This window comes from Aotus nancymaae, unplaced genomic scaffold (genome assembly GCF_030222135.1).
Source record: "Aotus nancymaae isolate 86718 unplaced genomic scaffold, 86718_ANA_hifiasm-v0.15.2.pri h1tg000028l, whole genome shotgun sequence".
NCBI classification, from domain to species: Eukaryota; Metazoa; Chordata; class Mammalia; order Primates; family Aotidae; genus Aotus; species Aotus nancymaae.
Genome location: NW_026988441.1, coordinates 29212714 through 29274945, shown reverse-complemented (window position 1 = coordinate 29274945; position 62232 = coordinate 29212714). Strand labels below are relative to the sequence as shown.

At 52.2% G+C, this 62232-nt stretch overlaps 1 protein-coding gene across 2 annotated transcripts; it reads left to right on the top strand.

Annotated features, from left to right (window-relative positions):
- Positions 1 to 1550: 1550 nt before the first annotated feature.
- On the top strand, positions 1551 to 36521 carry AP1M1 (adaptor related protein complex 1 subunit mu 1). 2 transcript variants are annotated; one of them, XM_012469872.3, is made up of 12 exons: positions 1551 to 1562; positions 7774 to 7930; positions 10363 to 10430; positions 11979 to 12109; positions 13233 to 13380; positions 29889 to 30015; positions 30922 to 31064; positions 31500 to 31571; positions 32063 to 32221; positions 34723 to 34848; positions 35415 to 35490; positions 35627 to 36521. In XM_012469872.3, exons 2-12 carry the CDS (start codon positions 7810 to 7812, stop codon positions 35647 to 35649), a joined length of 1194 nt encoding a protein of 397 aa, XP_012325295.1. In that variant the 5' UTR covers positions 1551 to 1562; positions 7774 to 7809; the 3' UTR covers positions 35650 to 36521. The 2 variants fall into 2 exon arrangements, with proteins under 2 accessions (XP_012325295.1, XP_012325294.1); XM_012469871.3 differs by lacking the exon at positions 1551 to 1562 and adding an exon at positions 1615 to 1704.
- Positions 36522 to 62232: the final 25711 nt, after the last annotated feature.

Genomic DNA, 62232 nt, shown 5'->3' with positions numbered 1-62232 from the left:
CTTTGTATAAGAGCACTGGCTCTCTCAACTTTCAATATTTAACTTAACCCTTGTAATCCCAGAACTTTGGGAGGCCGAGGTGGGTGGATCACCTGAGGTCAGGAGTTTGAGGCCAGCCTGGCCAATGTAGTGAAACCCTGTCTCTACTAAAAATACAAAAATTAGCCCGGTGTGGTGGCACATGCCTGTAATCCCAGCTACTCGGGAGGCTGAGGCCGAAGAATTGCTTGAACCCAGGAGGCAGAGGTTGCAGTGAGCTGAGACCGCGCCATTGCACTCCAGCCTGGGTGGCAGAGCGAGACTCCGTCTCAAAAAAAAAAAAAAAAAAGCAAAAACCAAGCCTCCTGGCTGCTTGCTCTGTGCCTTGTGCAAGAACCCTTCAGCCCAGCAGTCACTTAGTAGTCTTCAAACATTCTACTTTGCTTTTCTAGAGTTTCGGTTACATTTCTTTTTCATTTTTTTTTTTCTTTTTTGAGACAGAGTTTCACTCTTGTTGCCCAGGCTGGAGTGCAATGGTGCAATCTTGGCTCACCTCAACCTCAGCCTCCCAAGTAGCTGGGATTACAGGCATGTGCCACTACACCCAGCTAATTTTGTATTTTTATTAGAGACAGGGTTTCAGTATGTTGGCCAGGCTGGTCTCGAACTCCCGACCTCAGGTGATCCGTGTGCCTCAGCCTCCCAAAGTGCTGGGATTCACATTTCTATCCTAAGCAGAGGCTATATAATTACCGAGTTGCAAAAAATCATCTTTCCAAACTCCAAAACGGAGATAGGAGGGAAAATAAAAGATGAAAGAGCAGGCATCCTGGGTAAATCACTCCGATATTGCAGCGTTGGGATCCCCAGGGTACTATGATGGCTAATTGGAACAGAATGCAAACATTTCTCCAAAGCCCTATCATTCATAAAAGCAAATTAGATATGATTCAATGGATTCATCAGGAGCCACCAGTTGCATTACCGACTACTAACTTTGCAGAAATGAAACACAGTACTTTGGGTCAAGGTTCAATGAGGCTGGTTTTTACAACATTCCAGGCAATAAACAGGGACGCTCATTCATTGATAAATGTTGACACTGACAGGTGGTGACCGCCGATAAGGTTTCACTCCCATTCAGTAAGTTTGTTTGACCTCTTTCCAAGTAACCACGGCCTTACCCCTCCCTTTTGAGTTTATCATAATTGGTGATTGTACACTTGTTTCATAGGCTTCTCCACCAGACTGTGAGCTCTATAGGGTTGGGCCCCAGATCGGTTCCACCACCAGGCTCTCTCGCCTAACTCGGCCCACGGGAGGTGGCTAAATAAGGTCCACGGGAGGCGGCTTCCAGCTGCTCTGGATCCATTGCTCAGCTGGCAGCGGCCACCAGGTGCCCTGATTTAGTTGGCCCCGCCCTCCAAGGGCCTTACTTCCGGGATTCTTCAGGCGGGAGCAAGAAACACGGGCACATTTGGCGTCCTGCGCCTGCGCACATTCCGTCTTGCGCCTGCGCATTCCTGACAACTCCCGGACCGGACATAACGGTCCCCGCGCGGCTCTCCGAACCGGAAGTGGAGGTGAGCTGTCGCGGGCCGCGCCCGGCCTCGCTCAACGCCCGGTAGTCCCCGCCGCCGCCGCCGCCGCCCTCGGCCGCTGCCGAGGCCTCCTGCAGCCACCATGTCTGCCAGCGCCGTCTACGTGCTGGACTTGAAGGGCAAGGTACTGAGGGCTCCCCATCCTCCCCGTTGCCCGGCAACTGGCGGGGTCCTCCTCCCTGCGGGGAACCACCCTGTTGCTAGGCAACCGGCCTATGAGCTCCACCCTGGTGTGAGGCTAGGAGGCCGGTAGACCTCACCGGAGATTCACACCCTGTTTCTTTCTGGGTAATTGGGCGGGGGTCTGCAGTGGCTCTGCCCCGCCCTGTTGCTAGGTAACGCGGTGGGCTGCCGCCACCGCGTTGCCAGGTAACCGACTGCCGCGCCCCCTGCTCTCAGGCGCCGGGACCAAGGGCTCTGGCCTCGGTGGAGAACCCGGAAGTGGGGCCGGAGCCGGCCCGGGAGCCAGGCAGGGCGTCTAGGGGCTGCGCGACCTTTGGCCAGGGGTGGCGAGGCGTGGCGGGGACTGGGTGCCCTCGAGCCAGTCCCGCCTTCTCAGGGCATTGCAGCTTCTGTTTACCATGCACTTTCTCTCAGTAGGAATTTCTCTCCACGTTCATTGTGATACTGACTTACAAGGGTTAGATGTGGTGGGTAGTGATCACGAGTGCCATTTTATAGAGGTAGAAACTGAGGCACGGAGAGGTGAAGCAACCTGACCAAGGTCACACCGGTCACAGAGAAGTAGCAAGTCTAAGAGTCCGATCCAGAATCATTTGTTCATTCAACTGATATCTAGGGAGCACTACTAATGCTGGACAGAGTACTAAGCCTGGGGTCGATTTGTGTTTAGCAAAAAACAGTCCCCCCTCTTTTTTTTTTTTTCATATAGTGTCAGTTGTCCAGTCTGGAGTGCAGTGGCGCAATCTCCACTCACTGCGACCTCCACCTTCTGGGTTCAAGCAATTTTCCTGCCTCACCCTCCGGAGTAGCTGGGATTACAGGTGTCCACCACCACACCCAGCTAAATTTTATATTTTTAGTAGAGATGGGGTGTCACCATGTTGACGAGGCTGGTCTCGAATGCTTGACTTCAAGCGATTTATCTGTCTCGGCCTTACAAAGTGCTGGGATTACAGGGGTGAGTCACTGTGCTAGGGTTCAACAATCCATGTTCTTATGGCGTTCACAGGCTGATGGGGAGATGGATACCGATCTCCAAAAACACAAATAAATGTCAATTGCAGTGGTGGGGCAGGGTGAGTGTGTAATAGGGACAGTCAGCCTCAGCCAGAGAATGAGAGAGGATTTCCCTAAGCAAAGGTGACAAACGAACCTGAGACACCAGCAAGCTGGACATAAACTAGAACCCGGGCATCCTCCCCAGAGGATCTGAGAAAATTTAAAGGCAGGATTGTCCCCGCCTTTTCGAAATGGGCCTCCGCCTTCTCCCAAGTCCATCCCAGGTGCACGGCAAGTGGCTGCTTGGCCTGTTGTGTGTGGAAGCAACAAGAACCGGTCCAACAATGTTAGCCCAACACTGATCAGTGAGAGAAACAAACGTGGGTGTCAGGTCCTAGGTGAGAGGTGGGCAGGAGTGAGCTCTGAATCCACTGGGAGTGAAGAAGTGAAGTGGCAACCACCCCAGCACTTTCCTGAAGTCCCTTGAGTAGGTGCCTCTCCTGGAAGCCACCCACAGTCAACACCTAGTGAGACCCAGTGCTGGCCTTCCTTCTCCCGCCTTCTTAGAGGCATGCCAGAGGCTGGGTGGGTGTGGTGTTCCCTGAGCCCTGGTGGCATGAGTCTTGCTTCTGCCCCGGCCACTGCCTCTCCAGCCGTGCCAGCAGGCTGCCTGTCTTGGCTTGCTTATGCCTTCAGCAAACATTTCATGAGTGCCTAGCATGCACCCCGTCCTGTGCCAGGCATAGGGTATCCATTGGCACTGTGGCTGTAGTGTTAGGGCTGAGCTGAAAACCCATCTCTGCCGCTCAGCTGAGACAAGCCTCTTCTCTCTGAGCCTCGCGTTTCTCACTGGTCAAAAGAGGCTTTTTTTTTGGACGGAGTTTCGGTCTTGTCACCGAGGGAGCACAATGGCACGATCTCAGCTCACTGCAACCTTCGCCTGCCAGGTTTAAGTGATTCTTCTGCCTCAGCCTCCTGAGTAGCTAGGATTACAGGCACCCGTCACCACACTCGGTATAATTTTTTGTATTTTTGGTAGAGACAGGGTTTCTCTATGTTGACCAAGCTGGTCTCGAACTCCTGACCTCAGGTGATCTACCCACCTCGGCCTCCCAAAGTGCTGGGATTATGGGCATGAGCCACCATGCCTGGCCAAAAGAGGCTTTTATGGACTTACTGTGCAGATTTGCTGAGCAGATGCATGAGACAGACTCAGCACCACTCATGGTCCATGTTAGCCTTCCCAGGCCTCTCCGTCTAGCAGGGGAGTCACCTAGAAGCAGAGACATTACCACACAGTTGGATCCAGGCAGCCACAGGGGCAGGACCAAGGTCCTAAGTACTGCAGTTGCTCAACCTTGTCTTTAGCCAGTGGACGAGGGAGGTAGTTACAAAAGGCCCCCTGGAACAGGGCGATGCTGGAGGGGGTTTGGACGGTGACCAGGTCAGGTGGAAAAGAGGCATTGCAAGGGACACAAAGGGCAGCCTGCTGGGGCTGCCAAGCCAGAAGTCCTGACTGATGCTGAGCTGGGAGAGAGAGCCCAAGGGGACCACTTCAGTTCCAAGAAGGAGCAGCCACCGTGAGGAGACCGTAGCCCAGAGAGGCATGATCAGACCTGCCTTTCAGGAAGCTGCCCAAGGCAGCTGTGGGCTTCCCTCCCTTCCTCTGCAACCAAGACGCCCTTTCTTATTCCACAACCCACGGACCTCATGCTTCCAAAGTCAGCCTCGTGAGCCCACTGCATTTCATCAAAAATAAAGCACATTGAGAAATTCATGGCCACGTGTCTGGTTATCAGGGACGTTGGCGTGGCCACACTGGCTGGGAGAAAGCTTTCCTGGTAGGAAGCTTCTCCGCTTTATTGGGCTGGCTTCTCAGCAGCTTCTGACACCACTGACCACCTCCTCTGCGATGCTCCCTTCCGCTTCCGGGAAGCTGCGCTCTTGGGGGTTTCTCGCGCTGCCTGCTCTCCTCCTTTTCTGCCCTCCCCAGGGTTGTTGAGTGGCTCAGGCCTACGCGTGCCTCCCCATGCTGTCACTTTTCCCAGGTGATGTGACCCATGTCCATGGGCCAGTGACTCTCGACTTTGTCCACAGCACTTATCTGGAGATCCACTGGCTGCTGGGACACTGGGGAGGTCCTGCCGCCACCACAAACTCGGCATTTGTCAAAATGCACTCCCCGTGCCTGCTTGCTCTCCCTCTAAGTGATGCCATTACCCATTCAGCCATCTGCCTCACCTCCTTTTTCTCCTCACCCCCGTATTCACTCCACAAATGTTTACTGAGTGCCTATTATGGGCCATGCCCCGATCTGGGTGCTGGGACACAGCTGTGAATGAGACAGAGTAGTCACTGTTCTCAGGGAAGTTCAGACAGTAAACGAGGATACAAATAAATGAATAACGTAGCAGGTGATAAGGACACTGAAGATAAAGCAGGGGTCAGGTTACAGAGGGACAGGACATGATCTCAGCCAGAGCAAGCAGGGAGGACTTCTTAAAGGAGGTGTCGTTTGAACTGAGGCTTGAGAAATGAAAAGAGCCAGGCCAGGACAAAGACCCCAAGGTGGGAACAGATGTGGATCACTCAGAGAACACAGATGTGGATCCACTCAGATGTGGATCACTCAGATCACCCAGGCCAGGACAGAGACCCCGAGGTGGGAACAGATGTGGATCACTGAGATCACTCAGGCTGGAGTGAAGTGAATCAGGGCAGTGCAGGCAGAGAGGCGTCAGAGGGGCCGTGAGGAGCCAGACTACGCTGATCCTTGGGAACCACGGGGATGAGCTTAGGGTTTGTTCTCAGTGCCGGGGAGGCCGGAGTAGGTGGCAGTTGAACAGCAGGAAAGAGACCCCGTCTGGCTTCTGTGTAGGAAGAGACCTGTCACCCTTCGTGAGGAAGGACCTGGGGGGTCAAGAGTGACAGCAGGGGGAGGGTCTGTTTCCTCAACAGGTCATCACCTGCCTCCCTCCAATCGGTCCCACAGGACTAGGAAAGGAAGGTGCCATCCCCCATCCCTCCCAGCCCCACTTTGAGAGAATAAAGGCAATGTGTGATGAATGACAGGTTCTGAGGCAGGCGGTTCCCAGGATGGTCAGCACCGCCATGGCCTTCTCAGCCAGCGTGTTGCTGAGTCCTGCCGCTGGCTGTCCTGCGGGCCCCAAAAGCTGCAGCTGCTCCGAGCAGCATCTCCAACCACAGCTGTGCCCAGGCTAGCAAAGCTTCCGACCTCCTTTTTATTCTTTCAACAAGGTGTAATAACCTGCACTTTGTACAATTTGATGAGCTCAGTCGTGTGGGAAGCCGTAACCCACATTCCATCGCCCCTAAAGCTTCCTCACGCCCTTTGCTGTCCCGCCCCATCCCTAGGCAGCCACTGATGTGTTTTTCATCACCATTTTCTAGGATTTTCTATACGTGCAGTCATCCAGGATGAGCTCTCCTTTGTCTGGTTTCTTTCAGCCAGCACAGTGATTGTGGGATATGTCCCTGTATCGGGAGTCCGATGCCTTTCGTTGTTGAGGCGTGTTTCTCTCCTTTTTTTTTTGAGGTGGAGTTTTGCTCTTGTTGCCCAGGCTGGAGTGCAATGGTACAATCTCGGCTCACTGCAACCTCCGCCTCCCGGGTTCAAGCGGTTCTCCTGCCTCAGCCTCCTGAGTAGCTGGAATTACAGGCACATGCCACCACGCCCAGCTAATTTTTGTATTTTTAGTAGAGATGGGATTTCCCACATTAGTCAGGCTGGTCTCCAACTCCTGACCTCAGGTGATCTGCCCGCCTCACCCTCGTAAAGTGCTGGGATTACAGGGGTGAGCCACTGCGCCAGCCTGAGGTGTGTTTCTCATGGCATGTAGGACACAGTGACTGTGGGATCCGTCCGTGTATCAGGAGTCCCGTCCCTTTCATTGCCGAGGTGTGTTTCTCATGGCGTGCAGGACACAGTGACTGTGGGATCTGTCCGTGTATCGGGAGTCCCGTCCCTTTCATTGCCGAGGTGTGTTTCTCATGGCGTGCTGGACACAGTGACTGTGGGATCCGTCCGTGTATCGGGAGTCCCGTCCCTTTCATTGCCGAGGTGTGTTTCTCATGGCGTGCAGGACACAGTGACTGTGGGATCTGTCCGTGTATCGGGAGTCCCGTCCCTTTCATTGCCGAGATGTGTTTCTCATGGCGTGCAGGACACAGTGACTGTGGGATCCGTCCGTGTATCGGGAGTCCCGTCCCTTTCATTGCTGAGGTGTGTTTCTCATGGCGTGCTGGACACAATTTGTTTCTAGTTCACCTGTTGAAGGACATTGTCATTGTTTCTAGTCTGGGTCTGTTTCAGTTAAAGCTGCTGTTAACATCTCGTGCTAGTCTTTGTACAGACATATGATTTCATTTCTCTTGGATAAATACCAAAGAGAGAAATGACTGGGTCGTACAGTAACTCTGGGTTTCAGTTTTTCAGAAACTGCCAGACTTCCCCAAAGTAGTTATCCCATTTTCCATTCCCATCAGCAGTGGACAGGGGTTCTAGATGCTGTGTATCCTGACCCACAGGCTATCAAAGAGAGAGACCAGGAAGGGCTTCTCCTCTTCAGAGTACCTGTGGACTTCAGGAAATACGAACCTTCAGCAGGAATGGGTGTCCTGACCCAGGCAGGAGAGCAAGGTGCAGGAGAGCACGGGAAAGACTCTGGGAAGGCCTGTGTTGAGAGCTTATGAGGCACTGCTTAACCTGATGTCTCTAAGTGATTCAGTCCTGGACCCTTGCTGCAGAGTCCCCTTCTGCGCTCACCCTGCAGGGAACTGTTGGTGGCACCTGTGGGAGCTCACACTGGGAGGTGCTCTTCTCCAGGAATTCCCTGGGGGATGGAGACCAGAATGACCTGCTCTTGTGTAGACAGGGGCCATGATCAGGGACCCCGAGGGAAGCATGCTGGTGCATCTCACCCGCTGCCCCCAGCCCCTGGATTGAAGAACTGAAAATGCAAGTGTCTTCTCTCTTCCTTCCCCACCGCAGGTGCTCATCTGCCGGAACTACCGTGGCGACGTGGACATGTCGGAGGTGGAGCACTTCATGCCCATCCTGATGGAGAAGGAGGAGGAGGGGATGCTGTCGCCCATCCTGGCCCATGGGGGGGTCCGCTTCATGTGGATCAAACACAACAACCTGTATTGTATCCCTTTGTTGGGGGTGCTCCCAGGGGACTCCTGTGTGGGTGTGTGTGCACACACCCACACACCTGCAACCAGGGCTGGTTTGAGCACAGCGGGAGCCATCGGACACAGCCTGCCCTCCCGGAGCTCCTTGCTGCCTGCGGAGACAGGCAGAGAACGCACTATGACACGTGTGATGGGTGTGGGGAGAGGGGCGGGTGTGACTTGAAATCCTTTGGCCCAGGGGCCCAGGAAAGGAAGTGACACCCTGGAGGAAGCCTGCGGGGAGGCCTGGCTTCTGCCAGCTGGAGGGACGGACAGGCACTGGGCATGGGTGAAGAATCTGCAGGACAGAGGCTCATTCCAGCAGCTGCACTCGGGGTGGCTGGAGCCCTCAAGAGGGGACGTGTGGCAGCAGCGAGGCTGGAGTGGTCAGCGGGGCCTGGGGTCTCAAAGGACATCATCTGAAATGCGACAGGAAGTCTTTGGAGGCTTTTAGATGTGTACCTTCTGGAGGTTTCTGGCTGCTGAGTGGGGCAAGACTGTGGGGACAGGAGAGGACATGGGTAGGTGGGGAGTAGGCTGGGGCCATCGTGCAGGTGGGAGGGGAAGTGACCTGGACCACGGAGGGGTGGTGGGGTACAGAGAAGGGGAGAGGCTCCTCCCAGCCCCGCCCAGATCTCAGATCCCCCTGCCCTTCCTGTCCTTGGACCCATGTGGAGACTTGGCCAAGGCAGTTTCTACCCAGAAGGTCTAACTGGCCATCCCACAGCTTTGGGCAGACCTTCAGGCGCATTGCAGTACCTGCACTACTACGGAAAGGGCCTGGCTTTGCAGTCCACAGCCCGGTATGAGCCCCAGCTCCAGCAGCCATGGGGCTGGAGGTGAATTCCTCACCTTCTCACAGTTCAGCGGGAACGACGACCCCTCGCTGCACATGGAGGGGTAGTTCAGGTCAGTTGAGCTGACTTGTGAACATTGCTCCCAGCAGATGTGGGCTCCATGCCCTTTCCCGTGTTCCTGGAGACATGGGGCCTTGCCAGTACAGCGTGGCAAGTGGGCCAGAACATCTCCTGGGAGCCCCTGGAAAGGCAGAATCCCACACTCACCCAGCCCTGCCCCATCAGAATCTGCACTGTAGCAAGATCGTTCCTGGTGGGGCGTGTGCATGTTCCCATGTGGGCCGTGCTAGTCCAGCGCCCTCACCTGGCTCCCTGTGGCGTGCCTCTGTGGAGATTTCTCCTGGCTCTGGAAGGCCCTGAGAAGAGCTCTGAAGCTGATCTTTGATGGCTTATAACCCGGGGAGTTGACAGTCCTCTGAGGCCCCCCAGGTATTGGGAGGAGGGTGAGGGGCTGTGATCTGAGCTTAGCAGGAGCCATCAGATCAGTTTCTGCTTGGGCCCCTACATTTCACACCTGGGCATCTGGGAAAGAGACAGGGAGGGCTCACCTCTCTGGCTGAGTGGACGTCCTTTTACCTCTAGCCGGGACAATTCTCAGCAAGACCCTGGATGAGAGCCACCCACTGCCCCTGCTTATAAAGGATCTGGGGAGGGCGTGTTGCCAGGCAGCAGGAGGGAGGCCAGCACTCGTCTGACTGGGCCAGTGTCCCTTTCCTGGGCCCTGTGCTGGGGTGAGGTGAGAAGGGAGAGGATGCAGCCCCCGCCCTACCCGCTAGAGCTCACTGCTGGGCAAACAAGCCAGGTGGCACAGACGAGCCATGAACAGGGATGTCCAGGGCACAGTACGTGAGCCTATAGAGGAAGAACCAGCCTTCTCTGGTGGCCTGGGAGCCAATTAGGGAAAAAGGAACAGGAAGCACCCAGCACACACTGACCCAGGGAGGCAGGGGCTGGCACCTGTGGCAGAAAGGAACATCTGCACCAGATGGCTCACGTACACTGCCTCAGTGAATTCATTCACAGGCCCCCATTACACAGGAGAGAAATATTGAGGTTTCTCTAGAAAGGTTTGTTTCAGGGGCCACAGCTTGTGTTTCCAAAGCCAGGAAGGGCTGAAGCCAGAATTGACCCTGGCTGGCCACAGAGTCTGGCTGGGGGACCTTGGATCTCAGCAGGGTCATGATGAGGTCGCCTTTGGAGGAGCAGGGCCAGTGCGTACTGCTTTCTGCTCCTGGAATGAGCTTCGCTCCCTCCCTGCTCAGGGCAGCCCCTCACCCAGCCCCCTGGACAGGTCCTCTGTGCCACCTGCCATCCCTGTGATTCTCCATCTCAGTGAGTGCTCCCTGGGGCATGCCTGGCCGGTGACTCCTGTGTCCCAGGCCCAGCTTGGACCAGGAGCTTGGTAGCCCACCATGGGCCACGTAAGCAGCTGGGAGCGGCAGTAGGGAAGGCTCTGAGGGTTGTGAGGGTTAGGGGCTGCTTCTATCAGCTGGGGTCTTCCAGGTAGCCGCACGGCCTCTGAATGCTTCTTAACCACGGCTGCCATGCAGTGGTCGCCACGTCCAAGAAGAATGCGTGTGTGTCGCTGGTGTTCTCCTTCCTTTATAAGGTGGTTCAGGTGAGTCTCTCTCAGAGGGGCTGCGGGCTTGGGTGGCGGTTGTCTTGGCTCTGCTTTTGCACCTCCCCATACCTGGCCACCCTGGTTAGAGCTGTAGGGTCCCCAGGTAGGGCTGGGGCTGGAACCCCAGGAAGTGGGAAAAGGGAGCCCAACCCCCCTGTGTGGAATTCTACAGCTCGCATTGCTCCCCACCCTGGGGAAGAAAGGAAAGTGAACAGGAAAAGGTGGGGCTCAGAGCAGGGGTGTGCCCTGACCCTCGAAGGGACAGGCAAGTCCCCCAGCCAGCTTTGGAAGGATGTGGGGTGACCCACTGATGGGGTTGGAATAACAGCAGAGCTGCAGAGCCAAGCCCAGCTCAGAATCTCCCTGGGGGCTCTCAAGGCACAGAGGCCTGAAGCCCACCTTGGGGAGAGCTGACACACACCTGGCCCAGGCTGCCAGTGACATGGAGACAGTGGCCAGTGCAAAGGCCCTGGGACAGCCGTGTGTGTGGTATGGCCAGGGAGGCTGAGGTCAGCTGGGAAGAGGGCGGATTAATACAGAAGTGGGGATTGCATTCCACCTCTGATGAGAGATAGTGGAGACCTTTAAGCAGGAGACTGATAAGACCCAGTTTGATCTAAAGCAGTGACTCTGGCTGCTGAGCAGAAGGACTTGAGGGCAGCCTGGAGGCCAGTGAGGAGGCTGCTGCCGGCTTCCTGGAGAGGATGGGCCTGGCCGAGGCAGGCTGTGGGGCTCAGGAAAGTGGGAACCAGGACCCAGGAGGCCTGGGAAAGCTTTCATCCATCACTGATCCCAGCTGTGCAGAATGTTGGGGAATGGGGGCAAGCCCAAGTGGGGAGGGCATGGGGAAGGAGCTGAGCATCACCTGGGAAGGCCCCACATGCAGGCCGAGGGCTCCTTCACTGGACCGGTGGCGCTGTCACAGGCAGGGCTGGGCCTGGCTGTGCTGCCTGTGCTTTCCAAGCAGAGGCCAGGCGATCACAGTCCTGAAGCGCACAGGGGTCAGCAGATCAGAGACGGGGGATGTGGGAAGGGGAGGGTCCCCACCCAAGGGTTGGGCAGTTCCTTCCTGCTTCAGTGATGTTCCTTCCTTTGGCATTTATGCCTGCAAAAGTGCTTCTAACGGCCCCTCTTCTTTGGCGTCCCTTCCTTAGCCCTCCAAGCTTTCCATTGAAATGGGGAAAATGGTTCATCAGGTCATCCCCTGAGTCACTCCAGACTCAGGAAGGGATGACAGTTACAGTCGCTCAGGAGGGGCCACCTGCCTGGGGGTGTCTGGGCAGGGAAGAGAATGGGGACGTGGAGCTTCTGAAGGCCGCAGAGGACATCTCCAGCCTGGCCCCACCCCACAGCCAGCCACTGCTGTCCTCCTGCCCCGTTACCTGGGTCCAGGGCCCTGTAGCACGTCCCCGAGCCTGGGAAGTGGGCTGTTAGTAGGACTTAGAGGGCAAGTGAATGTGTGCAAGCGTTCATTCATTCCTCATCCATTTGCTCAGCCATCTGCCTCCCCTCCCTCCCCCGCTTCTCACGCCGCCACTGCCACAGGTGTTTTCCGAGTACTTCAAGGAGCTGGAGGAGGAGAGCATCCGGGACAACTTTGTCATCATCTACGAACTGCTGGACGAACTCATGGACTTCGGCTACCCCCAGACCACCGACAGCAAGATCCTGCAGGAGTGAGTGGGCAGGGGTGGGGCCGGGAGCTAGGCCTGGGCGGTGTCGTGACATCAATGCCATCAGGTTTGGAAACAGAAGGGGCAAATGTGTGTTCGCGTTGTCTCCCACCCGCCCTCCCACCTCCAGCCGTGTTGGGATTTTTACGGAGTTGGTAGGCTTCCTTTCTTTCCTTCTTCTGTAGAGTTTTATCTCCTCTGCTATAGAAAGAGACACAGCATTTAAAACTAGCAAAGCCCCAACAGCCATTCTGTGTGGTAACAGGTAGCAGGATTCAGTCTGGGCCATTAATTGAAATGTGAGCTTGTCTTATCTTTTTTTTTTTTTTTGAGACGGAGTCTCGTTCTGTCTCCCAGGCTAGAGTGCAGCGGTGCAATCTCAGCTCACTGCAACCTCCGCCTCCCAGGTTCAGGTGATTCTCCCACCTCAGTGGTTTTCATTCGTTTCCTCCTGATAGCCGGGCGTACCAGTGCTTTTCCTGTTCCTTATCTTTTCTCTCCAGCCACACAGACGCCCTAAATCCCTTGCTACTAAGGAGTAGCCTCCTTTGTTTTTACTGTCAGAAAATAACTGTGATTGAGATCTCCCCTCTTTGGAATCCTGCCCTTCAGATAATAGGCAACGTGAATTGTTTCCTGGGGGCCCGGCCCCACGTGCAGCCTTTTACATTCACTCGAGTCACAGCCTCCCCATTTACCGTCTTCCCATTTTATAGTGGGCAGACAGACTCCCAGAGAAGCCTGTGTTCCCAACCCTGCACCTGTTGCTCCCCCAGCGGGATGGGGTCATCAGCCCCGTCCACGTGCTCAGCAGGGATGGGAAGCAGCTCACATCCACTTCTTGTTTTCCTCCCCAACATGGTCTTCTTGGCCCCCTAGAAATGAGCACTTTAGACTCCGTAACTTGCGTGTGTATTGGCCTTTGGAAAGGGTGAAGATTTTCCCGTATGAAGCAGCCCCAGGTGAAACCAGAGGCTGCCTTTTCTGGAGCTGCTTAAATTGAGGGGCTGCTTTCAAGTTGGTCAGAACCTCCCCTGCACCCACCCTGACCCCACCCCATCAGGGCCAGAAGCTGTGCTGTTGGCGCAGGTGCCACCTCCTTCACTCTGAGCTTGTGGCCCCACAGGTACATCACCCAGGAAGGCCACAAGCTGGAAACAGGGGCCCCGCGGCCCCCAGCCACCGTCACCAACGCAGTTTCCTGGCGGTCCGAAGGCATCAAGTATCGGAAGAATGAGGTGTTCTTGGATGTCATCGAGTCTGTTAACCTCTTGGTAGGCCTCCTTTCTTTCCTTCTTCTGTAGAATGTTATCTCCTCTGAGAAACAGATGCAGCAATTTAAAACTAGCAAGGCCCCGAGAGCCATTCTGTGTGGTAACTGATAGCAGGATTCAGTTTGGGCCACTCATTGAAATGTGCGCTTGTCTTGTCTTTTCTCTTGTTTTTGAGATGGCGTCTCCTTCTGTCGCCTAAGCTGGAGTGCAGTGGTGCGATCTCAGCTCACTGCAACCTCCACTTCCCAGGTTCAGGTGATTCTCCTGCCTCAGCCTCCTGAGTAGCTGGGATTATAGACACCTGCCATCACGCCCAGCTCAAGCTTGTGTTATCTTTATTAGCATTTATGCTGACTGAGAAGCCATACATGCACATTATTTTTAAAAATTAAAAGCAGGATATGAGGTTAGAAAGTGAAGGGCTTTTATCATTCACCGTGTACAGAAAAAAAAAGAGCAAGCAAAGGGCTCCGCTCCTGTGAGCAGAAAGATGAGGATTTATTCACCGTCCTCCTCTTGGGCCTCATTCTGTAGATAGACAGAAACACGTATGTTGGTTGCCCTGTAAACCTGAGGTCGTAAGCTGTGGTTCTTCTGCAACTTGTTTTCATTGTTGTTGTTTTTTGGGTGTTGATTTTGCATTCAGTGTTACTGTTTTGTATATGTTTGTTTTTTTCTTTTAGTTTTTAAATTATAAGTTGACGTTTTGCAAATGAATTTTAGCGCTTGTACAGATGTGTGTAACCCATCACCATACCCAGGGCACAGAACCTCAGAACCTCCTCATGCTGCCTCTTTGTAGCTCCACGCTCCCTCTTCCCCATTCCCTGACAACCATGGCTCTGCTCTCCACCACCGGAGTCTTCGTCGTGTTGTGATTGTCACCATAGCTGTCTTTCTGAGATTGTCGTATGAACGGCATCATACGGTCATGAGCTCTCAAGTCTGGCTTTAACTCATTCTAATTCTTTGCGATTCATCCAAATCCAATTGTTTTGTGTATCGACAGTCTGTTTCCTCGTATATTTATTTGTATTTATTTTCTGTTCCAAACCACAGAAGGACATTTGGGTGGTTTTCCAGTCTTTGGCAATTGTCAGTAGAGTTGCTAGAAACATTTTGTGTCCAGGCTTACGTGTGGACATAAGTTTTCATCTCTCTAGGGTAAATACCCAGGAGTGGGATGGCTGGGTCACACGGTAAGTGTACGTTTACCTTTATAAGAAACTGACAAACCATTGCCGTTTTGCATTCTCACCAGAGCGGATGAGGGTTGTGAGGACCCCACATCCTTGGTCAGTAGTTTTAGTTTTGCCATCCTAATAGGGATGTAGTAGTATCAGCATTGTTTTGTTTTTGTTTTTTTGAGATGGAGTCTTGCTCTTGTCGCCTACGCTGGAGTGCAGTGGTGCTATTTCAACTCACTGCAACCTCCACCTCCCAGGCTAAAGTGATTCTCCTACCTCAGCCTCCCAAGGAGCTGGGATTTTAGGCACCCACCACCACGACCAGCTGATTTTTGTATTTTTAGTAGAAATGGGGTTTCACCGTGTTGGTCAGGCTGGTCTTGAATACCTGATCTTGGGTGATCAGCCTTCCAAAGTGCTGGGATTATAGGTGTGAGCCACTGTGCTTGGCCTGTTGCATTTTCTTAATGGCTTATAATGTTGAGCATTGCTTTACATGTTTCTTTGTCATCTGTAGATCCTCTTTGGAGAAGTGTCTCTGTGCATCTTTTTCGCATTTTAAAATTGGGTCATTTTCCTGTAATTGAGCCTTGACAGTTCTTTGTATGTTCCAGGTAGAAGTCCTCTGTCAGATACATGATTTGCATATATTCTCTCCCAGTCTGCTTATCTTAGCAGTGTGTGTGTTTTTTTTTTTTTTAAGACAGAGTCTCACTTTGTAGCTGAGGCTGTAGTACAAGTGGCATGATCTCAGCTCACTGCAACCTCTGCCTCCTGGGTTCAAGTGATTCTCCAGCCTCCACCTCCCAAGTAGCGGGATTACAGGCACACACCACCACACCTAGCTAATTTTTGTATTTTTAGTAGAGACAGGGTTTCACCGGGTTGGCCAGGCTGGTCTCGAACTCCTGACCTCAGGTAATCTGCCCACCTCAGCCTCCCAAAGTGTTGGGATTACAGGCATGAGCTACCATGCCCGGCCCCTAGTACTATGTGAAAGAGGGCATCTTAGTGTTGTGTCAGTTTTCAGGGGAGGAGCTTCCAGCTTTTGCCTATTCAGTATGATGTTGGCTGTGGGTTTGTCATAGATGGCTCTTACTTTTTAGGTATCTTCCTTCAAAACCTACTTTGTTGGCTGAGCATGGTACCTCATGCTCTACTAAAAATAGGAAAATTAGCTGGGCATGGTGATGGGAACCTGTAATTCCAGCTACTTGGGAGGCTGAGGTGGGAGGATCGCTTGAGCCCAGGAGGTAGAGGTTGCAGTGAGTTGAGATTGTGCTACTGCATTCCAGCCTGGGCGACAGAGCAAGATCTTGTCTCAAAAAAAAAAAGGCGCAGTGGCTTACGCCTATAATCCCAGCACTTTGGGAGGCCAAGGCGGGTGGATCAACAAGGTCAAGAGATCGAGACCATCCTGGTCAACATGGTGAAACCCCGTCTCTACTAAAAATACAAAAATTAACTGGGCATGGTGGCACATGCCTGTAGTCCCAGCTACTCGGGAGGCTGAGGCGGGAGAATTGCTTGAACCCAGGAGGCGGAGGTTGCAGTGAGCTGAGGTCGCGCCATTGCACTCCAGCCTGGGTAACAAGAGTGAAACTCCGTCTCAAAAAAAAAAAACCCAAAACCCTAGTTTGTTGAGAGTTTTTAACATGAAGAGATGTTGAATTTTATTGAAAGCCTTTTCTGCATCTTTTGAGATGATCATGTAATTTCTGTATTTATGTGATGAATCGTGTTTATTGATTTGCATATATTGAACCAACCTTGCATCCCAGGGATAAAAGCCATCCTGATTGTGGTAGATTAGGTTTTTGATGTACTGCTGGATTCAGTTTGCTAGTGTGTTGTTGAGTATTTTTGCATCAGTGTTTATCAAGGATATTCCTGAAGTTGTCTTTTTTTGTTGTATCTCTGCCAGGTTTTGGTCTCAGGATGATGATGACCTTATAGAATGAGTTGGGGAGGAAGCCCTCCTCCTCAGTTTTTTGGAATAGTTTCAGTAGGAATGGTACCAGCTCTTCTTTGTACATCTGATAGAATTCAGCTGTGAATCCGTCTGGTCCGGGGCTTTTTTTTGGTTGGTAGGCTATTTATTACTGATTCAATTTTGGAGCTCATTACTGATCTGCTCGGGGATTCAGTTTCTCCCTGGTTCCATCTTGGAAGGGTATATATGTCCAGGGAATTATCCATTTCTTCTAGATTTTCTAGTTTGTGGGCATAGAAGTGTTCACAATAGTCTCTGAAGTTTATTTGTATTTTTGTGGGATCACTGGTAACACCCCCTTTGTCATTTCTAATTGTGTTTATTTGGATCTTCTCTCTTTTCTTATTAGTCTAGCTAGCAGCCTATCTTATTCATTCTTTTAAAAAACCAGCTCCAGGCTTAGTTAATCTTTTGAATGTTTTTTTTACGTCTCAGTCTTCTTCAGTTCAGCTGTGATTTTGGTTATTTCTTGTCTTCTGCTAGCTTTGGAGGTGGACACTTTTGCTTCACGCGTTCTTCTAGTTGTAATGTAGATCTTTCTCACTGTTTGATGTGGGCACGTAGTGCTATCAATTTCTCTTAACGCTGCCTTAGTTGTATCCCAAAGATTCTGGTCTGTTGTATCTTTGTTCTCATTGGTTTCTCTTGACTTCTGCCTTAATTTCATTTTTTACCCAAAAGTCATTCGGGAGCAGGTTGTTTAATTTCCATGTAATTGTATGGTTTTGAGCAATTTTCTTAGTTTTGAATTCTATTTTTATTGATTTGTGGTTTGAGAAGAGTGGCTGATATGATTTTGGTTCTTTTGCATTTGCTGAGCATTGTTTTATGTCCAATTGTGTGGTTGTTTTTAGAGTATGTGCCATTTGCAAATAAGATATATTCTCTCGTTTTTGGGTGGAGAGTTCTGTAGATATCTATCAGGTGCAGTTGATCCAGTGCTGAGTTGAGGTCCTGGATATCTTTGTTAATATTCTGCCTCAGTGATCTGTCTAATACTGTCAGTGGAGTGTTGAAGTCTCCCACTGTTACTGTGTGCAGTGTAAGTCTCTTTGTAGGTCTCTAAGAACTTGCCTTCTGAACCTGTGTACTCCTGTTGGCTGCATATATATTTAGGATCGTTAGATCTTGTTGCAGTGAATCCTTTACTATTATGCAATGCCCTTCTTTGTCTTTTTTGATCTTTGTTGTCTTAAAGTTGTTTTGTGTGAAATTAAGATTGCAACTCTGCTTTTGTCTGTTTTCTATTTGCTTGGTAGATTTTTCTCCATTTCTTTAAGTCCATGGGTGTTATTGCATGTGAGATGGGTCTTTGTTGTTGTTGTTGTTGTTGTTGTTGTTGTTGTTTTTTGCTACAGAGAAATATTTTTTTATCACAGTTTAGCTTTTCTTTTTTTTTTTTTTTTTAAAGAGAGAGAGAGAATAGGAAGGAGGAAAAAGGAAGAGAAAGAGAGAGAGAATGGGGAGGACGGAGAAGGAAAAGAAAGAGGGAGAGAGAATGGGAGTATTGCTTTCTTGCCCAGGCTAGAATGCAATTTAGTAATGGGTATTGAAAACCTCTTTTATACTGATAATTATACTTAATGATGTAGTCAGGAAGGAATAAGGGAAGAAGATAACAAACAAACAGCCAACCAATATTTAATTTAAACCTATGAAATGCTATGCGATTACTGAGGAGTGATTTACTTCCAATTATATAGTCACCTTTGGAATAGGTGTGAGGTGGTAATGTATGTTTTGTGTATTTGAAGTGGAGAGTTCTATAAATGTTTATTAGGTTTACTTGTTCCGGGTCTGAGTTCAAGTTCTGAATATCCTTGTTAATTTTCTATCTCGTTGATCTATAGAATCGTTAGCTCTTCTTGTTGCATTGATCCTTTTGCCATTATGTAATGTCATTCCTCGCCTCTTTTAATCTTTGTTGCTTTAAAGTCTACTTTATCAGAGGCGAGAATTGCATCTCCTGCTTTTTGTTTATTAGTTTATTTTTACTCTCTGTTTGATTGGTAAATCTTCCTCCTTCTCTCTGAGTCTTTGTGTATTGTTGCATGTAAGATGGGCCCGGATGCAGCATACCGATGGGTTTTGGCTTTTTATCCAATTAAAATATATATAAGTTTAATACCGGCGTTTGATGCTAGCTGGCTGTTTTGCCCATTAGTTGATGTAAATTTTTTATTGTGTTAAAGTTCTTTGCTTTTTGATATATTTTTGGAAAGGCTGATATTGGTTGTTCCTTTATATGTATAGTGCTTCTTTCAGAAGCTCTTGTAAAGCAGGCCTGGTGGTGGTGAACTCTCTAAGTACTTGTTTGTTCGCAAAAGATTTAATTTTTCCTTCGCTCATAAAGCTTAGTTTGGCTGGATAGGAAATTCTGGGTTGAAAGTTCTTTTCTTTAAGGATGTTAAATATTGGTCCCCACTCTTTTCTGGCTTGTAGGGTTTCTGCTGAGAGATCTGCTGTAAGTCTGATAGGTTTCCCTTTATGGGTAACCTGACCTTTCTCTCTGGCTGCCCTTAGTATTTTCTCCTTCATTTCAACCCTAATAAATCTGGCGATTATGTGCCTTGGGGTTGGTCTTGAAGAATATCTTTGTGGTGTTCTCTGTATTACCTGGAGTTGAATATTACCCTGCCTTGCCAGGTTGGGAAAATTTTCCTGAATGATATCCTGAAGAGTATTTTCCAACTTGGATTCATTCTCTTCATCATATTCAGGTACACCTATCAAACGTAAATTAGGTCTTTTCACATAGTCCCATATTTCCTGGAGACTTTGCTCATTCCTTTCCATTCTTTTTTCTGCATTCTTGTCTTCTCGTTTCATTTCACTGAGCTGGTCCTCGACTTCTGATATCCTTCCTTCTGCTTGATCAATTCGACTGTTTAAACTTGTGCGTGCTTCGCGAAGTTCTCGTGTTGTGTTTTTCAGCTCCATCAATTCACTTATATTCTTCTCTAAATTGTCCATTCTCGTTAACATTTCGTCAAACCTTTTTTCAAGGTTCTTAGTTTCTTTGCATTGGGTTAGAACAAGTTCTTTTAATTCACAGAAGTTTCTTATCACCCACGTTTTGAAACCTGCTGCTGTTATTGGAACACACGTGTAATCTATTAAGCCTTGTTCCGTTACTGATGAGGAATTGCAATCCCCTGTAGAGGGAGAGGCATTCTGATTTTGAGTATTCTCTACCTTTTTACGCTGGTTTCTTCCCTTCATTATATATTTGTCCGTCTGTCGTCTTTATAATTACCGACTTTCTAACTGGGTCTCTGACGTCCAACTTGTTGATTCCCTGCGCCGAAATCTGAGCAATCCACTGAGCCGGCCAAAACAGCGGTGTTAAGATTGATGGTGCTTTTCTGCCCGGGAATCTCCGGACTCTGCACCAAGAACTGGCGTGCTAAGGCACCAGCAAAACCGCCACGTCGGCCACAAGAGTCACCCTGGCGACACGTGGAGCTCCTTCACTGGGAATCTCCTGGTCCGTGAGCAACTAATATTCGTCTGAAAGTGTGGCGTCCTCTCGTTCTTTGCGCTTTCACTGGGAGGTACGTGCCCGAGCTGCTAATCATCAGCCATCTTGGATCTCTCTCTGTTGTTGTTGTTGTTGTTGAGACATAGTCTTGCTGTGTTGCCCAGGCTGGAGTGCAGTGGCGCGATCTTGGCTCACTGCAATCTCTGCCCCCCAGGTTCAAGCAATTCCCTCGCCTCAGCCTACCAAGTAGCTGGGATTACAGGCACCCACCACCATGCCCAGCTAATTTTTATATTTTTAGTAGAGACACAGTTATACCATGTCGGCCAGGCTGGTGTCAAACTCCTCACCTCAGGTGATTCGCCTGCCTCAGCCTCCCAAAGTGCTGGGATTACCAGCATGAGCCATCATGTTGGGACCTCTTTTCATATTTAGTACTTCTTTCAGGAGCTCTTGTAAGGCAGGACTGCTGGTAACAAATTCTCTCAGCATTTGCTTGTCTGAAAGGATCTTTTTTTTTTTTCTTTTTTTTTTTTGAGACAGGGTCTCATTCTGTTGCTCAGGCTGGAGTGCAGTGGCACAATCATGGCTCACTGCAACCTGTGCCTCCCTGGCACAAGCTATTCTCTGGCCTCAGCCTCCCAAGTAGCTAGGACTATACAGACAGGTACCACCACACCCAGCTAATTTATATACTTTTTGTAGAGACAGGGTTTGCCATGTTTCCCAGGCTAGTCTCGAACTTCTGGACTCAGGCTGTCCACCCACCTCAGCCTCCCAAAGTGCTGGGATTACAGGTGTGAGCCACCGCACCCCACCTGAAAATGATCTCATTTCTCCTTTGCTTATGAAGCTTAGTTTGGCCAGATGTGAAATTCTGGATTGGAATTTCTTTAAGAATGTTTAATATATTGGCTGAACATGGTGACTCATGCCTGTAATCCCAGCACTTTGGAAGGCTGAGGCAGGCGGATCACCTGAGGTCAGGAGTTCAAGACCAGCCTGGCCAACATGGTGAAACCCTGTCTCTACCAAAAATACAAAAATTAGCTTCATGTGGTGGTGCATGCCTATAGTCCCAGCTACTTGGGAGGCTGAGGCAGGAGAATTGCTTGAACCTGGGAGGTGGAGGTTGCAGTGAGCCGAGATCTCACCACTGCACTCCAGCCTGGGCCACAGAATGAGATTCTATCTCAAAAAAAAAAAAAAAAACGTTTAATATAGGCCCCCCGTCTCTTCTGGCTTGTAGGGTTTCTGCTGAGAGGCTAACTCTTAGTCTGATGGGTTTCCCTTTGTAAGTTACCTGTTACTTCTCTTTAGCTTCTTTCATTTTGACCCTGGACAATCTGATGATTATGTATCTTGGGGATAATCTTATCAAGTATTTTGCAAGGGTTCTCTACATTCCCAGATTTTGAATATTGGCCTCTCTAGCTAGACTGGGGAAGTTCTCATGGATGGCATCCTGAAATATGTTTTCCAAGTTGCTTCCATTCTCCTCATCTCTTTCAGGGTTACTGATGAGTTGCAGATTTGATTTCTTTTTTAATCCCATATTTCTTGCAGGCTTTGTGATGAAATGAAAAGGAGTGATCCTTTTCATTCTTTTTTCTCTCTTCTTATCTGTCATATTTCAGAAAGCCAGTCTGCAAGCTCTGAGATTCTTTCCTCAGCTTGGTCTATACTGCTGTTGATACTCGTGATTACATTATTAAATTCTTGTACTGTGTTTTTCAGCTCTCTCGGGTCAGTTATATCCTTTTCTGTCCTGGCTGTTTTGTCTGCCAGTTTGTATATTGTTTTTATTATGATTCTTAACTTCCTTAGATTGGGTTTCAATGTTCTCCTGAATCTCGATGATCTTTGTTCCTCTCCATATTCTGAATTCTATTTCTGCCATTTCAGCCATCTCAGCCTCGTTAAGAACTCTTGCTGGAGAGCTAGTGCAGTCGTTTGGAGGAAAGAGGACACTGGTTTTTTGAGTTGTCAAGAGTTCTTGCGCTGGTTCTTTCTTATTTCCATGGGGCTGATGTTCCTTCAGTCTTTGAAGTTGCTGTCCTTTGAATGGGTTTCTCTTTCCTTTATCCTATTTGGTGACCCTGGGGGTTTGATTGTGTATAAGGTGGGTTCAGTTGGCTGGCTTCATTATTGGAAGACTTGAGGGGACCAAGGCTCGGCTGAGGACTCCTGAACTGCGTGCTCTCACTGGAGGGCTGGTATGCAGCCCTGGCTTTGAGCTCTGGCTCCTCCAGGTTAGGAACCTGCTGTGCTGGAGGGGCCAAGCTTCTCCCGGACAGCTGGTCACCACACTCCGATGGGTGGTGCCAGGCAAAGCACTGTGCAGGGTGGTAGCAGCGGGATCTGTCCTCATTTGCATGTGCCAGCGGCAGTATGGCGACGTGCATGCTCATTGCCTGTGACAGGGTGCTAGTGGGTGCCAGGGAGCCAGCCTCTGGGAGGGCATTTGTAGCAACACCAGTGGGGGCAGTATGGCTGGAGTGGGGGCAGGGGCCACACTGGCAACTGCGTGCCTGTGTGTTAGTGCCGATGGTGGGGTTAGCATGGGGGTGGGGCGCTGGTGGGCGCAGGACTGTGTGTGCCCTCTGTACATGTTCAGACTGGCAGCAGTGGCCGCTCAGGGCTGGGTGTTGTCTCTGCCTAGTTTCCTGGGGGAGGCCCAGCATGGGTGGGACACTGGCAGGGGTGGGGCTGGCGGGCTTTATGCTGCCAAGACTCTGACAACAATGATGGTGGGAGAGGAGAATGGGGGGGTGAGGTGCACTTAGGCTGGCAGCAGTGACACGACATAGTGAACACACGACATAGTTAATGCACACCACCAGCAAAATGATGTTGAGGATGGCTGTGGGCAAATGCCTGTAGGCAAAACCGCACAGGGTAGGCTGCAGTGGGAGCAGGGCTCAGGCGGGCTAGTGTGTCTGTGGGGCCGCTGTGCTGGAGCACTCCCCGTTCAGGCACAGTCTGCCAGTGTAGGAGCCATGATGCCGCCCCCAGGAGGTACCTGGGGATAGCACCTCAAGCAGGCTTGGCCAGGCTGGGGCCGCAGGAGAAGCCAGCAGACTGAGGGTTGCTCAGGTCAGACTGGCCCCGTCTAATGGGCAAGACTACCCTGGAAAATTCAGGTCTGACATTTCCCCTAGGGCTAAAGTCTCCCACGGGAGCAAGTCGAGCCTAGGGATGGGTATCCTGGCTGCGCTCCACTACAGATGCTCCTGCACCAAACCCCCTGGCCTGGCTCAGGCTGGAGCTCTGCCCTGACCAAGGTGGGAGACAGAACTGGACTCAGGAGGTGGGGCTTGGACACCAGATCAAATTGAGGACTAGCTAAAACAGGTCAGGGGCAGAAGCGCCTCCTCATGACACACCCCCAGTGTGCTATGCCGGTTTACCGTTGCCATGGCAACACTTGGAAGTTACTGCGCCTTTTCATGGCGATGACCCAACAACCCAGAAGTTACCAATCACATTCTGGAAATTTCTGCATAAACTGCCCCTTAATTTGCATATAATTAAAAGTAGGTATAAGTGTGACTGCAGCGCTGCCTCTGAGCTGCTGTCCATGGGTAGCCCCGCTGCATAGGGAGCAGTGCCTCTGCTGCTGCGCACGCGGGCGCTTCAGCAAAAGTTCTGCTTATTACCACCGGCTCGCCCTTGACTTCTTTCCTGGGTGAAGCCAGGAACCCTCCCAGACTGTCTCAGTTTTGGGGCTCGCCTGCCCTGCATCACTACTACTTCTTTAAGCAGCTTTCCCTGACGAGGGGTCCCTCCTGCGGGGATTCCAGAGGCCATGGTGAGAGTGAGTTTCCCCTTGCTTGTTCAACTCACCCTCTCCACAGGAGTCGTTGGGGGCCAGGAATGATTCCTGGTGCACAGTAGCCCCGTGCAGTGTTCCCAGCCTCCTCCTCTGTCATCCCTGCAGCCTCTGTGTCTTCCCTCCGCCCACTCTCAGGGCCTTCCTTCTGAAGATGTAGGAGTGCACCTGTCTGCACAGCGTCCCTGTCTCTCAGTGGGAGATGTTTCTCCTGGCTGTGCCTAGTTGGCCTTTAAACAGCTTCAAGCTGGGGTTCCCACGAACCCCTCTTTTCGGTGGGCGAGATATAGGGGGAAGGGGCCCAGAACTTTCTTGCCCTCTCTGAGCACGCCACCCTCCAGGAACCTCCACATGTACAGCTCTCTGGAAGCTCCTTTTATCTCTTTTGCTTTACGTCTTCCCTCGCTAAGACTTCCTCATTCAGTGTTGAATACAAGTGGTGAGAGTGGACATTCTTGCTTTGTTCCTGATCTTAGAGGGACACCATTAAGTCTTTTGCCACCAAGTAGGATGTTAGCTGTAGATTTGTTGTAGATGTTCTTTTTCACCTTGAAGAAGTTCCCTTTTATTGCTAGTTTGCTAAAAGTTTTTTTTGTTATCATGCGTGGGCATTGTATTTTGTTCAGTTCTTTTTCTGCATCAATTGATGTGATCACATGAGTTTTCTTCTTCAGGTTGTTAATATGGTGCATTCCACTGACTGCTTTCTGATTATTGAACCAGTGTTGCATTCCTGGAATAAAATCCAGTTGGTCGTGGTGTGTTATAGATTGAGTATCCATTATACATGCTTGGGACCAGGACTGTTTTGGATTTCAGATTTCTTTGGATTTTGGAATATTTGCATATGCATCATGAGATATCTTGGGGCTAGGACGCAGGACCAAACATGAATTCATTTATGGTTTTTTTTTTGAGAAGGAGTTTCATTCTTGTTGCCCAGGCTGGAGTATAATGGTGTAATCTCGGTTCAGTACAACCTCCACCTCCCGGGTTCAAGCGATTCTCCTGCCTCAGCCCCCCAAGCAGCTGGGATTACAGGCACCTGCCACCACGCCGGGCTAATTGTTGTATTTTTAGTAGAGATGGGGTTTCACCATGTTGGCCAGGCTGGTCTCCAACTCCTGACCTCAGGTGATCTGCCTGCCTCAGCCTCCCAAAGTGCTGGGATTATAGGTGTGAGCCACCACACCCAGCCTCGTTTATGTTTTATATACACCTTATGCACATAGCCTGAAGGTAATTTTACTTTTCCCTCGAGGATGCTGAATAAACTGCATTGTGCACCTGCATTTGACTGCAACCTGTCACATGAAGTCAGGTATGGAATCTCCTACTTTTGACGTCATGTTAGGGCTCAAAAAGTTTTGGATTTTGGAGCATTTTGGATTTCGAATTTTTGGATTAGGCATGCTTAACCTGTATTCTTTTTGTGTACTGCTGGATTTCCTTTGCTGGTGTTTTGTTGGAGATTTTTGGATCTATACTCTTAAGAGATATTGGTCTGTGATTTTCTGCTTTTTGCAATGTTTTTACCTGGTTTTCGTATCAAAGTAATGGAGGAAGTGTTTCTTCCTCTTCCGTTTTCTGGAAGACATTTTATAGAATCTATGTTAATTCTTTAAACATTTGTTAGAATTTACTACTGACACTATCCAAGCCTGGAGATCTATTTTACAAAATGCTTTTAACTATGAATTTCAAAAAAAAGTTTGTTTTTTGAGACAGGACCTTGCTCTGTTGCCCAGGCTGAAGGGCAGTAGCATGATCACAGCCCACTATACCTTGACTCCCCCGACTGAAGTGATCATCCCATCTCAGCCTCCCGAGCAGCTGGGACTACAGCTGTGTGCCACCAAGCCTGGCTAATTTTTTAAAAAATGTTTTGTACAGATGAGGGTCTCACTGTGTTGCCCTGGCTGATCTCGAACTCCTGGGGCAAGTGATCCTCCCGCCTCAGCCTCCCAAAGTTGCTGGTAGTCCGGGCATGAGCCACTGTCAGACGTGGCCTCCATCCTGCTGTTAAGTCCACTGAGCAAGCTGTTTATTTCAGTTATTATATTCCTTACTTCTAAAATTTCTCCATTTGATTCTTCTCTCTCTCTTTTTGAGACAGGGTGTTACTCTGTTGCCCAGGCTGGAGTATAGTGGTGCAGCCATAGCTCACTGCAGCCTCAACCTCCTGTGCTCAAGTGATCCTCCCACCTAAGTCTGCTGGGTAGCTGGGACTAGGCGAGCACCACCATGCCTGGCTAGGTTTTTTAATTTTGTAAAGACCAGGACTTGCTGTGTTGCCCAGGCTGGTCTCAGACTCCTGGTTGATTCTTCTTCATCTGTTTCTTTCATGAGACTTTCTATTTTAACATGTGTTGCAAGCATTTGCAAACTTTAAAATAGCTGTTTGAAGTCTTTGTCAGATAATCCCAACATCTATGAAGTGTTGACGTTGGTTAATTGGGTTTTCCAGGCAGGTTGATATTTTCGTGGTTGTTTGTATGCTGAGTCATTTTGGATTGTATCCTGGACTTTTTTTTTTTTGAGATGAAGTTTCGCTGTGTCCCCCAGGCTGGAGTACAATGGTGCAGTCCTGGCTCACTGCAGCCTCCGCCTCCTGGGTTCAAGCGATTCTCCTGCCTCAGCCTCCCAAGTAGCTGGGATTACAGGACCACACCTGGCTAATTTTTGTATTTCTAGTGGAGACGGGATTTCACCATGTTGGCCAGGCTGGTCTTGAACTCCTGACCTCGTGATCCGCCTGCCTCGACTTGCCAAAGTGCTGGGATTACAGGTGTTTGCCACTGCACCCAGTCATATTCTAGGTCTTATTTAAACTATATGGGAAATACTGATATTTTTGTTTTGGCCAGCAGCCAGTCTTTCAGGCCACAAGTTCCAACCTCCAACCTGTGGGCCATGAACATCAGGTCGGTTTTTAAAGCTCCTTCTCAGGTCTCCTAGATGTGCACCGCCCAGTGGTCAGTCTGGGACCAGGTTGGTTAGTTCCGTTCTCAAAGTCTTCGGTAAGCGGAAGTATGGTATACACACAGGATGCACACGTGCTCGATTCTAGAGAGTTCTGGAGACATCAGCCACTTGATGGGTGACTTCCCTGAGCCTCTGCCTCTGTGCTGTCTACCTGGCACTTTCTGATTCCTTGCGGTTTTCTCGGTTGCACACATCTGCCACCGGGCCTGCATCCAGCCCACATGGGGAGAGGACAGTGAGAGAAAAGGACAACGGTTCCCCTGCCCCTTGGAACAGTAGCTAGCACCACAGGGCCTGGGGCATGAGGAACAGGGAGATGGGGACTTGTGTTTTCTGGGAGCATCAGGAGCTCCTCTTGCCCCAGAGCCCGCCTGGAGGCTCTGCTGAGCTCTCGTCTGCTCTGTGGTGCTCACTTCTGCTTCCAGGTTTCTGCTGCCCTTTCTCGTGGGGGCGGCGGGGACACTGTGCGTTCGGTGGCTCTTCCCTGGTCCACCTGCTGCTGTCTTCAGTGTTCCGGCAGCTGCCAAGCCTCCTGCCCAGGTTTCAGAGCTGTAGTCAGCGGCAGGGGAAGCGGTGCCAGCCGACCCACCTCGCCAGCCGTTTGCTTTTGTGTTCACACTGGCCTCATCCCCGCGGTGTGGTGGACCGTGACAGGCTCAGCCGATCCAGGCGTACGGGTCACAGGCTGTGCAGCATTGAGCAGTCTTGCTTAGCCCCAGACGTGTGCACTTGGGTGTCTCCATGACCTGGGTCAGAATTTCTGGAGGGCTGAGGCCCCAGACATGGAATTGCTGAGAAGAGTGCTGCCCAGACTGACTCTCCCAGCGCGCTCTGTGCAGACCTCTTTGCTTTCTTCCTTTCTAAGCTATGGGACAGGACAGTGGCCTCGCTAATAACCACATTCCCGTCTCCCCTGGGGACCCTTGTCTGATTATTTATTGAGCCGAAAACAGGATCCATCTGGGTGCCCTGGGGTGCAAAGGCAAGTCCCAGGGGCAGCTTAGAGCTGAGCAGGAAAGCTGTGGGGCTGCAGGGGCCCCCACCACAGGGCTCTGCTGTGCGTGGCTCCACCTGGAAGGACCCCACTCCTCCACACGGGTCAGCCCAAGGGCAGCTGTCAGAATGCCGCCTTCCTAAGTCACTTGCAGAGCTGGCGACTGGGTCAACATTTACCTCCAAATTGATTATCTGGGTGGAGCCCGGCCCTCAGCAAGCATCCCTTCAGTGCCCGCCCTGGGAAGGGCACCTGCTCTGGGCAGCCAGTCACACCTCAGCTCAGAGGGTCCCAATTGCTGCCCGCAGGGCCGAGATCAGCCTTGTGAGCTGGGCAGCTTTTCGGCTTCACTCCCTGGGCCTGCCCTCAAAGCATTTGTGACCTCACATGTTCAGATAGCCGGCTGCCAGGTACTATCCCAAGTCCCTGTGGGGGAGGCAGCATCCAGGGGGAATGAGAGGCCGTCATAGTCAAGTGGAGGCCCTCCGAGAAAGAGGCAGACAGAATCCCAGTGCTCAGGCTCCGGGAGCCCCGGCCGGTGAGGGTCCTGAGCGCCTGAGCCTTCGCGTGCCCACTGAGCACCTGCTGTCTCACACGCTGTTTCTGGAGCGGGACGTGGCAGTGCGCAGCCCCACGTGGCTTCCCCAAGCAGAGAGATAGACAAGTAGGCAGACTCAGGGAAGCGCTTGTGCACTGTGGGACTGGGGAGCCACCTTCGAGATGGGGACAGGTCAGTGACAGGAGGTGAGGGTGCGGAGGGGACAGACCAGAGAGCTTGGGGCTGTGTCCGCTTCCCTGCCCGTCTCATGGCTGCCATTTGCTTGGCACCTCAGTTTTCCTGATTGCCTCAGAGGCGAGGGTGGGGAGGTGACAGACCAGAGCCCTCGGGGCCATGTCTGGTTGGCGCCTCAGTTTTCCCAGTTCTGTCAGAAGCAGCAAGCTGGTGAGAGGCTTTAGTGTGTCTACCTGGTGCTTTTTGGATGTCACACATAAGACTGCACAGACTGTCCTGCTCCTCTGCAGACAGAAAACGCGGGCCCTACGCCATGTTAGCCTGACTAGAGCCAGGCATCTGGCTCCAGGTGTCCAAGTTGGTGGCCCTGGTCTGTGCAGCATGGCAGTATGCAGTGGTGGCCAGGGCTGCAGCCCCAGCAATTCTTCCACCTGTCAATCTGCGCCCTCAGCACAGGGCCTCCGGTCTGAGCGTGTTTTGTCACCTCTAAAATCAGTGCAGGAAGAGATGCTCTGTCATCTTGGCTCACTCAGGACAGGCTGGGGGTGCAGGACCATCGCCCTGCTGTGGATTTCTAATTGCACTCTCAGACACGTCCCGGCACCTCGCCAGGATCCCTCCTCCAGAGGTTGTCGAGGCGTGTGTGGAGCGGAGCAATGCCTGGTGCGGTGGAAATGCTGTGTCAGCCTTGTGACTGGATTGAAGTGGATTATTTTGGATCAAGTGTTATCACACATCAGGGTGGCCCTGGGAAGCAGGAAGGGGTCAAGCCCTGGGGGGTGAGGGGCCAGTGGCCTCCCTGGGAGGTCAAGAGGAGAAACGGCTTTCAAGAAAAGTCAGTCTGACCTGGTCCAAGAGACCCTAGCCCAGCCCATCGGGTGAGGAGGGACCAGAGGGTCCTGGCCTGGGGCCAGCTAAGCTCAGGGCCTCTCAAGGCTGACTCAGCATGGGGACCAGCTGCTGGGTCAGCCCGGGGGATTCAGGGGACTCTCAGGAGGGAAGGACTGGTGCAAGAGAGAGAACCCTCCAGGGGCTCCAGACAACTTCACCTGGCCCCAGTGTGGCCTGAGGCCTGGGGGCAGGACCCAGTGTCAGCCTCATGTCCACAGGGTGCTGGAGTGGGCGTGGGTTGGGGGGAGGAGCCACAGCTGGGACTCTCCCAGCTCAGGGGACGAACAGGAGAGGGATGGGCTGGGGGTTGAGAAGGGCGTTGAGAGTGGGGTGGCCAGAGGGTCACACGACGTGATGGGAGGCAGTGGCTGGTGTTGGGGACCTCCCCTCAAGCCCATACCGCCACCCCCAGGTCAGCGCCAACGGCAACGTCCTGCGCAGTGAGATCGTGGGCTCCATCAAGATGCGGGTGTTCCTCTCGGGGATGCCTGAGCTGCGCCTGGGCCTCAATGACAAGGTCCTCTTTGACAACACAGGCCGTGAGTACCCGCGCCGCGGGTCCTGCCGTGAGGATGGCTTCATGGGGCACACATGGTACAGCCCAGGCCAGGGTTGGGCCAGGCAGAGAACGAGCTGCTTTAGCACCATTTCACACTGCTTCACAGCCAGCCGCTTAGAGCATCCATCTGTCCCCGGCAGAGTAGGCACAGGCAGTGAAAACCCTCCAGTCGAGCTGTGAGGCCTCCATCACCCGGTCTCACATGGCAGGTCCTGCACTCTGCCCTGTGTTGCCCGGGCTGCTGGACTTGGCAAGGCCTGGCTCTCTCCTCCCTCCCAGTCCAGGTTTCTCCCCAACCTTGGGCCCTAGGTATGGGCTGTGTGAAGGCCACACACAGCGATTCTCGCTCCCGCCGCCTGGCCTCTAACACTTCCCACAGCTGGGCGGGGCCAGAGGGGCTCAGGGCCTGGGTTTGCGAACTGTGCCTCCCACCTCTCAGCCGTCACAGGCCACTGGAAGAGAGTGCCGTGGCTGAGCACGCCCCCATTCCTGGCCCACTGAGCGCTTCTCGGGCATCGGCCCATCAGGGCAGTGCCCCAACCCAGGGCTGGGCAGGGCCCCACCCACATAGCCCTTGGTGAGGTGGGAAACCAAGGTAGGACCCAGGACCCCATAGATGCCAGGGGCAGAGCCCTGAGCCATCCCCCAGCTGAGTCCACTGACCGGGCCCTGGGATGGCCGCTGGGGACTCAGCATGAACCAGGGGATGTGAGGAGTGGCGGGGCGGTTGTCTTGGGACCCAGCCCCCTTGGTGTTGGTGGCCCAGGCTGCTCTTAGTGCGTGGACTGGGGGCCCTGCTCTGCCGGGGTGGGCCCAGGTGGTAGGAGTGCTGCTGAGAGAGCGACCAGAGGGCCCACGTCTGTCCTACCCTCACCCCCGACTCCAGGCGGCAAAAGCAAATCCGTGGAGCTGGAGGATGTGAAGTTCCACCAGTGTGTGCGGCTGTCACGCTTCGAGAACGACCGCACCATCTCCTTCATCCCGCCTGATGGCGAGTTCGAGCTCATGTCCTACCGCCTCAACACCCACGTGAGTGTGCCACCCTGGGGCTGGGCCGCAGGCAGCTCCTCCTCCCCTTTACCTTGAGGAGGGGAAGCCCAGGCAGGTATGGGGGCCGGGCCCACCCCACACTCTATGAGCTGCCTGGCTCTGCTGAGACGGAGTCTGAGGACCTTGGACTCTGAGCTTTCTGAGGGGCACAGACCCTTTTGGCCACCACCACCCACTTCCCAGGCAGTCCCTAGAACAGGCCCCAATCATGTTTTCTGCATTGGCACTGAGGCCTCCCCGGTAGCTCCCGGCTGCCTTGGCCCTCCCTGATGCTGGCTGTGCATGCCCTGTGGAGCCCTAGGCCCACACCCAGGCAGATGGTCCCTTGCCCTGGGCCTCAGTTTCCCCTCTGAAATGGGGCTTTGTCAAGCACGCCCAGGCATCAGCACCCTGTTTGCCCTCCCTCCTCGGCAGGTCAAGCCTTTGATCTGGATCGAGTCGGTGATTGAGAAGCACTCCCACAGCCGCATCGAGTACATGATCAAGGTGCGGGGCCGAGGGGAGGGCTATGGGTGCCGGGGAGCTGCCATCCATGCGCCGTTGCCGTTGCTGTGGACTGAGATGCAGGAATGGCCTGCCCCTAGCGGGTGCCACTTGGGGCGGGGGGGGCCTACAGCCAGGCAGCCAGGACACTCAGCGGTGTTGCCCAGCAGGTGGATCACCTCTGCCCTCAGCGAGCCCTGTCCAGCCCAACCTGGCCCTGGGGACACAGACACTGTCCCAGGAGGGCAGGGCAGAGGGAGGGATGGGGAGCCTCGGAAGCTGAACAGACAGGAGAAGCAAGATGAAACTCCTAAAATCAGACCTTGGGAGAGTCTCGAAGCTGGGAGAGGGGGTGGGCAGTGCCTGGAGAAGTGGGGTCGGGGTGGGGGTAGGGAGGATCCCCCAGGCCAGGCTGAGGGCCATGTGGCCTGGAGGGGCTGGGCCAGCTCCCCATGGCCTCTATTAACCCTGGGCTGCATCGGCCTGGTCTGCAGGCCAAAAGCCAGTTCAAGCGGCGGTCAACAGCCAACAACGTGGAGATCCACATTCCCGTGCCCAACGATGCCGACTCGCCCAAGTTCAAGACGACGGTGGGGAGCGTCAAGTGGGTCCCTGAGAACAGCGAGATCGTGTGGTCCATCAAGTCCTTCCCGGTGAGTGTCCCGCACCTGTCTCCGCAATGCAGCCCGAGTGCTGCCGGACCTCGAGATGGGGTGACAGTGGCCACCGTGTCCCCCACACCTGGGCTTCTGAAAGGGTGGATGGAGAGCCAAGGACTGGAGGGAAAGCAAGAGGCAGCAGAGGCTGACTGGGCCCCTCGGCCCCTTTCTGCCTGTTTGTAAACCAGCCTCTATCTCCACCCTCAGGGCAGTGCCCTCTCCCTCCCTCTCTGTGATGCCCCCGAGTACCAATGTGAGATGGGGCTCCAGTGCATGCAGGCCTGAAGGAGCCCCGCCCACACTGGCAGGTCCAGGGCCCCTTCCGTGCAGGCCATCGAGGGGCACGGCTGCCGGTCGGCCGGAGCAGCACAGCCTCCAGAGCCCCGCACCAGCCGCCTATATCCTGGGCTGGCTCTGCACTGGTGTGGCTGTCCTGGCACCGTGCTAAGGATTCTGAGGACATGAGTCTGGGCTTTCGAGAGTATGCGGTGCGCAGAGAGGCTAGGCCCGGGCATGGCTCTAGAGCTGAGCCGGGTAGTCCTGACCTGCTCCGCCAGGTAGGCTTGGGGACAGCCCCAGCCGAGTTCAGCTGGAAATGCTGCAATTCAAGCCCCTTGAATTCCGTGATGTTACTTTCCCTCACAGCCTCAATCTGATCACATGACATAAAATACAGAACATAGAGGAAGGAGAAAGAAAAGCCGGTAACCCTTTTCTTTTTTTGAGACGGAGTTTTGCTCTGTCAGTCAGGCTGGAGTGCAGTGGTATGATCTAGGCTCACTGCAACCTCTGCCTTTCGGGTTTAAGCAATCCTCCTGCCTTAGCCACCATGCCTGGCTAATTTTTGTATTTTTAGTAGAGATGGGGTTTCACCATGTTGGCCAGGATGGTCTTGATCTCTTGACCTCACAATCTGCCTGCCTTGGCCTCCTATAGTGCTGGGATTACAGGCGTGAGCCACCACACCCAGCCTGGCTATTTGCTTTTAAACCTAGAGTGTTTCTCAGTCCTGTCCCTACCGCTGTTACCAGGGTAGAGAATTTGACGTGTCCATGACACTGTCCATCTGGACGGAGAGCCGGGCGGGGCTCTCTCTGCGTCCCCCATAGCGTCCACTTCACAGAAGTGGCTGCCCTGTTACTCAGTGCGTGGGTACCTGTGACTATTGTGTTGTCCCTGTGGCTGATGGGCCAGCAGCCTCTAGGCTTGTGACCTGTCCTCCTGCGCAGCTGTTATTCCCCTTGTGACGACGGCAGCACGCCTGCTGATGCCTGTCCTTCCTACCCGGGAGCCCTTCTCACTGTGCTTTTTTGGCATCACGAGGGTTTTGGTGTTGAACTGGCCCCAGCCTACAGCTCTCATCGAGAGCAGAATTAAAGGCACTCAGCTCAGTGTGACGACACAGGCTGGGCGTGTGGGCCTCCACCGGCCCTGGAGAGGGGCTGCTTCCCTGCATTTTCTTGGCTTGTGTTTTCCTGTCGGTCTTGCTAAGGTTCAGATCTGGGGTCTGGCTGAGTGCTCGGGGCACAGGTGAGGCGCCGAGCGGGTTTATGCCCTCGCTGCCTGCTTTACCAGCTGCTGCTGTCTCATTATCCTCCCTCAGCCTCCTGGAGTCTTTACTCAGCACACGTCACCAAGTCAGGCAGAGTCCTCACTGTCACGCTGCCCTGGTGGCAGCAGGCAGAGATGGGCCACTCTGCCCTGCCCCGGGTGCACGGGGATGGCCCCTGCCCCAAGGCGGAAACAGCCCTAGTCGCAGCTCCCACTGAACCTTGGCCTGAGCCCTGGGGAACAGAGACTGTGGGTCCCAGGTGTGGCCAGAGTTGAGATCATGTCCCCACGACTGCTCAGGGCAGTACCAGGCACTGGAGATCATGTCCCCGACTGCTCAGGGCAGGACCAGGCACTGGGGATGCCCAGGCTGTGACCTCTTGTTTCTCAAGGCAGGGAGAGGGTGAAGGTCACTGCCAGGACTCAGGTTCCAGCCAGAGCTGCCCCCTGCTCACCCTCAAGGCTGACCCGTCACTCAGGGCACGCTTCTTGGTTTCTTCCTTTTGTCACCTCTCCCTGTTCATGGTTCTCACCTTGACACACTCTTTTCACATGCTGTCCCGAGACTCGATGCATGGCCCCTGGTCCCCAGCAGCCCTCACCTGCCACAGTCATTACACACTCTCCCTCCCTCTTCCTTCCCATGGCCAATCTGTCTCATTCGCCAGCCTTGGAAGAAAGTGCACTGGGGGAGCTGGGGTGCTGGGCCACTGCAGGTGACACAGGTGACATTGCAGGGGCTTGATGACTGGGGCTGGTGGCTTGGTGAGCTCAGCTCTGGGTGCCCTCTTGGGGCAGCTGGGCACTCCAGCGCAGGGTCAAGCTTTCACTCCCCAGCACGGGGACTCACAGTCCCCTCCCTGGAGTGGGGTAAGTGGTCAGTCTCTGCTCATCGCCACTAGGGCCAGAGCCTGGGCCTGAGCGCCTCCCCGTCTGCTCCTCAGGGTGGCAAGGAGTACCTGATGCGGGCCCACTTCGGCCTGCCCAGTGTGGAGGCAGAGGACAAGGAAGGCAAGCCCCCGATCAGTGTCAAGTTCGAGATCCCTTACTTCACTACCTCCGGCATCCAGGTACGTACAGCCCAGGTGAGGCCGCAGGCGACAGACATCAATGCAGCCAGCACGGAAAAAGGGGTTGGTCAGCTGCAGCCAGGACCCCATGGTGCTGCGAGGCTCTGCCTCTCCACAGGCAGTGGGACTCCAGATGAGGAGAAGCAAGGCTGCCTCTGCTTAGCACTGATCTCAAAGCTCAGAGACTCATTCTGCCCCAAAACTAGCATTTGAGGCTCTGCTGTCCGCACTGATGCATCATGGGACCTCTTCCTTGGCACCCACTCAAAAGCCCACAGTGGGAGAGGCTTAAGGAGAGCCAAGGGTCTTCTGGCCAGGACCCGCAGCAGGCTGCTGAGGCCGAGTCTGCGAGGCTCACCCTGGTCCTCACCGCTTCCAGAGGCGGCTCTGCCCTCCCACACCTCTGCATGGTCCAGACACAAATCCCCTTCACCCCTGAAGTCTGTGCTCGTGCACTCGTCACAGCCTCCCCTGCCAGCCCTGAGCTGCCCCAGCAGGAATGGTTACAGGGGGACCAACAGGGATGGGAGCCTGTGGTGCTCAGGGCCCTGCAACCTGTGCCCCAGGTGCGCTACCTGAAGATCATTGAGAAGAGCGGGTACCAGGCCCTGCCCTGGGTGCGTTACATCACACAGAACGGAGGTGAGTGCGGCCGTGCTGAGGGGTCCTCTGTGGCTGCCCCCAGGGTGGAGCGGTTGGGTCGGGTCCTGAAAGCCTTGTCGGGTGCCCGTGTTCCTGGGTGCAGAGTCCAACATGAGGCCTCCCTCCTGTCTCCTAGATTACCAGCTCCGGACCCAGTGAGGGGCTGTCGCTGCCAATGCCCCGGCCCCAGCACCAGGGGACACACCTGCCAAGCCCACCAGATGTAGGGGCCCTCCCTGGACTCAGGCCAGCCTCCCAGCCTCCGCCCAGGGACCCCTGCCTTCCCCAGACCACCTGCTCTGCCATCAACACTCATCTCAGAAGCCCCTTTTCCCAAAGAGGCTGGTTTTCAAGAAGTCTCGTCTCTTTGCCCCTGAAGTCAGTTTCAGGGGAAGGAGATGAAAACTTTCCCTCTAGAGGTTACAGCCTTTTATGCTGTTGAGCTCCCAGGTACTAAGAAGCTTGGCCAACGCTTGCCAGACAGCCAGCTGCAGGTGGCACCAGCATCACCGAGCCAGCCGGTGTGTTGTCTTGTTGCCATTTTGTTGCACGTGATGGGTTTATGGGTGTTCCTGGAACTTGCCTTTGTGCGTTCATTGCTGTTTGTATTACCCTCACCATCCCCACGTCCCACGGCACTCAGGCAGCACTTAGTGAGGACGAGCCCTCACCCTTGTCTTCCTCCCCGGCAGTGCATGCTGGGGGCCGTTTACACGTTGGTGCCGGGACCTGGCGCTCTCGGGGGCCACTGCAGCATCTGCCTGCTCCCTGGAGGTCCCTGTTCTGGACTCACAGACCTCACCTGTGGCGCCTTCTCAGGGCCAGCCTGGGTCACAAGACGCTGTCACTCAGCCAGATCAGTATTTACCCAGCAGGGGAAGTGGGATTTGGTGAGTGACACCGGCCTGACTTCTTCCCGCTGAGGGTCCAGAAAGCAGGGCCACGTGTCACCCACGTCTGCGCTTGGTCACCGCCCTCCCCACCCTACGTGTGTTCATGTCATAGTTACATTAAATTCCATTCATTGAGTACTCCGCGGCCTTCCTCGGTTGCAGCGTGGTCTCCACTCCTCCTGCGTGACCATGGGCAGCTGCAGCACTTGCCTGGTTTCGTCACCGACCTTCCCTGTGGCCTTACAAGGTGCCACCAGCTCCTGCTTCCCGAGCTGAAACAGGAAAAGCAGCTGCAGCGCTGGACCGGGGGCCACGCAGAGGAGGCCACAGAGGCAGGTTCTCCTCTCCTCCGACCTGCTCCCCCCTCAGATGGCCAACAGCTGATCCTCGCCTCTCCCCAGCCCAGTGGCCCACTCCGAGCATGGTCCTTGTGTCAGCAGCATCCCTGTGTGCTCACTAGAAATGCAGGTTCTTGGGCCAAAGCCGAGGCTCTGGGGCCAGGGTCCCAGAAACCATTAACAAGGCCCCCAGGTTCTAGCTACGGCACGTAGATAGGATGCACCACCTGCTCCCGGCTCCCTGCCCCCAGTGCTCATGGCCCTGCCTGGCCAGCGCCCTCTTGCCTTCGTTCTCCCCCTCCCTCTCCTGTCTTGCTGAGCTCACCCTCAGGCATCTCGTAGGCATCTGTCCTAACACGACCCAAGTAGAACCTTGGCTGTCCACCCATGCGGGTCTTCCCCGTCTCAGTGATGCTGCCCCAGCCTAGGGTTCAGGGCTCAGACCGAAGTCCTGCGGGCCTCCCTGAGGCCCCTCCCCTCACTGTCCACACCCATACCAGCAGCCAGCCTGATGGCCCCTCCAGAAGACCCTGGGTCTGATCTCGTTGGCCATCCTCGCTGCCACCCCCGTGGCCAAGCTCCAGTGTGGGCTGTCCTTGTCCCCACCCTGCAGAGCCTCTGTGCTGGGACACTACAGGGACAGGAGAGGGCTGGTCCACAGGACAGAAGAGGAGCTTCGGTTTCCAGCGACAGAACAGATCAGCCCTGCAAACGCTCCACCAGACAGCAGAAACGCAAGAAATGAAGCAGACGCACCTCGCCGTGCCCATAAAAACTCAAGGAGACCCACAGGAGCCCAAAACGAAGGAAGGAGACATGGAAGATGTGATGGGCTCGCGCCAGAGTTGCTCTTGGAAACCACAGGGTTTAGATTTGGGGGCCGGGGGCAGATAGGACTTTGGACCTCCGGAAATGGTGAAATACAGTGGAAATGACTCCTGCATGAAGCTGGAGTCTCATAAGAGGCTCAAAAGATACTTGCGGTAAAAAGATAGACTAGAAAAAAATCATTTGCCCTTCACCCCTGAGAATAAGCACTGTGTCCTCTCTTTGCCCGAGATCCAGAGGAGAAAAAGCCTCCCCTGAGGTCTCACCACTCATTTAGACCTGACATGTATAATACACCGATGTGGTTTGCAGACACCCAAGCCAAGATGATTATGACACAAAACCTCCCTGGAGGGACCTAACTTCATCCCTTCTTACCGAAGGTCCTCGCACACAATCCACCCTACACACACGGGCACGTCCTGAAAATTACAAAACACGTGCGTGAAAGCAAACGTTAAACAGCAGGATGGGCCGGGCGCGGTGGCTCATGCCTGTAATCCCAGCACTTTGGGAGGCTGAGGCAGGTGGATCACGGGGTCAGGAGAACAAGACCATCCTGGCCAACATGGTGAAACCCCGTCTCTACTATAAATATAAAAATTAGCTGGGCGTGGCGGCATGCACCTGTAATCCCAGCTACTCAGGAGGCTGAGGCAGGAAAATCGCTTAAACCAGGGAGTCAGAGGTTGTAGGGAGCTGAGACTGCACCAATGCACTCGAGCCTGGTGACAGAGCGAGACTCCGTCTCAAAAACAAAAAAAGCCCGGCAGGATTAGATCCTCACGAACTTCAAAGACTATCAGGCATGTAAACAAATATGCTATGCAGTGAATCTGCTCCGGGTGAATAAAGGCACAGGACTCTCCACACTTGATCTTGGCCAAAAGGCGATGGCACAGGGACTCAATAGAAAGGAACGAAATGCTGTTGCGACAGAACAAGGCAAATAATTTGCATGCGGATTATAATGCCTGCAAATCAGAAAAAGGGAGAACCTCATAAAATGGGCAGTGCGTCAACAGCATGAAGAAGAAATACAAATGGCAAACGTTCAGGCAGGCATGGTGGCTCACGCCTGTAAGCCCAGCACTTTGGGAGGCCGAGGCGGACAGGTCACTGGAGGTCAGGAGTTTGTGACCAGTATGGCGAGCATGGTGAAACCCCGTCTCTACTAAAAATACAAAAATTAGCCAGGCATAGTGGCCGGCACCTATAATCCCAGCTAACGAGAGGCTGAGGCATGAGAAGCGCTTGAACCCCGGGAGGCGGAGGCTGCAGTGAACCGAGATCGCACCACTGCACTGCAGCCTGGACAACAGAGCGAGACTTCATCTCAAAAAAAAAAAAAAAATGGCAAACATTTAACCATGTAGGTATTCAGGAAATACGTACACATAAACCAAGAACACAGATGCTATTTCACATGCATCAGGTTTTTGAGACAGGGTCTTGCTGTGTTACCCAGGCTGAAGTGCAGTGGCACGATCATGGCTCACTGCAGCCTCGAGCTGCCAGGCTCACGCAATTCTGCCTCAGCCTCTTGAGGAGCAGGGACTACAAGTACATGCCACCATCCTGGGCCAGTTTTTGTATTTTTGGTAGAGATGGGGTCTCATCATGTCCACACTGGTCTTTAACTCCTGGGCTCGAGACATCCTCCCGCTACAGCCTCCCAAAGTGCTGGGATTACAGGCGTGAGCCACCTCAGCCAGCCTCCTGAACATCGTGCTAGCTGTGTGCTGACTGTGGGAAAGCTGAGAACATCCCACCCAAAATCATCTTTATGCCAGAATTCTCTTGCAGAACTCTAGCTGAGAAAAGCCCTGAAAAATCCATGCACAAATGTGTAGAGAAATACCAGGTGTACCGTTACACTTACAGCAGCATAGTTCATGAGGGCAAGAAATTGGAAACCAGCCAGAAGTCCCTCAGGAAAATGGACCATCGTAGTCTATTCACACAATAGATCACAGCAGTGAAAGTTCAGGGAGAGCAGTGATACGGCTCGGAATACATAAACACTGAGCAGGAAAAACGTTTACAAAAGTGTGCAGTAATCTAGTATAAAATATCCCCGCATGCTTAGGGATTATATATATATATATCTCCTAGCATAGCACAGTTAATGACACACATATTTACAGTCCACCCTCCACATCCTCTGCATCCATGCGTTCTACCCACAGTGGATTGAAAATATTTGAAAAACGCTTGTGTCTGTGCTGAACATTTACAGGTTTTTCTTGTCATTATTCCTTAAATAATACACTATAACGACTATTTACGTAGCATCTACAGTGTACTGGGTAATCTAGAGATGATTTAAAGATGAGGTGCACAGGATATATGCAAATGTGCCATTTTATATATAAGACTTGAGCATCCTCAGATTGTGGTATCTGAGGGGAGTTCTGGAAGCACTTCCTTGAGGATACGGATGGAAATATATATATATATATATATATATATACCCAGCAAAAGTCTAACAAAATACTTGAGAATTTGAAAAAATTCACACCCCTAGTTATCTCTGAAGGCAAAAACAGGAAGGGGGTATGACTGGGGCCTCTGCTGTATTGGCAATTTCCTTAAGCTTGGTGCTTAATTCTTTACGCTTTCTGTAGGCTTTTGGTTTGTTTGTTTTTTGGATTTTTTGAGACAGGGTCTCACTCTGTTGCCTAGGCTGAAGTGCACTGGCATGATCATGGCTCACTGCAGCTTCAAACTCCTGGGCTCAAGAAATCCTTCACCTCGGCCTCCCAAAGTGCTGGAATTACAGGCGTGAGCCACGGCACCCAGCCCTTTTTGTAGTTTTTTTTTTTTTTTTTTTTTTTTTTTTTTTGAGATGGAGTCTCACTCTGTAGCCCAGCAAGCAATTTTCCTACCTCAGCCTTCCAAGTAGCTGGGATTACAGGCACAAGCCATCATGCCCAGCTAATTTTTGTATTTTTTTTAGTAGAGACAGGGTTTCACCATGTTGGCCAGTCAGGTCTTGAACTCCTGACCTCGTGATCCACCCACCTCAGCCTCCCAAAGTGCTGGGATTATGGGCACGAGCCACCGTACCCGGCCACTTTTTTAAGATAATGCAAAGCTGGTCCTGGTAGTGTACATCTGTAGTCCCACTACTCAGAAGGCTGAGGCTAGAGGATACTCGAGCCCAGGAGTTCAAGGCCAGCCTGGGCAACATAGTGAGACCCTGTCTTTAAAATAAGCCAACAAAACACCAAAAAAAAAAAAAAAATGACGAGATTTGGAAAAAAAAATTCCTATAGATTAAAAATGTAGTCATGGAAGTTAACAACTTGGCACCGGGCTTGGTGGCTCACGCCTGTAATCCCAGCACTTTGGGAGGACAAGGCGAGCACATCATTTGAGATCAGGAGTTTGAGACCAGCCTGGCCAACATGGTGAAACCCTGTCTCTACAAAAATTACAAACAAATTATCTGGGTGTAGTGGTACACACCTGTCATCTCAGCTACTCAGGAGGCTGAGGCAGGAGAATCGCTTGAGCCCAGGAGGTGGAGCTCGCAGTAAGCCAGCATGGCACCACTATATCCCTGCATGGGTGACACGGCGAGACACTGTGTAAAAAAAAAAAAAAAAAAGCCTGGGCATAGTGGCTCATGCCTGTAATCCCAGCACTTTGGAGGCCAAGGCGGGCGGATCACGAAGTCAGGAGATTGAGACCATCCTGGCTAACATGGTGAAACCCAGTCTCTACTAAAAATACAAAAAAATTAGCTGGGCATGGTGGCACATGCCCGTAATCCCAGCTACTTGCGAGGCTGAGGCAGAAGAATCGCTTGAACCTGGGAGGCGGAGGTTGCAGTGAGCTGAGATCGAGCCCAGATTGTGCCACTGCACTCCAGTCTGGGCGACAGGGTGAGACTCTGCCTCAAAAAAAAAAAAAAAGAAAAGAAAATTAACAACTTGGTCAGAGGGTGTTAAATACAAGTGATACATAGCTGAAGAGAATTAGCACACTAGAAGAGAGCTGTCCGAGGCAGGTACCCAGGACACAGCACAGTTAATGACACACACATATATTTACAGTCCACCCTCCACATCCTCTGCAGCCATGCGTTCTACCCGCAGTGGATACCCGCAGTGGATTGAAAATATTTGAAAAACGCTGTGTCTGTGCTGAACATTTACAGATTTTTTTTCTTGTCATTATTCCTTAAATAATACACTATAACGACTATTTACATAGCATCTACATTGTACTGGGTAATCTAGAGATGATTTAAAGATGAGGTGCACAGGATATATGCAAATGTGCCATTTTATATATAAGACTTGAGCATCCTCAGATTGTGGTATCTGAGGGGAGTTCTGGAAGCACTTCCTTGAGGAAATGGAGGGATGACGTGTGTGTGTGTGTGTGTGTGTGTGTGTGTGTGATTGATGGCTATGTGTGTGTGATGGGTGTGTGGTTGTGTGTTATGGGTGTGTGTGGCGGTGTATGGTTGTGTGTGTGTTATGGGTGTGTGTGTGGGTGTGTGGTTGTGTGTGTGTGATGGGTGTGTGTGTGAGATGGGTGTGTGTGATGGGTGTGTGGTTGTGTGTTATGGGAGTGTGGTTGTGTGTTATGGGGGTGTGTGTGTGGGGTTGTGTGTGTGTGTGTTGGGGGCGTGTGTGGGGGGGTGTGGTTGACACAAGACAATAAGACCCAACATGCCAGCAAGTATCTAACACAAACCAAAATAATGAGAACTGGAGAGCAGCCACATACAAAGAGATCATGGCCAGAATTTTCCAAAATTAATGAAAATCTTGAATTTTTTTTTTTTTTTTTTTTTTTTTGAGATGGAGTCTCACTCTGTCACCCAGGCTGGAGTGCAGTGGCGTGATCTCGGCTCGCTGCAACCTCTGCTTCCCGGGTTCAAGTGATGCTCCTGCCTTAGCCTCCTGAGTAGCTGGACTACAGGCACCCACCACTATACCTGGCTAATTTTTTGTATTTTAAGTAGAGACAGGGGTTTCACCATATTAGTCAGGCTGGTCTCAAACTCCTGACCTCAGGTGATCCACCCACCTCAGCCTCCCAAAGGGTCATCACAGGTATGAGCCACTGAGCCTGGACTGAAAATCTTGAAATTTTAAGATTCAAGAAACCAGTGAGTCCAAAGCACGAATACACAATCCTAAACTCGTAACTAAAATCATCACAGTCAAACCACAGAACATATTAGACTCGGGGAAGCTCCTAACAGCAACGCGAAGTGCTGGGGTTACAGGTGTGAGCCACCATGCCTGGCTTGTCCCACCTTTTACAGATGAGGCTGGAGTGCAGTGGCGCGGTCTCGGCTCACTGCAACCTCCTGCCTCTGGGGTTCAAGTGATTCTCCTGCCTCAGCCTTCGGAGTAGCTGGGATGACAGGCATGCAACCACCACGCCTGGCTAATTTATTTATTTTCTTTGTATTTTTAGTAGAGACTTTTAGTAGAGACGGGGTTTCACCATGTTAGTCAGGCTGGTCTCGAACCCACCCCACCTTGGCCTCCCAAAGTGCTGGTGGCAGGCGTGAGCCACCCCGAGTGGCCAGAATAGACTTCAAAGCAAGAAAGCAAAAGAAAATGTGTTAGATCCCCAATAAATTTCCACACATCTCCAAGAATTATTAGAGTCCCCATTCCGAGGGATTCTCAAGAGAAATGAGTTAGAATTCAACAACAAATAAATTACTTTAAAATATTTCCAAATATGAGAGGCTGGAGTGCAGTCAGTGGCACGATGTCAGCTCACTGCAACTTTGGCCTCCTGGGCCAAAAAGGTCATCCTATCTCATCCTCCCGAGTAGCTGGGATTACAGGTGAGCGCCACCACCTCCAGCTAATTTTTTTTGTATTTTTAGTAGATACAGGGTTTTGCCATGTTGTCCAGTCTGGTCTTGACCTCAGGCTCAAGCGATCTGCCTGCCTCAGCCTCCACAGTGCTGGAATTACAGGCTAGAGTCACTGCACACAGCCAATATGAGAGATTTTTTTTTTTTTTTTGAGACCGAGTTTCACTCTCGTTGCCCAGGCTGGAGTGCAATGGCGCAATCTTGGCTCACCGCAACCTCCACCTCCTGGGTTCAAGTGATTCTCCTGCCTCAGCCTCCCAAGTAGCTGGGATTACAGGCATGTGACACCATGTCCGGCTAATTGTGTATTTATAGTAGAGACGGGGTTTCGCCATGTTGGTCAGGCTGGTCTTGAACTCCCGACAGGTGATCCACCCGCTTCAGCCTCCCAAAGTGCTGGGATTACAGGTGTAAGCCACCATGCCCGGCCACTATGGGAGACTTTAAAGCACACTTTTCAATCACCATGTGCCACAGAAGAAAATATAATGGAAGTTAGAAAATATTAGAGAATGGCCAGGTGCGGTGGCTCAGGTCTATAATCCCAGCACTTTAGGAGGCTGAGGTAGGCAGATCACTTGAGCTCAGGAGTTCGAGATCAGCCTGGCCAACATAGCAAAATCCCATCTCTACTAAAAATACAAAAATGAGCCAGGCATGGTGGCACATGCCTGTAATCCCAGCTACTCGGGAGGCTGAGGCACAAGAATGGCTTGCACCCTGGAGGCAGAGGTTGCAATGAGCTGAGATTTTGCCACTGCACTCCAGGCTGGGTGACAGAGCAAGAGTCTGTCTCCAAATAAATAAAGACTGTTTTTCAATCTGGACACAGGTGACATGGGTGTGCTCCTGAGAATTTATCAAGCACTGATGATTTGCACACTTTTGTATATGTGTTACGCTTACAGCAAAAACATTTAGTAAGGGGAAAAAAGGGCAAAAGATATTTAAAGCAGCCAGAAGTAAAGACACATTATCTTCAAATATGACTACCAGTCAGACAGACACCTGGCTTTTCAAAGGAAGCCAGAAAACAGTCGGGTGACATTTTCAACATGCGAAAAGAAAACCACCAACCCAAATCATAGACCCAACAAAAGTATTTCAAGAATGAGGTTACAGTAAAATCATTTTGCAGACAAATAACAAAAGAGTTTGCCAGCAGCAGACTTACCACTAAAGAAAATTCTAAACAGTTTACTCCGTCCAGGCACAAGGAAAGTGATCTCAGACGGGCACGACGTGAGAAGAAATAAAAGCAAAAAAAGAGAAAATACATGAGAAAATCTACACAAATATAGATTGATTCAACAGTTTCTGGGGTTTTAACTGATAGAATTATACAATAGGGGAAAAAAAAGGTCTGCAGGAAGTAAAGTGAGTTAAAATGTCCCAAGTTCATGACTGTCTGGGATGAGAATAAATAACATGGATAAAATCTGCATTTTTTTTTTTTTTTTTTGAGATGGAGTCTCACTCTTGTTGCCCAGGCTGGAGGGCAGTGGCACAATCTCAGCTCACTGCAACCTCTGCCTCCCAAGTTCAAGCGATTCTCCTGGCTCAGCCTCCCAAGTAGCTGGGATTACAGGCATGAGCCACCTCACCTGGCCCTCTCTGACTTATTTTATGTGATCAGCTTATCCTTGAAACAATATGAGACAGGAAAATTATAGGCCAATTTTACTTGTGACTATAAACGTGAAAATCTTTTTTTTTTTTCTTTTTGAGACAGAGTCTCTGTCACCCAGGCTGGAGTGCAATGGCGGAATCTCGGCTCACAGCAACCTCCATCTCCTGGGTTCAGGCGATTCTCCTGCCTCACCCTCTTGAGTAGCTGGGATTACAGGTGTGTGCCACCATGCGTGGCTAATTTTTTGTATTTTTAGTAGAGATGGGGTTTCTCCTTGTTGGCCAGGCTGGTCTTGAACCCCTGACCTCAGGTGATCCACCTGCCTCAGCCTCTCAAAGTGCTAGGATTATAGGTGCAAGCCACTGTGCCCCACCTATGCATGTGAAAATCTTAAACCAAGTCCTGGGCAGGGGGAAAGCTGGCAATACAAAAAAGGATAAAACATTGTAACTCAATCAAGATAAATCGTGGAATGCAAACACTGGAAAATCCATCACTACATTAAAAAGATTAAAGAAGGGGCCAGGCGCAATGGCACACTCCTGTGATCCCAGCACTTTGGGAGGCTGAGGTAGGAGGATCATTGAGCCCAGAAGTTTGAGACCAACCTGGGCAATGTAGCTGGATCTCGTTTCTACAAAAAACAAATTTTTTTTTTTTTAATTAGCCAGGTGTGGTGGTTCATACCTGTGGTCCCTGCTACTCAGGAGGTTAAGGTGGGAGGACTGCTTGAGCCCAGGAGGTCGAGGCTGCAGTGAGCCAGGATCACTCCACTGCATTCCAGCCTAGGTGACAGAATGAGACCCTAACTCAAAAAAAAAAAAAAAGGTGAGAAAACATGTATGATCATTTCAATAGGTGTAGGTAAAGCATTTGATAAAATGAAACATTCATTTGTAACTAACAAGAATAAACAACCCTTAAGCCAACTACAACTATTTAGTGTCTAAAAAAATGAGGGATCTAGGATTAAATAAAGCACAAACTCGGCCGATGCAGTGGCTCACGCCTGTAATCCCAGCACTTTGGGAGGCCGAGGCAGGTGGATCACGAGGTCAGGAGTTCAAGACCATTTTGCCCAACATAGTAAAACCCTGTCTTTACTGAAAATATAAAAATTAGCTGGGTGTGGTGGTTCATGCCTGCAATCCCAGCTACTCGGGAGGCTGAGGCAGGAGAATCGCTGGAACCTGGGAGGCGAAGGTTGCAGTGAGCCGAGATCGTGCCACTGCACTCCAGCCTGGTGACAGAGCCAGACTCCATCAAAAAACAAACAAACAAAAAACCTCAGCCGGGTGCAGTGGCTCACGCCTGTAATCCCAGAACCTTTGGGAAGCCAAGATGGGAGGATAACTTGAGGCCAGGAGTTCAAGAGCAACCCGGGTAACATAGCAAGATCCCTATCTCTGTTTAAAAAAAAATATGCTGGGCGTGGTGGCTCACGCCTGTAATCTCAGCACTTTGGGAGGCTGAGGCAGGCGGATCACAAAGTCAGGAGTTCGAGACCAGCCTGACCAACATGGTGAAACCTTGTCTCTACTAAAAATACAAAAATTAGCCAGGCATGGTGGCGTGCGCCTGTAATCCCAGCTACTCGGGAGGCTGAGGCAGGAAAATCGCTTGAAACCCAGGAAGCAGAGGTTGCAGTGAACTGAGGCAACTGCACTGCAGCCTGGGCGACAGAGCAAGACTCTGTCTCAAAAACAAACAACAAAAAAAAAACAGCCCTCAAACACAAGGGATCTTTACTGAGTCACTGAGCCACTGGGAAACCTAACTGGATAGAGAGCCAATGTGTTCAGCAGAATGAAAGCGTCAGTGTTGAAGACAGCAGTACTCCCGTGGCAGGCAGAGCAATGACCCCTCCAAACATGTCTACATTCTAACATCCAGAGCCTCAAAGTACACCAAGTCACAAGGCAAAGTGGAATCAAGGCTACAGATGGAATTAAGGCTGAACTTCATGGGGAGATTATCCTTAATGACCTGGATGGACCAAAGCAATCCCAGTGGTCCTTAAGAGTGGAAGAGGGGCTGGGCGCAGTGGTTCATGCCTGTAATCCCAGCACTTTGGGAGGCCGAGGCAGGTGGATCACGAGGTCAGGAGTGACCAGCCTGGCCAACATGGCAAAACCCCCTCTATTAAAAATACAAAAAAAAAAAAAAATTTTAGCCAGATGTGGTAGCAGGCACTTGTAATCCCAGCTGCTTGGGAGGCTGAGGCAGGAGAATTGTTTGAAGCCAGGAGGCGGAGGTTGCGGTGAGCCGAGATCATGCCACTGCACTCCTGCCTGGGTAACAGAGCGACTCCATCTCAAACAAACAAACAAAAAATGTAGAGCCATCATCATCATGTTTGTGATGGCCTAAGACCATCTTTTAATAAAGATTGTAATTCAGGTAATTCCCCTCCCCTGCTCAAAATCCTCCCATGGCTCCCCAGTACCCTCAGAGTAAAGCTCCTTGTCCTTGGGGTCCAGCTGGTCCTTCCCTGGCCTCCACTCTCGCCTTTCCTCCCTCTTCACCTGCCGCTCGCGCCTCTTCACCCCACGCTGCTTCTCATTTTGGAGCCTTTGCGGTTGCACCTTCTGCCTGGTGCACCTTTTCCCTCTGCTGCCTCCTTCTTGAAATTCACTGCTCAACTCAAACGTCCCCTCCCCTCCAGCCACTCCCGCTTGTCGCTGCACGCAGCTGTGATTTGTTCCACTTTTGTCTGTGCACCCCTGGTCTGCCTAGAAGCTCCACAAGCATACCCCAACCCATCTGATTCACCACTGCTGCGTCCCTAGGGTCCAGAGCAGTACAGCGCTGGGACCGGGATCGGTGAACACCATGCTCTGCCAGACATGACCACCAGGGGGCATCCAAGGGTCAGAAATCACAGCCTGGAGACCCACTGGGCCAGGCCCTAGGCAGAGAGGTGTGCGGGACAGACCTGGGGAGAGGGAGGCTCCACCCCTCTCTGAACACAGGGACCCCAAGTCCACTGCTACCCTTCCTGAGGGTCCTCCCTGCAGCCCGATGAAGATGAGGAAACTGAGGCTCAGGAAGGCCACAGGGGCAAGGTACAGTGGCTGACGCCTATAATCCCAGCACTTTGGGAGACCAAGACGGGCAGATCACTTGAGGTCATGAGTTCAAGACCAGCCTGGCCAACATGGTGAAAACCTGTCTCTATTAAAAATGTTTAAAAAAAAAAATTAGCTGGGCATGACGGTACATGCCTGTAGTCCGAGCTACTCAGGAGGCTGAGACAGGAGAATTGCTTGAACCCAGGAGGCGGAGGTGCCACTGCACTCCAGCCTGGGCAGCAGAGTCAGACTATCTCAGAAAGAGAGAAAAGCCACAGAAATGTCAAACACCCGCTCTGCCTCCTCACCAGCCATTGACAGGGAAGCTACAGATGGAGGGAGGGTGGGTGGGGCAGCTGGGAGCCCTGGCCTGACCGGGAGGACCAAGTCAAGGTAGCCAGGCTCAGATTGACCCTCCTGCCCATGAGGAGCCTCAGCTCACACAGGCGGCCTAATCCCTGCCTGGGTTCAGCAGCCCCAGTTGCACGCATGGGGAAACTGAGGCCCAGAGACAGTGTGGAGCCGGCCTTTGTACACCAGAACCCGGCAGGTCCTGCCACACCACTGCTGCCCACCGGATCCTTCCGATTTGCCCTCTGCGGTGGGGCCTGGGGATCCAATGCAGGGACAGCAGACGGGTGCCCCTCACCTGCTTCCTTCCAGTTCCCTATTCAACAGATGGAGAACGGGTTGTAATTCCTGCCCAGGTTCAGCCGGGGGGCCTCCAAACTCAGACTACCCCCCAACAAGAGGAAATGCCCAGTGGCCTGGTCCTGGAGTGGGCAGGGAAGCCCCGTGTTCAAAGCTGTACCCACAGACCTGGCTGCCCATGCTGTGTAACCTTGGGGAGGCTTCTTGCCCTCTCTGGGCCTGCTTCTCTGGCCACTTGGGGGCCTCTTCGAGCCATTTTGTTAGAAAAGTCCCTAGAAATAGAAAAAGATCACTTGTCAACCAACTAAGAACTACTCAGATGCTCTTTCTAAGCACTGAGGTTGTTTTCCATGACACAAAGACCCTGATAGGGCCAATGCATTGTTGCTTATTGAAATTGAGGTGAAATTCACATAACACATAGTTAACTATTTTGAGACAGGGTCTCACTCTGTCACCCAGGCTGGAGTGCAGTGGTGCCATCACAGCTCATTGCGTCCTCAGCCTCCCAGGCTCAAGTGATTCTCCCACCGCCGAGTAGCTGGGACCACAGGCACATGCCACCACGCCTGGCTAATTTTTGCATTTTTTGACAGAGACAGGGTGCCATTATGTTGCCAGGGCTGGGGAAACTCCTGGGCTCAAGCGGTCCTCCCACCTCAGCCTTCAGAAGTGCTGGGCTTACAGGCGTGAGCCACCCTGCCCGGCCACAGTTAACCGTTTAAAAGTGAACAGTTTGGCTGGGTGTGGTGGCTCATGCCTGTAATCCCAGCACTTTGGGAGGCCAAGGTGGGCGAATCATGAGGTCAGGAGTTCAAGACCAGCCTGACCAACATGGTGAAACCCCGTCTCTACTAAAAATAAAATACAAAAATTAGCTAGGCATGGTGGTGCGTGCCTGTAATCCCAGCTACTCAGGAGGCTGAGGCAGGAGAATTGCTTGAACCGGGGAGGCGGAGGCTGCAGTGAGCCGAGATCACATCACTGCACTCCAGCCTGGGTGACAGAGTGAGACTCCATCTCAAAAAAAAAAAAAAAAAAAAAAAGTGAACAATTCAGTGGCATTTAGGACATTCACAGTATTGCGCAACCTCTGATTCCAGAACATTTCCATCATCCCAAAAAGAAACCCCATCCCCATTAGCAGTCAATCCCCATTCCCCACCAGCCACAGGTAACACCATTCTGCCTTATGTCTCTATGGATTTGCCTGTTCTGGGCATTTCGTATCAATGAAATCTCACATTATGTGACCTTTTGTGTCTGGCTTCTCTCACTTGGCATTGTGGGTATTTGTTTTTTGAGGCAGAGTCTCACTCTGTTGCCCAGGCTGGAATACAGTGGCGTGATCTCAGCTTACTGCAACCTCCACCTCCTGGGTTCAAGCGATTCTCCTGCCTCAGCCTCCTAGGTAGCTGGGATTACAGGTGGGCGCTACCATGCCCGACTAATCTCTAGCTCATCTTACAAAGCCCAGCTCTGATGACCCCTCCTCCAGGCAGCCCTCCCTGATCTCCCAGGAAGGTCCTGGCTCTGGCTTATCTCTGACTATTCAGAGTTGGGCTGTGTCCTGAAAGACCTCACTGCTCTCTTTGCTCTCTTCCTTCAGTTTGCTTTTTTTTTTTTTTTTTTTGAGACGGAGTCTTGCTCTGTCACCCCAGGCTCTGGAGGGTAGTGGAGTCTCACTGCAACCTCCGCCTTCCAGGTTCAAGCAATTCTCCTGCCTCAGCCTCCCGAGTAGCTAGGACTACAGATGTGCACCACCACGCCCATTTTTTTTTTTTCCTGTATTTTTAGTAGAGATGGGGTTTCTCCATGTTGGCCAGGCTGGTTTGGAACTCCTGATCTCAACCTCCCAAATTGCTGGGATTACAGGCGTGAGCCACGACGCCCGGCCTGCTCTCTCTCTTTGGTGCTCACCCTTTGTCCAGCTCACACCCCAGGGACACTTCTGAGACCCACAGTGCTGGCTGAAAGCGTTTGAGCAACTTCTCAGCGCTCAGCCCTGGTCCAGGCCACAGGCAGGTCTCTGCGCAGTCTGGTGTCCCCTGGACTCTCCAGCCCTACTCCCGACCCTCATTCATTCATTCATTGGGGTATTTATGGAGCACCTGCTATGTACAGAGATTCAACTGAAGCAGACAGAAAAAACCCCAGCCCCGGGGAATCATGGCTGGAAGACAGATGATCTTGACAGTCACCATGTGGCACGTGGCGTGATGGGCGGGCAGGCGTGGGAGGGGAGGGGGGGCACAGTAGGATGGACACCCCGAGCCTCTGGAGAAGGGGCCCTGTAGGGGGGTTGGGGCTGTGAGGAGGGCACGGGGGAGCCACAGGGGATTCTGGGCATCAAGGCTGCCTCTGGCTGCAACGGGAGAGGGAGGAACGCAGGCAGGAGGGAGGTCAGGGTGCCAGGGTGGGTGCAGGGAGCGATGGCAGGTTGGGAGAGAATCATGGGATTTGGGTGCAGCCCAAGAAAGTGGAAGACACTGAGGCCAGCAGAGCTGTGGGGTGAGGAGGTCATGGGGTGAGGGTGGCATGGGGGGGCCCCCACACCCTCTGGGCAGTGTATACATCTGACCAAGGATTCAGTTCCTCAAAAATGCCAAACTGGCGTGTGGGTGCGCACAGGCAGAGCATGCACATGGACATGCACGACACACAGACACACAACATACAGAGGCACACAGACAACACACACAGCACACACATACAACATGGCCATATGCATAACACGTGGAGGCACACAGACACACACACAGTGACACAACAGACAACACACACAACACAGACAACACATAAACACATGGATCCACAGATACACACAGTGACACAACAGACAACACACACAACACAAACACATAAACACATGGATCCAGATACACACAGTGACACAACACAGACAAAACACACAACACATACATATAACACATGGATCCACAGACACACACAGTGACACACAGCGACACAACATACAGAGACACAGACAACACACAACACGTACACATAACACATGGATCCACAGACATACACACAGCGACACAACAGAGGCAGAGATACCACACTCCATGTACATGCAACAGACACACATCTAACACAGAGAAGCACACACAACACACATACTGCACACACATACACAACTACACATAACATTGAGACAGACACCCAGACACATGTGCAGAGACACATAACAGACACACACAAACCCACAACAGACACATACAACACACATACAAGAGACAGACATAACGCATAGATGCACACACATAACACACATGTGCAACACAGATATAACAGATGAAGGCAAAGCACAAACACACACAAAACACAACTACACACACAACAGACACACATGCACAGAGATACACACACACACATACATCACTTGAACCCGGGAGGCGGAGGTTGCAGTGAGCAGAGATCGTGCCACTGTACTCCAGTCTGGGCGACAGAGCAAGACACTGTCTCAAAACAAAACAAGCCCATTTTGCAGAAGAAAACGGCGGTCAGAGAGCAGAGGCAATGTGCCCAAGCTCTCAACAGTCAGGGATGAGCTGGAGCCAGGACCTTCACGTGGCGGGGTTACACGGCAAGGACTTGATGTGCCAGCTCCGAAGACCACAGGCTGGGAGCCTTCCCACAGCCCAGAACATTGCCATCCCCAAGGCAGTTCCTGCAGGGTCCCCTCCTCCCTTCCTCCCCTCCCCTGCCTGCCCTGACGCTGAGCGCATTTCCCATCCCACCCCTGGCTCTGTTCCATTCCAAGAGAAACAGGTTGCACCTGCACCGCCTCCCAGAAGGCCCTGGGCAGCAGGAGGCCGGCCACGTGAGTGGGCGTGTGGAGGCGTGCAGTCACATTGCAGCCCCCACCATGCCACGGCGCAGGAATAGCAGGGCCATGGGTACCAGAGCCACTAAGAAGGGCATGTGGGGCACTGAGCACTCAGGCGCTGGAGCCAGCCGGACCTGAGTGCCACCCAGGCCCAGCCACTTGTCAGCCTTCACCTCACAGGAGGGAGGAGAGGTTTTTTTTTTTTTTTTTGGAGAGTCTCACTCTGTCAGCCAGGCTGGAGTGCAGTGGCACAATCTCGGCTCACTACAACCTCCACCTCCTGACTTCAAGCATTTCTTTTGCCTCAGCCTCCCTAGTAGCTGGGATTACAGGCATGCACTACCACACCCAGCTCATTTTTGTATTTTTAGTAGAGATGGGGTTTTGCTATGTTGGCCAGGCTGGTCTCGAACTCCTGACCTCAAGTGATCTGCCTGCCTTGGCCTCTCAAAGTGCTGGGATTACAGGTGTGAGCCACTGTGCCTGGCTTTTTTTTTTTTTGAGATAGAATCTTGCTCTGTCACCCAGGCTGGAAGGCTGGAGTGCAATGGCACGATGATCTCAGCTCACTGAAACCTCTGCCCCCCGGGTTCAAGCGAGTCTCCTGCCTCACAGGAGGGCTCTCTGAGCCGGGGGTTGGGAGATACGTGCAGCAGGATCCCCAGCAGGCCGAGAGAGCCACATAATATAAAGTTCACTTTTTTTTTTTTTTTTTTTTGAGACAGAGTTTTGCTCTTGTTACCCAGGCTGGAGTGCAATGGCGTGATCTTGGCTCACCGCAACCTCCGCCACCCAGGTTCAAGCGATTCTCCTGCCTCAGCCTCCCAACTAGCTGGGATTACAGGCATTCACCATCACATCTGGCTAAGTTTTTGCTTTTTTTTTTTTTTTTTTTTAGTAGTAGAGACGGGGTTTCACCATATTGGACAGGCTGGTCTGGAACTCCTGACCTCAGGATCCACCCACCTCAGCCTCCCAAAGTGCTGGGATTACAGGCGTGAGCCACTACACCTGGTCAGGTTCACCATGTTTTAAGTGAACAATTTGGTGGCATCATTCAATACGTTGACAATGTCGTCCAACCATGATCTCCACTTCCAGAACATTCCATCATGCCCAACAGGAGAGCCCGTCCCCATCCGCCGTCACGCTCCACTCCCCTCCCCCAGCCCCTGGCAGCCACTCATCTGCTTCCTGTCTCTATGGAGCTGCCTGTTCTGGGCACTTCAGATCAGTGGAACCCTATACCGTGCGGCCTTTTGTGTCTGGCCTCTCTCGCTCAGCATCGTGTTTTCGGGGCTCACCCACACTGTAGCAGGGGTCAGTGCTTCCTTCCTTTGCACGGCCGCATGGTATTCCACAGTGCAGACGGGCCGTGTGGTGTTGATCCCTTCGCCTGTTAATGGACCCTTGAGCTGCTTCCACTTTGGGGCTATTGTAAACAGTGCTGCTGTGAGAGTGTGCATGTGTCTCTATGTGTGTCTGTGTCTGTGTGAATGTGTCTGTGTGTAACCATGTATATCTGTGTGTCCATGTGTGTCTGTGTGTTCTATGTGTCTGTCTTTGCGTGTCTGTCAGTATGTGTCTTCATGTGTGCATGTGTCTAAGTGTGCATGCGTGTCTGCGAGTGTGCATGTGTTTCTGTGTCTGTGTGCATGTGTGTGTGAGTGTATGTGTGTGCATATGTCTGCGAGTGTGCATGTGTGAGTGTGCATGTGTCTGTGTGCATGTGTATCTGAGTGTGCATGTGTATCTGAGTGTGCATGTGTGTGTGCATGTCTGAGTGTGCATATGTCTGTGTGTCTGAGTGTGCATGTGTATGTCTGTGTATGTGTGTGCATGTGAGTGTGCATGTGTCTGTGAATGTGTGTGCGTGTCAGTATGAACGTGTATGTGTGCATGTGTCTGTGCATGTGTATCTGCGAGTGTGCATGTGTCTGTGTCTGAGTGTGCATGTGTATGTCTGTGTGTGTGCACGTGTATCTGTGAGTGTGCATGTGTGTCTGTGTCTGAGTGTGCATGTGTCTGTGTGCCTGTGTCTGTGAATGTGTGAGTGTGCATGTGTATGTCTGTATGTGTGTGCATGTGTGTCTGAGTGTGCGTGTCTGTGAATGTGTGCATGTGTGAGTGCGCCTGTGTGTGTCTGTGAATGTGTGTGAGTGTGTGTGTGTACACAAGGATTTGTTTGTTCCTCCAACACACTTTTTGTGTTCTATGACCAGGAGACCCAAGTAACTGAGGCCCTTGGAAGGAGGCTATGACTTACTGAAAAAAAAAAAAAAATTCCAGATTATACTCATGACTCGAAAAACATTAAAGAGACCCAAACCGGCAGGGCACGGTGGCCCACGCCTGTAATCCCAGCACTGCGAGAGGCCGAATCACCTGAGGTCGGGAGTTTGAGACCAGCCAGGCCAACATGGCGAAACCCCATCTCTACTAAAAATACAAAAATTAGCCGGGGGTGGTGTTGGGCATCTGTAGTCCCAGCTACTCGGGAGGCTGAGGCAGGAGAATGGCTTGAACCCTGGAGGCAGAGGTTGCAGTGAGCTGAGATCGTGCCACTGCACTCCAGCCTGGGTGACAGAGCAAGAATCTGTCTCAAAAGAAAAAAAAAAAAGGGCCGGGCGCGGTGGCTCACGCCTGTAATCCCAGCACTTTGGGAGGCAGAGGCGGGTGGATCACGAGGTCAAGAGATCGAGACCATCCTGGTCAACAAGGTGAAACCCCGTCTCTACTAAAAATACAAAAAATTAGCTGGGCACGGTGGCGCGTGCCTGTAATCCCAGCTACTCAGGAGGCTGAGGCAGGAGAATTGCCTGAACCCAGGAGGCGGAGGTTGCAGTGAGCCGAGATCGTGCCATTGCACTCCAGCCTGGGTAACAAGAGAGACACTCCGTCTCAAAAAAAAAAAAAAAAAAAAAAAAAGAAACCAAACCGACAGTTTTTCCCTCACCTCTCGCCCCTCACCGCCCCCCGCCACCACCAATGTTGCAGCTTAAAGCCCCAAATCCAAGCCAGAGAGGGCAGGACAGGTGCGTGGGCAGAGGCTGCGTCCTCAGGGGTGAGCCCTCCTGGGAAACTTTAGCCCCTCTGATGGGACAGAAGGTGAGGACAGCTTCAGAACATCTCAAAGCCGGGTTCCTGGCTGGGCTCAGTGGCTCGAGCCTTTAATCCCAGCACTTTGGGAGAACGAGGTGGGCGAATCACCTGAGGTCGGGAGTTTGAGAACAGCCTGACCAAGATGGAGAAACTGTCTCTACTAAAAATACAAAATTAGCTGGGTGTGGTAGCACATTCCTGTAATCCCAGCTACTCAGGAGGCTGAGGCAGGAGAATCACTTGAACTGGCGAGGTGGAGGTTGCAGTGAGCCGAGATGGTGCCATTGCACTCCAGCCTGGGCAACAAGAGCGAAACTCTGTCTCAAAAAAAAAAAAAAAAAAAAGCTGGACTCCTCCGGGCTCACAGGCCTGAATCCCAAAGCAAGACTGAGCTGGAGGACACAAGGACCTCCCTGAAGCCACGGGGCAGGCAGGGGCAGGAGACGCAGTTTCAGACCCACCTGGAATCTTCGGAGCCTCTTCTGGCTTCCCCTCTCTGCGAGGCTGCTGTCAGGCTCCCAGCACCGGCTACTGGCTCCCAAGGACCCCTCTGGTCCCTGCAGTTGGGCTGATGAGCAAAAGGTGCAGCCCCTCCCGTGCCTTTTTAAAGACAGGATACGCCAGGTGCGGTGGCTCACGCCGGTAATCCCATCATTTTGGGAGGGCGAGGTGGGCGGATCACGAGGTCAAGAGGCCGAGACCAACCTGGCCAATATGGTAAAAACCTGTCTCTACTAAAGATACAAAAAAATTAGCTGCACGTGGTGGCGCGCACCTGTAATCACAGCTACTCAGGCTGAGGCAGGAGAATTGCTTGAACCTGGGAGATGGAGGTTACAGTGAGCTGAGATGGTGTCACTGCAGCCCAGCCTGGGAGACTGGGTGAGACGCTATCTTAAAAAAAAAAAGACAGGATCTCAGTCGGGCACTGTGGCTCATGCCTGTAATTCCAGCACTTTGGGAGGTAGAGGCAGGTGGATCACCTGAGGTCAGGAGTTTAAGACTAGCCTGACCGACATGGAAAAACCCCATCTCTACTAAAAATACAAAATTAGCTGGGCGTGGTGGCGCATGCCTGTAATCCCAGCTACTAGGGAGGCTGAGGCAGGAGAATCACTTGAACCCGGGAGGTGGAGGTTGCGGTGAGCGGAGATTGTACCATTGCACTCCAGCCTGGGCAACAAGAGGGAAACTCCGTCTCAAAAAAAAGAAAAAAAAAAAGACAGGGTCTCACTCTGTTGCCCAGGCTGGAGTGCAGTGGTGAGATCATAGCTCATTGTAGCTTCAACCTCCCCAGCTCAAGCCATCCTCCCACCTCAGCCTCCAGAGTAGCTGGGACCACAGGCACACAGGTCACCACGCCCGGCAATTTTTTCACTTTTTGTAGAAATGGGTTCTTACTTTGTTGTCCAGGCTGGTCTCAAACTCCTGTCTTCCGATGAGCCTCCTGCCTCAGTCTCCGAAAGTGCTGGGATTACAAGCAGGAGCCACTGCACCCGGCTGAAAACCCCTTTTAGAATCAGAGCGCTTTGGGAGGCTGAGGCAGGAGTAACACTTGAGTAGGAGTTCGAGACCAGCCTGGGCAGCGCAGTGAGACCCCCCAACTCTAAAAAAAAAAAAAAAAGTAAATAAATAAGATAATTAACCAGGCATGGTGGTGCACACCTGTAGTCCCAGCTACTAGGGCGGTTGAGGTGGGATGATCGCTTGAGCCAGGAGTGGGAAACTGCAGTGAGCTTTGATGGCACCTCTGTACTCCAGCCTGGGCGACAGAGTGAGACCAACCCTGTCTTAAAAAACAAAGAGAGAGAGAGAGAAAGAGAATCAAAACTTAAGTGAAAAGTGTAATGTTAAATTTCAACGTATCTGTTAGATAAAGAAGTTTGGGTATGATGATTTTGTAAGACATAGGAAGTCAAGAAAGTGTGTCACACTCAGACCACATAGAGGATGACGGGGCTGGGCGCGGCGGCTCGCACCTGTCAGCCCAGCACTTCGGGAGGCCGCGGTGGGCGGATCACCTGAGGTCAGGAGATCGAGACCGGCCTGGCTGACGTGGTGAAACCCCATATCTACTAAAAATACAAAAATTAGCCGGGTATGGTGGCAGATACCTGTAGTCCCAGCTACTCGGGAGGCTGAGGCTGGAGAATCGCTTGAACCCGGGAGGCGGAGGTTGCAGTGAGCCGAGATCACGCCATTGCACTCCAGCCTGGGTGACAGAGTGAGACTCCGTCTCAAAAATAAAAAGAATGTTGAGTTATGTTATGTTACTGTTGCATGCTACTTTAATTTTGTTTCACACTATCTGCCAAAATAAACCCTTTCCTATAACTTAAGATGTGTTTGTGTATACACAGACGTATGCAGACACAGATGCATGTAATTTACTATATACTGTTAATTTCACTATTTGAAATTAGCATTATGTTAATATAATGTTAATTAACATTATTTTGAAATAAAAATATACTTGTTCAGATCGTGGGGTATATCTGAAGTTCGTAGCGTGTCCTCTCCCGGAAGGTGAGGCCTTAGTCAGCAGGTGCAGAGGAAACAGCCAGGTTTCAGAGCCGCAGAATCACTCTCTTGGAATCTCAGCTTCCTTCTCTGTGAAATGAGGATAGTGACACTTTGACTCGAAGCATTCACACATGTCGTTCCCTCAGCCTGGTCATCCCTTCCACGTCATCTGCCTGGTGAGCTCCTACATATCATTAAACCCCAGCTGTGATGGCCCTCCTCCGAGCAGCTGCCCCAGACAGATGCTCTGAATTCTCCCATCCTCAGCCTCCTTCCAACAGAGCTCTGCAGGCTGTGGCCATCTGTGTCCAGCGGTGTTTCCCTGAGACTGGGGGCTCCTTGAGGACTGGGCTAGGGGACACACGGGGTTGGTGAGTGTTTTATACAAATGAAGATGTCAGGCTGGGCGTGGTGGCTCACGCCTGTAATCCCAGCACTTTGGGAGGCCGAGGTGGGCGGATCACCTGAGGTCAGGAGTTTGAGACCAGCCTGACCAACATGGTGAAACCCTGTCTCTACTAAAAATACAAAATTAGCTGGGTGTGGTGGCACATCACTGTAATCCCAGCTACTCGGGAGGCTGACGGTTGAACTGCTTGAACCCAGGAGGCGGAGGTTGCGGTGAGCCGAGATTGCGCCATTGCACTCCAGCCTGGGCAACAAGAGCAAAGCTTCATCTCAAAATAAAAATTAAAAAAAATAGATAAACTTTAGCCCCTCTGATGGGGCCTAAGTGGGGGGAGACGCCACTATCCCCCCTTGACGGATAAGGGGCTGAGATTTCTAGGGGGGCTTGACCTCCCTGGGGTGACATTATTTAGACCGAGAGCCAATTTTCAGTTTGAGGACAGCCAGACTCCAAGTCCAGTGCTCCTTCCAAACCTTGTGTGTATGGAAGGACCCACCACCTGCGCCTGACCCCCTCCTGGTTCCCCGAAGCCCCTGCTCAGGCCAGGACAGCCTGTCCCCTGGGTGTCCCCGACGTCACAGATAAGACCGCTGGGCCCAGCTATCGGCAGGAAACATCTTGGCAGGACAGGAAGCCACGGCATGGACCAGCCGCGCCCTCGCCCGGCTCAGCCTATCAGCGGCCAGATATTTTGGGAGCCACTATATAAACCCCGACTCGGCTCCAGGCTGTTCCCCGGGGAAGCCTCAGGCTTCGTGTTCTGCAGCAGCCCTGAGGTTGCTGGAACCAGGAGCCGGTAGGAGCTCAGGAGCTGAGTGGGACAGTGGTAGGGGTGGCCTCCGTCCCGGCCTCACTGCAGGCCTGGAGATGCAGGCTCTGCATGGAGCCAGGCCCCGTTCAATCCTGGTGCAGCCACTCCCTTGCCAGGCAAGTAGCTTCGCCGCCCTGTGCCTCAGTTTCCCCCCCCCACATCCCTCCTCTGATCCTGTCCTAGGGAAAAACCCACCCCCAGATCCTGGAGCCTTTCTGAAGTTTCTGGGCCATCTGAGGGCCAACCCACTTTCTCCCAATGCAAAGCAGGGCAAAGCAGGAACCTGCCTCTTAAAACCAGCCTCAGCCGGGTGTGGTAGCTCACGCCTGTGATCCCAGCACTTTGGGAGGCCGAGTCGGGTGGATCACAAGGTCAGGAGTTCAAGACCAGCCTGGCCAAAATGGTGAAACCCTGTCTCTACTAAAAATACAAAAATTAGCTGGGTGTGGTGCCTGGAGCCGGTAATCCCAACTGCTCGGGAGGCTGAGGCAGGAGAATCGCTTGAACCCAGGCGGCAGAGGTGGCAGTGAGCCGAGATCATGCCACTGCACTCCAGCCTGGGCAACAAGAACGAGACTCCATCTCAAAAAACAAAACAAACCAGCCTCACGATGGTATCCACTCACAAGCCCAAGCTTCTCAAGTTCAAGTTCAAGAACATCCAGTGGGTCCAGCGCCTCCACCCAGAGTTCCATGGACACCCAAGAGGACACCGCACAAGTGCTGAATTTGAACCACATTATAAGGATAGGCTGTAGTTATTCACATCTTGCAGAAGAGGCGGTTGAGGCCCAGAGAGGGGAAGGAAGTTACCTGAGGCCACACAGCAGACCAGAGGCCACGCCCCATCAGAACCTCTCAGGAGGTGCTCCAGGGGTGGCCTGGCCAGCCAGCAAGCAGCGGGTTGGGACTTGAACCCGGGTCTGCCTGCTCTCCCACCCCTGGTTGGCACAGAACAGAGCCATCTTGGGCCCAGCCATGATGGCTGTGGTCCTGATTAACATGCAGATTTCTCTTGAGACCAGTAAAAGTGAAACGAAGAAGTGAAATAAAAATACTCAAGAACTCGCTGGGGCCCGCAGCCGGCTCCTGCCCTCAGAGCCTCGGCCTTTCCTGGGGAGAGGCGAGGGGGCAGGACGGCAGGGCAGGCAGAGGAGACCAAGCGTGGCTATGTAAAGTGGCCGGCCCAGCACCTGCGGCCGCCTGCCAGGGCAGGTGGTGAAGCGTACCCGGCCAGCCCCCACCCCAGCCAGCTGCAGGCGCTGAGAGGGAACAGCCACGCCATATATAACCAGGTCTGAACTCCACCCAAAACCAGAGCTCAAGGCTCGGCCCGTGCCTGGAAAGCCAGTTTTGGCCCAATGACCCTGGGCAGGTCACTGTCCTCCTCTGGATCTTGGTCTCCCTGCCAGCTACAGAACAGTCTCAGCAGTGGTAGAGGCCCCTGCCTGCCTGTTCTGACCATCCCAAAATGGAGAGGGAAATCACCTTCCTCATTCTGGAGCCCATACCTCTAGTAATACAACCCGTGGACCCTTCAGATATCACTGAAGTCCTCATCCCTGCCCACCTTTCTTTAAGATCTGGTTGGGGGTTGGGGTCAAGACACCTCCTAACTCATGCCACACAACCACTTGGCTCAGTTTGCCACCAGGGAGGCACTGAGCTGGCATCCCTTTCCTGATGACATGCTCACTGCCAGCTGCGGCAGCCTGGTGTGTGGCTTAGTGAAAGTGGGTGTCTCCTTCAGAGTGGGTCGGTCCCCACCCCACCTTGCCCTGCCATGTAGCCACCTGGGGCTGGTGACAGAACCTGAGTCAGTCCTTCTCTAGATTAAATGCCCTAAAGCCTCCAGTGTCTTCTCCCAGGACACCACTTGGAAGTGTGTACACACACACACACACACACACACACACACCTCATGATGGTCTTCCCTGAACCTGCCACCATCCATCTACCCCCTGCCTGACAGCTCTGACCAGCCTAGAATGAAGAGGGAAATTACCTTCCTCATTCTGGAGTCTATACCTCTAGTAATGCAACCCATGGGTTCAGCGGCTTGTTGGAGAGCTATGTCACAGGCAGTGGGTGGGCCCCTTCACTTAATCATTCATCAATTTCAAATATTGGAGCCCCACAAGGGAGCTTTGATGAGGGTGGTAGGGATGGGGATGTCTTGTTTCTTTCTCTTTCTCTCCCTTTTTTTTTTTTTTTGGTAGAGATGGGATCTCGCTATGTACCCAGGTTAGTCTCGAACTCCTCCTGGACTCAAGCAGTCCTCCTGCCTCGACCTCCCAAAGTGCTGGGATTACAGGCATGAGCCACCGAGCCCAGCCAGAATGTCCTGTTTCTGGAGCTGACTGCTGGTTACCTGGGCATACTCCTTTTATGAGAGGTGACAGAGTTGTGTACCTAGGATGTGGGTACTTCAAGGCCTGTATGTCGTACTTGAATAAAATATCTTAAAAGAAGAAAAGGGAAGAAGGCAATTCGGTGTCTCGCACTGAGACTGAGAGCTAAGTAGACAGTGGCGAGGTGAGGTTTGAGAGTATGGATGGATTCAGGAAGAGCATGGCAGGCAGGAGGCACGGCCCGGGCTAGGTCCTGGCGTCCTGAGGCAGCCTTGGTGTCTGGGGATCTGGCGGAAGCCCGTGTGGCTGGGACCAGCCATGCAGACCCTCAAAAGCCACGGCAGGGTGCCTGGATGTTACCCCGAGAAAAGTGGCAAGCCACCAAGAGGTTTCAGTGGAGGCTGATGACGTGGGGTGGACACACAGAAGGGCCGTCGAAGCCACGA

Excerpts from the sequence above, each read along its gene's own strand:
- AP1M1 (XM_012469871.3), top strand. The coding sequence starts at position 1,663 with ATGTCTGCCAGCGCCGTCTACGTGCTGGACTTGAAGGGCAAG. Across the intron at positions 31,572-32,062 it reads GCATCGAGTACATGATCAAG|GCCAAAAGCCAGTTCAAGCG; the intron begins GTGCGGGGCCGA and ends CCTGGTCTGCAG. Across the intron at positions 35,491-35,626 it reads TTACATCACACAGAACGGAG|ATTACCAGCTCCGGACCCAG; the intron begins GTGAGTGCGGCC and ends CCTGTCTCCTAG.